We start from the raw sequence: 72,089 nt of genomic DNA, 5'->3' as shown, positions 1-72,089 counted from the left end.
ACAGTCTTTTGAGAAACTGTGGCTTGGCTAGCTGGGGTATCACTTACCTCTCCTACCTTATCCTGGGGGGTTTCTTGATGTTCACCCCTCCCCTCACCACTCACACCCTGTTCACTCCCCTCAGGGTTTATGGTAGTTGTTACAACTGTTGTCTTTTGAGAAACAACAGAGGTGGCTTTCTTTGACTTTGGTTTTGAAACTTTAGGTTTGGTGGCCTTGGTAGGAATCTGTTGGGATAAAGACACAGATTCCATGGCCACACTTGAAGGCAAATAAATAATGGGGTTGGAAGTAGTAGGAGTTGAAGAAGTATTTACCTCACTTACCTGAGGTGCATTCATTATTGGTAAATATACCAATGGCACCTGATTGTTGAGGTTAATTCTCAAAAGGTCTGCGAGGACCCTTTTCTCTTGTGCCCAGCACTTGAGTTTATTACTCTCATTGGTTATGACCAAACCTTCAGCAACATGGTTAGCCAATAACATAAAGAATCTAGCATAGTAGATGTTATGAGGTCTATTAGCTTTGTTACCTAACCTGGTACCTAATTCTAGCATAACATAGTTGCTAAAATTAAAATACCTATCAGAAACTAGCATATAGAGCATATTAACAAGAGATGAAGTTATGGCATCAAAGTTACTAATTTTCCCAGAGAAAACCTTGATAAAGGCATCACCAAGAAAACTCCATTCTTTCCTAAGGCCTTTTCTTCTAATACTCCCTAAACTAGCAGAATCAAAAGAATAGCCTATGGAATCTAACATGCTAGATACATCATTATCAGTGTGTGGTGTCATGGTATTGTTCTCAGGTAGTTTGAAACAGGACTGTATATCATCACAGTTAATACAGTAATCTTTACCTTTGAGAGTGAAAGAGATGGTCATATCAGTGGGGTTGAACACTGCAGTTGTCCAAATTTCCTCAATTACCTCACAGTAAATAGTTGGGGCTTCCAGCATTGCATAGCTTAGTTTATAGTTCCTGATGAAGTCCATCATCTTGTGATAATCTGTGTGGGCTTCATTCTTTTCCACCAAAGCTACGAAATTGTTTTTCTCATAGACAAATCCAGACTGGGACATTATCTTTACTACTGGTGCCATTGTAGTGGGTAGAGGTTGCAGAGAAAAGTTGAGAGTTTTGGGAGAGAAAGAGAGTAAAAGCTTTTGAAAAATTGCAAGAAAGCGTAAAGTGAAAATAAGAATTCAAAGAGCTTTTATACTTTCTCATATTAAAACACAAAGAAAATGATTAAACACTATTTTTAAGTAAACTACAACCGTTTGAGAATAAAGAAAACCGTATGAATTCTAAAAACTGCCTTTAATACAAATACATACAACTGTGTATATATATATGTATCAACGGTTAAGTAAAAGAATCAACGACTGTGACTTACTTAAAACAACTGATGTGACACTTCAACGGATGAGGTAAACAATTATCCGTTGAAGATTAACACAGTTTTATCCGTTGAAGGATAAAATTACCAGAAATGTATTTGTCTTTCAACGGATAATGAACATCCGTTGATAGAACAATTTTGGCTTTCAACGGATAGGGAATATCCATTGATAGAATAAACTTTACTTAAAGCCAACTTTGTTCTTGCAATAAATTCATTTCAGGCTTCAAAACAGATTATAATAAGGACATGAATTTATAAATAATTAAGCATACCTAGCTCACTTACTAATCTTGTGAATGTTGATTCATCAAGTGGCTTGGTAAATATGTCTGCAATCTGCTTTTCACTTGGAACAAAATGGAGTTCCACTGTACCATTCATCACATGTTCCCTTATGAAGTGGTACTTGATGTCAATGTGCTTGGTTCTTGAGTGCTGTACTGGATTTTCAGTAATGGCAATGGCACTTGTGTTGTCACAGAATATTGGAATTTTGGCAACATTTAGCCCATAGTCAAATAGTTGATTCCTCATCCACAGTATCTGTGCATAGCAACTACGAGCAACAATGTACTCAGCTTCAGCTGTTGATGTAGAAACATAATTTTGCTTCTTGCTAAACCATGACACAAGCTTATTCCCTAGAAATTAACAGGTGCCAGTTGTACTTTTCCTGTCTATTTTGCAACCTGCATAATCTGCATCTAAGTAGCCAATTAGATCAAAACCAGACTCTCTAGGGTACCAAATTCCTAGATTTGGAGTCCCTTTGAGATATCTGAAAATTCTTTTAATAGCCACTAAGTGAGATTCTTAGGGTCAGCTTGAAATCTAGCACAGAGACATGTAGAAAACATTATATCAGGTCTACTAGCAGTTAAATATAGAAGTGGGCCAACCATGCCTCTATAACTTGTAATGTCCACAAACTTTTCAGCCTTGTTTAATTCAAGCTTGGTGGCAGTGGTCATGGGAGTTTTTGCAGATGAACAACCCATTAAGTCAAACTTCTTTAAAAGATCATAAATATATTTAGTTTGACTAATGAAAATTCCACCACTAACTTGTTTAACTTGTAAACCAAGAAAATAAGTTAGCTCTCCCATCATGCTCATTTCATATTTACTTTGCATTAACTTAGCAAACTTTTTACAAAGCTTATCATCTGTAGAACCAAATATAATATCATCTACATAGATTTGAACAAGTATTGTAGAGCCATTAACATTTCTAAAGAAAAGAGTTTTGTCAAGAGTACCTCTTGTGAAGTAATTATCTAGAAGAAATTTTGACAAAGTCTCATACCAGGCTCTAGGTGCTTGCTTTAGTCCATAGAGTGCTTTCAACAAATAATACACATAGTCTGGAAAATTTGGATCTTCAAATCCTGGAGGTTGGCTTACATAAACTTCTTCCTCCAATTCTCCATTCAGAAATGCACTCTTGACATCCATTTGATAGACTTTGAAATTGGCATGGGCTGCATAGGCTAGAAAGATTCTGATGGCTTCAAGTCTTGCAACTGGAGCAAATGTCTCATCAAAATCTATTCCCTCTTGTTGAGAATAGCCATTGGCAACCAATCTAGCTTTATTCCTTATTACAATGCCATTTTCATCCATCTTGTTTCTGAATACCCATTTTGTGTCAATAGAGCTCTTGTTCTTTGGCTTGGGTACCAGCTTCCATACCTTATTCCTCTCAAATTGGTTTAGCTCCTCTTGCATTGCTAAAATCCAATATGGATCCAATAGAGCTTCTTCCACTCTCTTAGGTTCCTCCTGTGATAGAAAACTACTGTATAGACATTCATCTTGAGTAGCCCTTCTAGTCTGCACCTTAGATGTTACATCACCAATGATCAATTCAAAAGGATAATTCTTGGTCCATTTCCTTTGAGGTGGTAGATTAGCTCTAGATGAGGTTGCCTCAGTATTGTCATGATGTGAGATAGAGTGTTGATTGGTTGAAACTCCCCCTGAGTTACTGGTCCTTTGAAAGGAACTGGGAGTTCTATCAATTGATGAAGTACATTGATTATCCGTTGATAGACTATGATCAACGGATGCTTCATTATGTACTTCAACGGATGATGCACTTTGTCTTTCAACGAATGCTGCATTACTTCTATCAACGGATGCTGAATTAAGACTTTCAATTGATGCAGCATTTTATGCATTATCCAAAGGCAGATTTTGAATCCTTTTCGAGGTGCCTTCTCCATCATTCTCGTCTTCACTATCATCACAATATATCTCAATGTTGTCAAATTTGAGTCCTTCATGATGTCCCTCATCTGTTAGTCCATCAATCTTTTTATCATCAAACACAACATGCACAGATTCCATAACAATGTTGGTTCTTAGATTATAGACCCTATAAGATTTTCCAGCAGAATAACCAACAAATATCCCTTCATCAGCCTTTACATCAAACTTCCCTTTGTGATCGGGTTGATTTCTTAGAATGTAGCATTTGCAACCAAAGACATGAAGAAAGTTTAAGGTTGGTTTTCTTCTCTTGAACAATTAATAGGGAGTCATGCCTTTTGCCTGATTAATTAGAGAAATATTTTGAGTGTAACATGCACAGTTAACAGCCTCAGCCCAAAAATATGTTAGGAGTTTTGACTCTTCAAGCATTGTTCTTGCAGCTTCAATGAGTGATATGTTCTTCCTTTCCACCACACCATTCTGTTGTGGAGTCCTTGGAGTTGAGAACTCATGCATGATCCCATTTTCTTCACAGAACAACCTCATGGTAGAATTCCTGAACTCAGTTCCATTGTCACTCCTGATATTCCTTACTTTGAAATCTAGATGATTGTTGACTTACTTAATGTGATTGATAATGAATTCACTAGCTTCATCCTTTGATCCAAGAAAGTAGATCCATGAAAACTTTGAGAAATCATCTACAATCACTAGGCAATATCTTTTCCTTGAAATTGACAATACATTAACTGGTCCAAAAAGATCCATGTGTAGCAGTTGTAATGGTTCATCAATTGCTGATTCAAGCTTCTTACTGAATGATGCTCTCTTTTGCTTTCCTTTTTGACAAGCATCACACAGTCCATCCCTTGAGAATTCCACTAGAGGCATTCCTCTAACTAAGTCCTTTTTGACTAGATCATTCATTGTCTTGAAATTCAAATGGGACAGCTTCTTGTGCCATAACCAACTTTCATCTGGACTTGCTTTGCTGAAAAGACAAGTAATTAATTATGCATCTGTAGAGTTGAAGTCAGCCAAGTACACATTCCCTTTTCTAACTCCAGTTAGAACCACTTTGTTGTCCTTCTTACTTGTGACAACACAGGCTTCAGAATTGAAGGAAACAGTATTCCCTCTGTCACATAGTTGACTGATGCTCAATAGATTATGTTTGAGACCATCAACTAATGCAACTTCATCAATGATGACATTTTCTTTTGAAATCAAGCCATATCCCATAGTGAACCCTTTGCTGTCATCTCCAAAGGTTATGCTAGGGCCAGCTCTCTCCTTGAATTCTGTGAGCAGGGTGGAATCTCCTGTCATATTCCTTGAACAACCACTGTCCAAGTACCATATATTCCTTCTTTTTCCCTGCACACAACAAAACCAAATCAAGTTGATTTTGGTACCCAAGTTTCCTTGGGTCCAGCCTTGTTAGTCTTTTTCCTAGACTTTATACTTTTTGCATCTTTTGACTTAGGTAACTTTGGATCAACCTTGGTCTCAGATGTAGTTGGTTGAAGTGTAGGGTTAGTCACATAATCATTTAGCACATTTGGTTGAATTTGATAAGGCATAGATTGTGCAAACATATTATTCCACATAGGCATGTTATATGACATTTGAGGCATACTGAATGCAGCAAAATAAGGGTTATTAACATATGGCATGTTTGCAAAATGTGCATGAGGATTCTGTTGAGACATAACAGGCATAGCATGCAGAGGTGACATAGACATGTTAGGCATGGAAGGAGTTAAAGGCATGGGAGCATTCTTAACAGACTTGCAGTTAGCAGATAGATGATTAACACTTTTACAATGCACACAACTTTTTCTAGGAGCATACTTATCAGGTGTGTAATTGTTGTGTTTGTTAATCCCTACCTTCCCATTTCTATTAGATTTCCTTTTAGTTTCCTTTTTATTCTCAACCAACTTAAGCCTATTTTTCAACTGATCTAAAGTCATGTGTCCTATATTCACCTTACTGGCATATTTGGATGTGCTAGCTTCTTCTTTGACAAAGTTCTTGGAAGTTGAACCAAACTTCTTATTGAGATTTTTCAAATTGTTCTTTTTAGAATTACTTGCCTGTTTTAATTGATGAGCCTTCAACGGATGCTCCTTTTCTTCCTTCACGGATAACTTTCATCATCCGTTGATTCCACATCCATTGACAATTCATCAATTAATTCTACTTCCTTTTTGTTTTTCTTCCAGACATTCTCACAGAGTGATTCAATTCCCTGAACCTTGACAATCTGAGCACTAACATCCCTAGATATTTTCCAGGCCTTGATTACATCTTGCTCACGTTCTAATTGTTTAGAAAGAATTTCTATTTTCTTAACAGATTCTTCTAGTTCACTCTCAACAGATAAGCATTTGATTTTAATCTTTTCAAGCTCAATTACCTTACCCTCTAACACAGCATTCCTATCACTTAAAAACAAATTATTCTCTTTAATTCTTGTGTTTTCTTTAGCTAGTGATTTAAGAGAAACACGCAAATGATATAATTCATTGGACATATCATTTATAGCTTCATTGCATTCAATTTTAGAAAGCTGAGAGAGGTCAGTAGTAATTACCTGGTTGTTTGATGAACTAGTTTCATTTTCATCAGAATTAGCCATCAGTGCTAGGTTGACATATTCCATATCATCATCTTCATTTGCTCCATCAGCTGCCCAGTCATCCTGAGTCAAAAAAGCTCTTTCCTTTTGTTTGAGCAGATCGAAATATTTTTTTTTGTAATCCACTTGCTCAAATTTCTTCTTTTCAGAAGTTGGCTTTCTGCACTCATTTGCAAAGTGCCCATTTATGCCATAGTTATAACATTTGAACTTAGATTTGTCCACCATGTTCTTGTTTGGCTAAGTGAATCTAGCATTTTTCTTGAATTTCATCTTTGCAAACCTCCTGGACAGAAAATCCAGATGTTCGTCAACATCATCAGAGTCATCTTGACCGGAACTATCTTCAACCTCAGCTACTTGCTCCTTTCCCTTGCTTGATTCTGATTTGCTTGTGCCAATTTTGAGACTTGTCATTGTCTTTTCTTCATTCCTGGCTTCAGTCTTCTCATTGTCAGCTACAAGTGCAACTGATCCACCTTTTCTCTTTCCCTTTTCCAACAGCTCATCTTGCTCCATCTCAAGTTCATAGGTCTTCAAAATTCCATATAATCTCTCAAGTGTGAAGTCCTTATAATCTTGAGAATTCCTTAGTGAAACAGTCATAGGTTTCCATTCCTTTGGTAGAGACCTCAGAAATTTTAAGTTGGAATCCTTGACTTGGTACACTCTGCCATACAGCTTCAATCCATTCAACAGTTTCTGAAATCTGTTGAAGGTGTCATTCAGTGATTCTCCTTCTTCAAAATGAAAGTATTCATACTGTTGAATGAGAAGCTGCATTTTGTTTTCTCTAACTTGTTCAGTACCTTCACAGATAAGTTGCACAGTATCCCAAATTTCCTTAGCAGTTTGGCTGTTAATGACATTATCAAACATATCTTGATCTAGGCCATTAAACAGAATGTTTATGGCTTTCTTGTCCTTGTGAACCTCTTCAATATCTTCATCAGTTCATTCTGCTTTTGGCTTGGGAATAGACTGTCCAACAGCAACTGTGGAAGTTGCAGCTGTGGCTACCTTGTGAGGGATGTGAGGACCATTTTCAATGTAGTTGATGTAGCTTTCATCTTGAGAGAGAATATGTAGATGCATCTTCACTTTCCAGTGATGATAATTATCTCTTTCCAGGATTGGAATCTTTACACCAATATCCTTCTTACTCATGATGTTAGTAGAATAGATCTTTAAACTCTTTGTAAGTTAAGAGCTTGCTCTGATACCAATTGTTATTCCCAAAGAACTAACAATGAGATTTACAGAAGGGGGGTTGAATGTAAATCTCAAAACTTTTTCAAGTTTTGAGCAGTTTCAAAGGCTAAGTGTTTTGATGAACAATTGTGTGTGAATTGCTTTGAACATGTGCAGACAGATATATATTTAAGACACAAATATAAAGAACACAAAGGCTTTAAAAACTTTTCTGGTGGATTTGTTGTTCCACCAGATGTTATTTCAGAAAATCTGTTATTCAAAAGAATTGATCACAGCTGCGTCCTAGTACAAACTAGATGATTTTCTCTCTATATTTTTCTAAACAGCTCTGGAAAATTCACTTTTTAATTACTAGCTGCAACTTGGTTTCTATATCACCAAGATTACAAGTGAAGACAAAAGCACAAATACAATTAAAAAGATTCTTCACATGTTTCTTCTTCATTTCTCTATCCAATGCAATCTAGGATAATCTGTGAATCTTTGAATACTTCCTTGTTTGCACTAGAATGGAAATACTGCATTTTCTTGATTCCTCCAAGAGGCTACCACATTCCAATTGTCTCTGTCAACCCATGTGCCTCTGTCAGCTTATGAATTGTCACTGTCAACTGCTATTGAACTTAGAATCCGTTGAAGCTTTCATCCGTTGATGGCTTTATCCGTTAATGCACTCATCCGTTGATGGATGTTATCCGTTAAAGCTTTAGAGACATCCGTTGAAGCTTTGTTTCTCATCCGTTGAAGGCCTTTAATCTATCAGTTGATACTACTTCATTTATACAAAATTACAAGGCATGAAATATTTATAATTAGCCCTCCTATTTGCATATCCACTAGTAGTCAACATGACTTATAATTTCCCACAACATCTAAGAATTATAGCTTAAATACAGAAACTGAAATGTGCTACAATACTAAACTTATTTCTAAGTAAAGCTACTCCATCAACGGATATCCAGAGTGGTCTTATCCGTTGAGGCTACAAACACTAGATTTTTACTTAAGTGTTTTGTTTAACTTATCATCAAACTAATACACATATTCCTAACACTCCTCTAAGAATCTTGCATTGGTGCTAACAATGACATCCCGATTCTTCGGACTATAAAATAAATAACCTTTTGTTCCCATGGGGTAGCCTACAAACAACTTTACTTCTGTACGAGATTCTAACTTAGTCGCGTTCTTGTTCAGCACATGTGCTGGACAACCCCATATCCGAATGTGTCTTAGACTCGGTTTGTCCCCGGTCCACAATTCTAAGGGGGTTTTAGGAACCGACTTAGAAGATACTAAGTTCAAAAGATAAGCTGCTGTCTCTAAGACATGTCCCCAAAATGACTTGGGTAAATTCGAATAACTCATCATCGATCTAACACTCTCTAAAAGAGTCTGGTTCCTTCTCTCTGCTATACCGTTCTGCTGGGGTGTGCCTGGTGCAGTTAACTGGGATTCTATCCCATTTTCTAATAAATATTCCTTTAATTCTCCAAGCAAGTATTCGCCACCACGATCTGATCGTAGTGACTTGATACTTTTATTAAGTTGCTTCTCCGTTTTAGCTTTGTACTCTTTGAACTTATCAAAGCACTCAGACTTACGGCGCAACAAATAAACGTACCCATATCTAGAATAATCATCAATAAAAGTGACGAAATACTCATAACCACCTCTTGCTTGGATATTCATGGGTCCACATAAATCAGAGTGAACCAATTTTAACACTTCTTTGGCTCTATTCCCCTTTGCCTTGAAAAGCCTATTAGTCATTTTACCTTCCAAGCAGGATTCACAAACTGGAAATGGCTCCACTGCCAATGAGCTTAAAGGCCCGTCTACTACCAGTCTTTGAATCCTCCTCAAGTTAATATGACCTAATCTCAAGTGCCAAAGATATGTTTGGTTCAAACTAGAAGGTTCCTTTCTTTTAGTAGAGATAGAAGATATGTTGTTCAATTCCCTATATTGCAGTTGCAGTGCAGGTTGACTAGGATTAATTATATACAAATTGTCTTGCAATGTACCAGAACATATAATTCGTTTATTCATCATAATAGAAATATTATGATCCAAACAAACATTATAACCATCCAAAGCAAGTTTAGAAATCGGAATTAAATTCCTTCTAAAAGAAGGTACATAAAGACAATTGTTCAAAACCAAAATCCTATCAGAACCAAAAGATAAATGAATAACTCCTATTGCAACTACTGCTACTTTCGTAGCATCTCCCATGAACACGTATATCTCACCATCTCTAAGCATTCTGGATAGCTGGAACCCTTGCATAGAATTACAAACATGATTAGTGGCTCCTGTATCTACACACCAAGTGCTCATAGATATAGCCGCTATAAATGTTTCCGTAACTAGAGAAAGAGACATACCAGTATTGTTTGTAATCTTAGGAAGAGGACAATCCTGTTTCTAGTGACCTGACTGTTTGCACCTGAAGCACTTTCCCTTAGGCTTTTTCACACCACCTTGAACTCCCACTGCCTTCACAGCTTTCTGTGTCTGAGCCTTTTTCTTCTTCTTAATACCTTTCGGCTTAGAGGAAGAACCTTTCTCAGCCACATTCACTTGAACACTCTGCCGAAATAATCCTTCAGCTACCTGAAGTTCTGTCAGCAGTTCCGAGAGACTATACTGCCTCTTGTTCATATTGTAATTCAAGCGGAACTGCTCAAAACTCTTGGACAAGCACATAAGGATAATGTCAATCTGGGTTTCCCCGTCAAGTTCAGCACCAAGGATCTCTATCTCATCCAGATGTGACATCATCTTGAGAACATGATCCCTTACAGGTGTTCCTTCAGCCATCTGAGTGTTCATTAAAGCCTTCATGGCTACTTGCCTAGCAACCCTATTTTGATCTCCAAAAAGTTCCTTGAGATTAAAGAGCATATCTAAAGCAGTGGCCATAAACTGATGTTGATGCTGCAAAACACCCGACATTGCTGCCAGAATGTAACATCGTGATATCTCATCAGCCTTAATCCACCGCTTATAATACTCTTTCTCATCTTCAGGATTATCAGCAGCAGGCTGATCAGGCTTGGGTTCATAAGTGCAAAACTTGTACTCCTCAGCAGTCAACACAATGTCCAAATTTCGTTTCCATTTAATATAGTTAGGTCCGGTAAGTTTGTTATCCTTAAGTATGGTGAATCGTGGATTAAATCCCATTTTATCCTGAGAATCATGCATGAAAAAAACATCACATTATACATAAATAAGGGTGCATTAAATATTATCTCTGATCTTCAAATCCAAAATGTCGATGGTAACACTTTACACATAACTGCTATTGGAGATAACTCAAGCTCTCTTAATAATGTTTTTGTGTCATCAAAGTTGTCCACTAATCTTATATATGTTGTCCAATTAGTTGACAATAGTTGTACTGTTTAATTTTTAAACTCCGATTGCCTAGTGCAGGATCAAGTGTCCGAAGATGATCGCAAAGGGGCCTAAAGTGGGACGTCTATTTCCTTTACTTGCATCACCTTCTCCAGTGTCAAATAAATTTTTTTGTAATGTTGTTGAATGTAATAATCAAGTGTGGCATTAGCGGTTAGGTCACCCGAATCCTTATGTTCTTGGTATTTGCTTAAATCTGGTGAACTTGGGAATAAAATTTCAACTTTTTCAAATAAAGATATTGTTGAGTGCGCATTTTGTGAACTTGGCAAAAGCAAAACACTTCCTTTTCCATTGAGTAAATCCTGCACCACCACAGCTTCTGAACTCGTACATACTGATGTTTGGGGCATTGCACATGTGATTTCTCATCAACATTACAAATATTTTGTTACTTTTATAGAAGATTTCACTTGTTTTATGTGGGTATATTTTCTTCGATCCAAAAGTGAGGTTTTTCACATATTTAAAACCTTTCATGCATTAATTGAAACACAATTTTATGCGAAGGTCAAAAACTTACAGGCTGATTCAGGAGGTGAATATATGTCAAATGAATTTTAGACTTTCCTTCAAAATTATGGGATTATATCTCAACGTTCTTATCCTTCAACTCCATAATAAAATGGTGTCATTGAAAGAAAGAATCATCATCTTCTTGATGTTGTTCGCATTATTCTTATTGAGTTTTGTGTACCGTTTTAATTCTGGTGCGAAGCTTTATCTACCGCTGTCTATTTGATTAATAGATTACCATCTCTCAACTTGAACAGTGAATCACCTTACTTTCGTCTGTTTAAACATGTACCGGATTATTCCAATCTACATATTTTTGGATGTGTTTGCTTTGGTCATCTTCAACCAAGTGAAAGGAATAAACTTAGTGCCCAATCAGCCAATGCTTTCTTAGTATATGGTGACCCTAAAAAGGTTTTCTTTGCTATGACCCTAATGTTCGTCAAATTCGTGTATCCAGAAATGTGATTTTATTTGAAAATCAACCATTTTTGTGCACACAAATTATTTCAGAACCCCCATCTATAGCTATATTGCCATATTTTCTTGAGTCATCACCACCAAAAGAAAGATTTAAACCTGGTCACGTTTATAATATACGCACTTTGGCTCCTCCGAATCTTTCTGAAACATCTGGTCTTGTGATATATACTTCTAATGATAATCCTCCTCCTCGGAGAAGTTCTAGAAATTTGAAACCTGCTGACATGTATGGTTTTTCAAATCAAGTAGCCATGTACACTACTTTATCTTCTATTGTTATCCCTACTTGTTATAAACATGCCATAGAATATGAGTGTTGGTAACAAGCAATGGAAACTGAACTTCAAGCTCTTGCTGAAAATCATACTCGGGACATTATTTTTTTACCTCCAAATGTCAAGCCAATTGGTAGTAAATGGGTCTACAGTGTGAAACTCAAGTCTGATGGCTCTTTATAAAAATACAAAGCTTGACTGGTTGCACTTGAAAATAAGCAATAATATGGCCTTAACTACCAAGAGATATGTGCGCAAGTTGCTAAGATGACCACGGTAAGAACCATTCTTGCTGTTGCTGCTTCTAAATCTTGGTCTTTACATCAAATGGATGTAAAAATGCTTTCTTAAATGGGGATCTTAAAGAGAAAATTTACATGAAGCTTCCACATGGTATGACATGGATAACTCTTAACAAAGTTTGCTGGTTAAGACGCACGTTGTATGGATTGAGGCAGTCTCCTAAAGAGTGGTTCGATCAGTTTCGTAGTACTCTTATCAACTTCTCTTTTACACAAAATTAATATGATTCAGCTCTATTCTTTCATAAGACATCCGCTGGTATGGTCGTTGTATTAGTTTATGTCGATGATATTATCATCACTGGTGATGACTCTGTGCTAATATAAAAACTCAAATATATGTTGCATGGTACATTTCAAATGAAAGATCTTGGGAATCTTAATTATTTTTTGGGTCTAGAAGTTCATTCTCGAGATCAAGGTGTATTCCTAAATAAGAATAAATATATCAAAAATGTTATTGAATTAGCTGGTTTAACGGAAACTACTGTTGTTGATACCCTCGTGAAGGTGAATGTCAAATATCAAAAAGATGAAGGGGAGCTTTTTCCTAATCCTTATTTATATCGACAACTATTTGGAAGCCTTATTTATCTTAACAAGACATGATATCTCATATGTTGTCCATATTGTTAGCAGATTCATGCAATCACCTCGAGATCTTCATCTTGTTGCAGTTAAGCGTATTATTCAATATTTAATTTGATCACCTATCTGTGGACTGTTTTTCCCCACACAATCCGATCTTCAGTTGACATCATATAGTGATGATGATTGGGCTGGTTTCTCAGATACTAGGAAATCTACAACCGAATGGTTTTTATTTCTTGAAGATTCCTTGATCTCATGGAAATGCAAGAAGCAGGACCAGGTCTCTAAATCTTCCACGGAGTCGGAATATAGAGCGATGTCTGTAGCGTGTTCTGAAATTTTATGGTTACATGATCTTCTTTATGAGCTAAAAGTGTCTCAAACTAATCCTACTCTACTCCATGCCGATAACAAAAGCGCCATTCAAATTGGTGTAAATCCAGTCTATCATGAACGTACAAAATACATTGAAGTGGATTGCAATTATATTAGAGATGCATTTACTCGTGGTGTTATCAAACTCTATTATGTTAACACTAATTTTCAAACAGATGATGTCTTCACCAAATCATTGACGCGCCAAATACACCAGTTTCTTAGTGGCAAATTGATGCTGCTAGATTTACATGCATCAATTTGAGGGGGGATGCCAACATTATTCTACCAGATTGTAGGTGTATTATAACAACTGTAAATCTGCATAGATAACAAGTAGGTAACATTAATAAATCTGCGTAGATTACAGTTGTATTAAGCTGATTTTATAGGCACATATTAAGTGATTTTATAGACTGATTCAGAGCCATATTTTGGGGATTCGTTAGGCTGATATAGAGGCTATTATCAAGGGATTTGATTGCTGACTTTAACTGTAATTAGCTCTACTATATCTATAAATACATGAGCTTGTTGTATGCAAACACATCATAATTCATATCGCTTTCTTGTATCTTTGTCAGAGGATTGTATAATAATTAAGACGTACTTCTTGTTATTTCTTATTTATCATATTTTTATGAAAAAGTTTTAATGCCTTTTTATATCGATAACTATGCATGTTTTTAATTGTTTAATTTTTGTATTTGATGTTGGGAAATTAACAATAGTAAATTACTACTATACTAACACAATGAGGCAGTTATATAACCAATAACAAGAACAAGGCAACAACACCAATAACGAAAACAAAACACGAAGGTCGTAATTAATATATATTAAGCAACTGTAAAAGAAAATAAGAAGAAAAAGAAAACTTAGCGTAATGAAGCTTTCAATCACAGCTGAGTCACCAATCCCTCAAGAGTAAGAGGTTGTTCTTGAAGAGTTTATTGCCCTCACTTACTGTGTTCAGATACTGCAATAACCCTCCCAGGATAAAATAACAACATCACACCGGTTCACAACAACTCGATGTACAAATAGCGATCAGTCCTCAGTCGCCAAAACCTTTGCTAATCTGTATTATTTTGGAGGAGAGAAAAAGAGGAAGATGATATCTAAGGTTTTAAGTATGTATATTTCAACATATATATTCCAAAATGTTTTTTTAAGTATATATTACATCCCAAAACATAACTGAATATGTTATATTAATTAAAATAAAAATTCTAACTTAAATGCATTTAATAAATATTTTCAGAATCAGAAACAGCCCATCCCCGGTGGATAATGCTTAGTACATCGATGGATAATCCATACATTATACACCGATGGATAATGCTCACTTAGTACCCGACGGATAATGTACACTTTGTACCCTGGTGGATAATGCACAATTTGTACCCCGACGGATAATGTACACTTTGTACCCCGGTAAATAATGCACACTTTGTACCCCGACGGATAATGTACACTTTGTACCCCGGTGGATAATGCACACTTTGTACCCCGACGGATAATGTACACTTTGCACCCCGGTGGATAATGCACACTTTGTACCCCGGTGGATAATCCACACTATGTACACCGGTGGATAATCAGTTCAGTACATTTCACCAAATTCTGATATTCAGATTCAATATTCATATTAAAATAATATAATAAGTCATTAAATATTATAATTAAACATTAAGTAAAATTCCTCGCTTACTTAATCAATGTGGGACAAACCCACACAACCCTTTTTAAGCTACTAACTTCAACTCAATTTCTTTATGGATTACACTAAGAAAATGACTTAGATCCAAACATGAACGTTTAAGTCCTCATTACAAGGAACAACCTCCAATAATTAGATTTAGGAAAATATATTAAGAACATGTCTAAAACATGCCTCAAACTTTCCATTTTCTAACAATCCCCCAAAAATCCATATAGAAATGCATATCAGATTTTATCATGACTTGCTTTTCAGAGTCGGTACCCTCCGGGGTTTGAACCCTCCTAAGTCCTCTACTTCGATGGCTACCGGATATAGATGGAATATTTCACCTTAAATATTTATTCGTGAAGTGTAACCACATTCCATAGACGACGACAAGTCAAAGGCAATGGTCAGATCTACGGCTTTGAGACGTTATGGTCGTGTCTCGATCCTGTTCGTCGAATGCTTCGAGAAATAACCCTTTCCTCTAATTGTGACCTCACAATAACATTCGCTTAGCTGGGCATCTCCAAAGATGTACTGCTAACATCTCGTCTTACGACTTGACCCCATTCAGAGTTATAAAACTCTTGCTATACTTGTTGTTTCAGTACCTTTTGAGGTTTCCAGGGGATAGACTCAGATACGTAAGTATCAGTCTATATATAGTAAAGGTACTACTGATTCATCCTTACAACTTGTTATTACCACATTGAATACACTTCGAGGGATCTCCTCTCAGATGTATTGGGTTCCCGCTGTAGATGAACCATGATGGGTTATCAGTCTCATCCCCAACCTCGACTTAAGGACCACAACATGCTCAAGCCCCTTAGTCAAAGGATCATCTATATTGGGTTTCTATGAACTCTATAGCAATAATCCTATCAGACACAAGACCCCTTATAGACTTAAGTATGAATGGTTTTTAGCACATAAACGCAGCGAAAACGTAAATTTAATCTTAAAAAAACCGAAACCCTCTGCAGGATCCATGCGAAAAATAATATTTAATTCGTAGTTCAGTATGTTTACCTTAAGAAGCTTTACGTTAATGGAAAGATGGAGGTCTTTAATAGCGATCTAAGAACGATGAACGGAGATCCTTAGCAGCTGCTCCTCAAGTGTGAAGCACTCCACCGGTATCCACCAAGAAAATGATGTAATGAAGGAGGAGGAGATGGAGAGAATTAGGGTTTTGTAAATCTTTTTGGTTGAGGCAAAAATAGGTTTATAATAGTATATTTATAGGCAAAATTTTCCGCTGAAAATTTTCCCATAAAATATTATTATTATTAACCCTTTATTATTCTCACTAATAATTAAAACACCTTTTAATTATTAATCATTTTTCTAAACTCTTTAGAAATAATTCTCTCACTTGATTTAATTTCCAAAAATTAAATTCTTAATTAATAATATTAAGAACATTTTCTTAATTAATTTATAATCAATTAAATCTCATTTAATTAATTATTAAATTTGCCAATTAATTATTTATTTCATAAATAAATAATTATTAGCCATTATTAATTAATTCCTCCACCATTAAATCATTCTCTTTTATGGTGTGACCCTGTAGGTTCAATATTAAGCCGGTAGTAGAAATAAATAATAATAAAACTATTTTATCATTATTTATATAAATTCTCTAATTCATTAAATATGATTAATTAATTAATCATATTTATTCTACATCGTGAGGGATACTTCTCAGCATATCGCGACTATCCGGATAATACGAATTCACTGCTTAGAATACCAAGAACCTATTCAGTGAGTAGTTACCGTCCAAATAATTCATTCTACCCTGCAATGTCACGATTAAATATAAGGCATGGAACTTGTGTCAAGCCTATCTTATTTAATCACTTACTTTCCCATTCACTATGCTTAGTTCTATTTAATGTAAAATATGTACCGATCTTTGCGGATTATTAATTACCAGTTAGTAATCCTACGACCAGGAACTATTTAAGTTTAGAGTTATCATCTTTTAGGTCTCATTATTATGATCTCATCACAATCCATAAAAAGCTTTACCTTAAACTGTGGTATATCTTATTTAAACATTTAAATAGATAGAGCCCGTAATAAAAACAAAACAAGCCTTTTATTAATATCAATGAAATCAAAACAGATTACATAAAAGTTATTCCTAAATCCTCATACATGATTGGACTTAGGACATATCTCTTTCAATCTCCCACTTGTACTAAAGCCAATCACTCTGGTATCTAATACCCATCTTGTCTTTATGACGATCAAAGTGACTCTGAGAAAGTGGCTTTGTGAGTGGGTCTGCTATGTTGTTATGTGTGTCAACTCTCTTGACGTTGACATCTCCTCTTTTAACAATCTGAATTGCACCACCATTCAGAGTAAACACGTACCCTGACATGGATTTGCTATCACTTTCTGATTGAAAACTAGAGTCAGTATAACCCTCTATTTTCAACTCAGATTCACCACCAAAAACAAGAAAAATGTCCTGAATCCTTCGCAAGTACTTAAGGATGTTTTTCACTGCTTTCCAGTGGTCTTCACCTGGATTGGACTGATATCTGCTCGTCACACTAATTGAATAAGCAACATCAGGCCTTGCACACAACATCACGTACATGATAGATACTATTACTGAAGCATAAGGAATCTTACTCATACGCTCTCTTTCCTCATATGTCTTAGGAGACATTTTTTCAGAAAGGGACACTCCATGGCTCATCGGTATGAGACCTCTTTTGGAGTTTTCCATGCTAAACCTTTTAAGCACTTTCTGGATGCATGTACCCTGGGTAAGACCTATCATTCTTCTAGATCTATTCTCTATAGATCTTCATACCGAGAATGTAGGATGCTTCTCCCAAGTCCTTCATGGTGAAGTTCTTTGATAGCCATACTTTGACTGATTGTAGCATCGGTATATCATTTCCTATAAGAAGTATGTCATCCACATACAATACAAGAAATGTTACCGCACTCCCACTAACCTTCTTGTAGACACATGGTTCATCTATATTTTTGATAAAACCAAACTCTTTGGTTGTCTCATCAAAACGGATGTTCCATCTACGAGAAGCTTGCCTTAAACCATATATGGTTCGCAGTAGCTTACACACTAGGTGTTCATTTCCCTTGGAAAGAAAACCCTCTGGCTGTGTCATATACACTTCCTCCTCAAGTTCCCCATTGAGGAAGGCCGCTTTCACGTCCATTTTCCAGATCTCATAGTCGTAGTAAGCAGCAATTGCAAGCAAAATTCGAATTGATTTTAACAGGGCTACAGGCGAAAAAGTTTCATCAAAGTCAATCCCTTGCCTTTGTTTGAATCCTTTTGCCACGAGCCTGGCCTTATAGGTCTCCACCTTCCCATCTGCTCCAATCTTTCTTTTGTATACCCACTTGCACCCAATAGGCTTAACACCTTCAGGCGCCTCAACCAGAGTCCATACTTGGTTGGTATACATAGATTCCATTTCGGATTTCATGGCACTATGCCATTTCTCTGAGTTAACACTACTCATAGCCTCATTATAGGTCACAGGGTTGTCATCATCAATGATTAACAACTCATTGTCATTCTCAACGACAAGGCCATAATACCTCTCAGGTTGGCGAGACACTCTCCCTGTCCTACGAATGGGCTGTTCCACAGAAGGTTGTTCAGTCTGAACAGGTGTTTCCACTTGATCCGTAGTAGTTTGTGCTATTTGAACTTCATCAAGTTCAATTTTTCTCCCACTGTTTCCTTCAAGAATAAACTCCTTTTCCAAAAAGGTAGCATGTCTGGAGACAAACACCCGATGATCGGTAAAAGTAATACCCCAAAGTCTCTTTAGAATATCCCACAAAATTACATTTTACGGATCGAGATTCCAGCTTATCTGGGTCAACTTTCTTGACATAAGCTGGACATCCCCAAATCTTAACGTGTTTAAGACTCGGTTTCATTTCTTTCCATATCTCATATGGTGTTTGAGGAATAGATTTGGAAGGCACCTTATTCAGTAAATATGCTGAGATTTCCAATGCATAACCCCATAGGAATACTGGAAGATTCGCATAGCTCATCATGGACCGAACCATGTCTAACAAAGTTCGATTTCTCCTTTCAGATACCCCATTTAACTGTGGAGTATATGGAGGAGTCCACTAGGAGACTATACCATTTTCTTTGAGATAATCTAGAAACTCTCCATTCAAGTATTCACCACCTCGATCTGATCGAAGAGTTATAATACTCTGTTTGGTTTGTTTCTCCACTTCATGTTTATATTCTTTGAACTTTTCAAAGGCTTCAGACTTGTGTTTCATCAAATACACATATCCGAATCTAGATCTATCATCTATGAAATTAATGAAGTATGAAAATCCACCCATGGCTTGCGTAGACATTGGTCCACATACATCTATGTGTACCAATCCTAGCAAATCTGCAACCCTCTCTCCATGTCCACTAAATGGAGATTTGGTCATTTTACCCAATAGACAAGACTCGCATGTAGGATATGATTCAAAATCAAAGGGGTCAAGTAACCCTTCCTTATGCAATGTCCGCAGTCTATTTTCACTAATATGACCTAGCCTACAGTGCCATAAATAGGTCAGATTTTCATCATTTCGTTTTCTTTTATTAGTTTGTTCAATCTGAAGTAAATCATGATCTACGTCACATACATACAGACCATTATTTAAAATGCCATGTCCAAAAAGAACATTATCTCTAAGGATAGAACATTCATTATTCTTAATAATAAATGAAAAACCATCCACATCCAACATAGGAATAGAAACAATATTCCTCACAATAGAGGGAACGTAATAACAATTATTCAAAATAATAGTCTTGCCCGTAGGCATATGTAAACTAAATAATCCTACAGATATGGCCGCAACCCTTGCTTCATTGCCCATACGTAGAATCACCTCATCTTTTTCAAGAGTCCTACTTCCCTTTAGTCCTTGCAACGAATTGCAAATATGAGAACCACAGGCGGTATCTAATACCCAAGTAGAAATTTGACCTAGTGACATATTAACTTTGATCATGAACATGCCTGAATCAGAAGCGGTAGTCTTACTACCCTTCTTCTTCTTCAATTCTGCAAGGTAAACCTTGCAGTTCCTCTTCCAGTGCCCCAACTTGTTACAGTGAAAACAAACAGCTAAATTAGGACCAGTCAACTTGTGAGCATCTAGTATGCTCCGGAGTGATAGTGCAAAAGACATGACGAATATAGTAAATCTGTAAATGATAAACACATAACAATATTAAGCAAATATTCAATTTCATTTCAAAATACTATATGAATCGGGTCTTTATTCATAAGTGTCTCCCACTAGTTTATCTAATTTTTTTCAACCCCCTAAGTGAAAATTAAGCATTCATAATGCTAGTGGGAATATGGATCCTACATTCCATCACACAACCTCGGTTGTGGCACGAAACGTCATGTGATGTTCAATAGGCAGACAACTCTTGTCAATTACATCTTATGTTATTCCCTAATATAAGTTTAGCCTCTTGAATAATTGAGTCACGGCTGTGGCACGACAAACTCAATATTCTAAGTCAAGTCTAACCCAACATTTCGTACAATTGAATCAGTCTCCAATGGCCCACGGCTGTAGTACGTACCGACCTTTAGATTCTAATTTAATGTACACATCTCTATATAATAGACAAGTATTTCTTATTTCGAAATCAAAGCCCTCGGCTGTAGCACGAAACGACAATGATTTAAAAATAAGAACCACTTTCTACCATGTTGGAAGGCTATGACCGACACAAGCCCGTTGTGTCATTGGCCAATTACTACTTGATATTATTTAATTTTAGAGGGATTATATTACGTTACAATCATAATCATATTATAAAGATATTCTTCCTTTTAAATTAAATATTTCAAATCAATAATCGATAATCAGGTGATTCCCAGATCGGGTAGAGCATTGTCAAGAGGCGTCACTTAATAACCCTTTCTTACAAATAGAAATTTGTTGTTGACAGAATCATACTTTCTCTCAATATTGAAAATTCATATTCAATTACGTGTTTCATAAACACAAGAATCTCATGATCGTATTCATAATATTTATTGTTAAGGCAAGAAACGATTCCTATTCTAGATTTTCTAGAGCACGCCTTATATTGATTTAAGTTCACCTAAATCTATCATCGCATGGTAAACATAGGCATATATCTCATATATAAAATTAAATAAACAAGTAAATGTAAAGTGCAATAAAGCAAATATGTTTGGTTATGGCCTTATCCTATGTGATCTTAACATATCATATTATCCATGATCTAATCATAAAAAGAAAATATGACAAAAATCAGAAAAATCAGAATCAAATCAGAAAAACAGGAATCACTGTTACGGGCAGTAAACGACGTCAAACGCCTTACAGACGAGTCATTGATAGCTTTAGCTATCAAATTTGTTCAGACGCTCGTTTACCTATAGAATAGGGTATTCGTTTGCGTAAATCGGACACCGAACCCAGATTTCAGCAAATCTGCAGCAACCAATTCAGAATCCGTATATAATATGATTCTCATAATTAGAACAAACATAAATCATGTATATATCAGTACATATACAGATTACATAATCATCTTATGATTATACAACTCACATGAATATCATATATTCAAAACCATGCATATATAAGCATATTATATCAACATCAAATCATGGTGAATCACGTACATGCTCATATATCGAAAACCGTTAAACACATAAACGAATTAAAAACTTTTCGCAAGTAGCTCTGATACCATTGAAGGGTTTTTAGCACATAAACGCAGCGAAAACGTAAATTTAATCTTAAAAAAAACCGAAACCCTCCGCAGGATCCATGCGAAAAATAATATTTAATTCGTAGTTCAATATGTTTACCTTAAGAAGCTTTACGTTAATGGAAAGATGGAGGTCTTTAATAGCGATCCAAGAACGATGAACGGAGATCCTTAGCAGCTGCTCCTCAAGTGTGAAGCACTGCACCGGTATCCACCAAGAAAACGATGTAATGAGGGAGAAGGAGATGGAGAGAATTAAGGTTTTGTAAATCTTTTTGGTTGAGGCAAAAATAGGGTTTATAATAGTATATTTATAGGCAAAATTTCCAGCTGAAAATTTTCCCATAAAATATTATTATTATTAACCCTTTATTATTCTCACTAATAATTAAAACACCTTTTAATTATTAATCCTTTTTCTAAACTCTTTAGAAATAATTCTCTCACTTGATTTAATTTCCAAAAATTAAATTCTTAATTAATAATATTAAGAACCTTTTTTTAATTAATTTATAATCAATTAAATCTCATTTAATCAATTATTAAATTTTCCAATTAATTATTTATTTCATAATTAAATAATTATCAGCCATTATTAATTAATTCCCCCACCATTAAACCATTCTTTTTATGGTGTGACCCTATAGGTTCAATATTAAGTCGGTAGTATAAATAAATAATAATAAAACTATTTTATCATTATTTATATAAATTCTCTAATTCATTAAATATGATTAATCATCGTGAGGGATACTTCTCAGCATATCGCGACTATCCGGATAATACGAATTCACTGCTTAGAATATCAAGAACCTATTCAGTGAGTAGTTACCGTACAATTAATTCCTTCTACCCTGCAATGTCACGATTAAATACAAGGCATGGAACTTGTGTCAAGCATATCTTATTTAATCACTTGCTTTCCCATTCACTATGCTTAGTTCTATTTAATGTAAATTAGAAACTCCTTTCTAATTTCATTCACTCTGGCCAGAGATTCCTGAACTAACATAAGTGGATCAGCATTGAACATTCTCTTCCTACACTGGAAGGGGTAGATCCTTTATTGATCATACATTATCTTCGTGTACAAATTCCTATACCCAGTAGAGCCCTTATAATTGTCCCTTGAGACTAAGAACTAAACCAAAGCATAGTTCAGTGTACACAAGATGACTATGATGACCTCAAGTCTAAGGATACTTGTACAACTATCACTATGTGAACAACTGCTGACACGTGAGTGAACTCCATCAGTTGTTCAGCTGTGTGAGTCATGTTCAATGAACTTATTCTATAATAAGCACCTACATACTAGCTATAGTGTCACCACACAAATGTCTATGAGAACAGACATCCTTCATAATGAAGCAAACATAGTATGTACCGATCTGTACGAATTATTAATTACCAGTTAGTAATCCTACGACCAGGAACTATTTAAGTTTAGAGTTATCATCTTTTAGGTCTCATGATTATGATCTCATCACAATCCATAAAAAGCTTTACTCAAAACTGTGGTATATCTTATTTAAACATTTAAATAGATAAAGCCCGCAATAAAAATAAAACAAGCCTTTTATTAATATCAATGAAATCAAAACAGATTACATAAAAGTTATTCCTAAATCCTCATACATGATTGGACTTAGGACATATCTCTTTCAAAGTATAACTTGGATGTGTCTCTTTGTTTTAGCATTATACTTAACAATTCTGACTTTGTCGATAGTTGTACGACTATCACAATGAACAAAAATGGCAGGAAGCGGCTTGCTTACTATAGGTAACATACTCATGAGTTCATGTAACCATTCAGCCTCCGTCCCCGTGACATCAAGTGCACACAACTCAGCCTAAAAAATAGACCGAGTAATCAAAGTCTGTCTAGAAGACTTCCAGGACACTGCTCCACCCGCAAGGGTAAACACATATCCAGTCACTCCATTGAAACCAAATTTCTTAGCTATCCAACTTGCATCACTATACCCCCGAAAATCTCCAGTAATGCAATCCAAGAGAAATTTTTCCCTTGAGATATCTAAGAACTCTATCAAGTGCTAACTAAAGAGTCTTGTTTGGACAGCTTGTATATTAGCTAACTTAGACACAGAATAAGAAATATCTGGTCTAGTCACATTAGCAAGATATTGCAAACTCCCAATAATCTGAGAATACCTTAACTGAGACACATGAACACCTGAACTATTCTTGATAAGGCCAACTTTAGGATCGAATGGAGTACTAGCGATTCTACAATTTGAATAACCATACTTCTCAAGTATAGATTTCTCTATATAATGAGACTGTGACAAGGTTATTCCATCGGTTGACCGAGTCAACTTGATCCCAAGAATCACACTAGCTTCACCCATGTCCTTCATCTCAAAGTGCCTTTTCAAGAAACTCTTTATCTCGTTAATAATCTCAATATTGGTTCCAAACAACAAAATATCATCCACATATAGGCACACAATCACACATTCATTTCCTCTAACCTTATCGTAGACGCACTTGTCACTATCATTAACTAAAAACTCAAAGCCTAAAATACTTTCATCAAACTTCTTATGCCAGTCTATAGGAACTTGTTTTAGGCCATAAATGGATTTGACTAACTTACATACTTTCCTCTCGTTACCAGAAGCAACAAATCCCTCAAGCTGATCCATATAAATCTCTTCTTTAAGGTCACCATGAAGAAAAACTGTCTTTACATCCATCTGATGGATGATAAGACCATGTACGAAAGTTAATGCAATAAGCAATCTGATTATTGTCATTCTAGCAACAGGAGAGTATATATTAAAATATTCAATTCCTTCTCTTTGCCTAAAGCCCTTAGTAACTAGCCTAACCTTGTACTTATCTATTGAACCATCATGGTTTAACTTCCTCTTGAAAATCCACTTACATCCTATAGCAGAACACCCAGGAGGGAGATCGACTAACTCCCATGTTCCATTAGAAATAATGGAGTCCATCTTACTCTTCACAACGCCTTTCCCGTGCCTCGACTCCGAAGAATCCACGGCCTGACGGAAAGTTAAAGGTTCGTCCTCGACATTGTAAGTGATGTAATCACTTCCAAAGTCCTTGACTAGCCTTGCTTGCTTACTCCTTCTAGGTTCCTCTACTTCGTTAGGAGTAGAGCTACTACCAGGATCCGCCCCCACATTCATCATCCTTTCCACATGATCGGGAATGGAACTCGATGTGCGAGTAGGATCATCATCAGAAGTACCTTGTAGTATACCAATCTTCATAGGGAACACATCCTCAAAGAATGTTGCATCACGAAACTCAACTATCGTATTCGCCACAATACCATCTATGTCAGATTTTAAAATCAAAAATCTCATAGCAATTGTGGTTTCAAGATAGCCCAGAAAGACACAATCAACAGTTTTCGGTCCTAGTTTCTTTCTCTTGTGTTCAGGGACAAGTACCTTGGAAAGGCACCCCCACACACGAAGATAACTCAAACTAGTTTTACGCTTTCTCCATAATTCATAAGGAGTCTTATCCATGTGTTTCAGAGGGACTCTGTTCAGAATATGGCAAGCCGTATTCAAAGCCTCTCCCCACATGTACTTAGGCAACCCCGAATTAATCAGCATACTGTTAATCATATCTTTAAAAGTTCTGTTCTTTCGCTCTGCCACCCCATTAGACTCAGGTGTGTATGGAGGAGTCACCTCATGAACTATACCATTGCTTGCGCAAAATTCATTAAACAAGGTACTCATATACTCACCACCACTATCCGACCTCAACCTATTAAGTACTTTGCCAATTTGTGTTTCAGCTTCATTTTTAAACATAATGAATTTATCTAGTGCTTCATCTTTATGTTTTAGCAAATAAACATAACAATATCTACTACAATCATCTATAAATATAATGAAATATCTACAATGATCCTTAGTCAACACGCCACCGAATTCACATATGTCTGTGTGTACTAAATCTAACAAGTCAGAATCTCTAACAATATTATGAAATGGTTTCCTTGTTAATTTAGCAGTCACACATACTTGACATTTAGTTTTCTTATCAATGGCATGCTTTGGAATCAACTCTAAATTCATCATATTCTTTAGAGCATTAAAATTTAAATGATCAAGTCGTAAGTGCCACAAATCAGATGATTCTACACAATTAACAGAAGGTGCAACACTATCATTAATAAAACTGCCCAAAACAGGCTCCATATTTATTAAAAATAAACCGTCAGACAAGTAACCCTTGCCATAAAAAGTACCAGTATGTGTAATAACTACTTTATTACATTTCAGAGAAAGTTCAAAGCCATTCTTAACTAAACTGCTTCCACTAATAATGTTTCTACGAATAGAGAGAACATGATGCATTCTAGTGAGAGATAGAATCCGCCCAGAAGCAAACTTCAGGTCCATATTTCCTATTCCAAGCACTTGAGCAGCCCATCGTCACTATCACTCCATGAGTCTGTTAATAAGACACAAACAGAGTAATATCAACACAAATATGCAAATTAGCTCAAGTATCAATCAACAATTCATTAGACAGATAAGTGGAAAGTAGTTCAGGGTTGTAGTTATCATACCCGTCGTTGGCGTCAAAGGCAATAACCTCACCAACAACCATGTTAGCCACATGCCCACTAATGGTTGCAAGTCCAAGCACAGTGTTTGCTTGAGCTACTACTTCAGCTTTCTTTACTTTCTTCACATGACAGTCTTTACTCCAATGACCAGCCTGTCCAGAAGACCAACAAGGTTTGTTTGTCTTTGGTTTCTTAGCCTTGTTCTTATCATTTTTCGGTTTAGGGTTATCCTTCTTACTGGCAGATTTCATTTTCTACCCAACAGTCACTACGTTCACCTTCGAACTACTCCCATGTTCAACAGGCATCACATGTCCTTGTTTGGACTTGTGCTGTTCCTGCACAGAGATGTCCAGCATAAGGTTTGTCCATGTGATCTCTCCTTTCTGTCTTTTCAGGTATAGAGCAAACTCCTCCCAAGACTTAGGGAGCTTTTCAATCACATCTATCACCTTAAACTTCTCATGTAAGTCTATTCCAAACTCACCCAAAGCATGCACCAACATCTCAAACTCATGTACTTGCTCAGTCATGGACCTGGTATCCACCAGCTTGAACTCAAGAAACCTCGCCACATGATACTTCTCAAGACCTTGAGAATCAATATTATGGGTTTGGTCCAGCTTCTCCCACAACTGCTTAGCACTGTAAGCATCCGATGAATAAACATCAAACAGAGTGTTCGCTAAAGCAGCCATAATGGCTGTTCTAGCCACCCCATCTTTCTCAGCCCATAGCGCATAAACAATCATAGTTTCAGGCTTTTCTTGATCCACAACAGGAGGATCATACTGCACCACCGGCCATAGATCCTTAACATTTAACCAGAGCTTCGTCTTTTTCTGCCAGCGAGAAAAAGAAGCCCCCCACTGAATTTATCAGGCATGCCCGATAAATCAATAGGCTGAGGAAATCTGTACGTGGTCCAATCTATGGTGGACGCAGTAACTCCAGAACCAGAACCACCATCAACAAGAGTCTTATCAACATTAACAGGAGTCTCACTTTCGTTAACCATCTTGTTAAATTCTATATATCAAATAAGCTCTTCAAGATTGTTGGGAAATTAACAATAGTAAATTACTACTATACTAATACAATAAGTCAGTTATATAACCAATAACAAGAATAAGGAAATAGTACCGATAACGAAAACAAAACACGAAGGTCGTAAATAATATATATTCAACAACTGTAAAAGAAAATAAGAAGAGAAAGAAAGCTTAGCGTAATGAAGTTTTCAATCACAGCTGAGTCACCAATCCCTCGAGAGGAAGAGGCTGTTCTTGAAGAGTTTATTACCCTCACTTACTGTGTTCAGAGACTGCACTAACCCTCCCAGGATAAAACAACAACATCACACCGGTTCACAACAACTCGATGTACAAACAACGATCAGACCTCAGTCGCCAAAACCTATGATAATCTGTATTATTTTGGAGGAGAGAAAAAGAGGAAGATGATAGTTAGGGTTTTACGTATGTATATTTCAACATATATATTCCAAAACGTTTTGTGCAATATATATATTACATCCCAAAACATAACTGAATATGTTATATTAATTAAAATAAATATTCTGACTTGAATGCATTTAATGAATATTTTCAGAATCAGAAACAGCCCATCCTTGGTGGATAATGCTTAGTACACCGATGGATAATCCATACATTATACACCGATGGATAATGCTCACTTAGTACCCCGACGAATAATGTACACTTTGTACCCCGGTGGATAATGCACACTTTGTACCCCGACGGATAATGTATACTTTGTACCCCGGTGGATAATGCACACTTTGTACCCCGACATATAATGTTGTGGATAATCCACACTTTGTACACCGGTGGATAATCAGTTCAGTGCATTTCACCAAATCCTGATATTCAGATTCAATATTCATATTAAAATAATATAATAAGCCAGTAAATATTATAATTAAACATTAAGTAAAATTTCTCGATTACTTAATCAATGTGGGACAAACCCACACAACCATTTTCAAACTACTAATTTCAACTCAATTTTATTATGGATTACACTAAGAAAATGACTTAGACCTAAACATGAACGTTTAAGTTCTCATTACAAGAAATAACCTTCAATAATTAGATTTAGGAAATTACATTAAGAACATATCTAAAACATACATCAAACTTTCCATTTTCTACATTTGATTCAGGATTTGACACTCCTTTGCTTATTTTCTTACATAAAAAGTTCACCTTTGAATTTGGGCTACTGTACTTAACCTGAACTTTATTTGTAGAGTTTTGTTACTAATTATGAATGAATACTACTTTCAAATTTGCATGTATATATGTTTGACATTATTTATATGTGCATGTAACAATATTTTTTTATAAGTTAGGTAAATGTGTGTTTAATGTATATTTTAATCTTTGCAATTTTCATTCTTTTAATAACTTTTTGCATAATCAAATTGATGATCTAATTTTTTCTTATACTTTCTCATTATCTCAATTTTATTTAAGAACATGGCCGTTGCGAAAACCCGCTTACTAAACTAGTTTAGGAAATAAACAATAAAATCTTACTTAAATTAAAAACACATAACTAATTTTAGAATACTCATAAAAGAAGGCACAAAAATTAAAATCATATTCCGAAAAAAAAGAAGAAGATGACGCAGATCCCGGAGGTCACGTGGTGAGTCATGTGCATTAGTTATCTTCGTTATCATCTTCCCGCTTGTCATTCTTTTAAAATCAGAAACACACATTATACACACAAATTTATACTTACATCTATACACACACTTCTTCTTTACCAAAAATGGACTCCGATCTGCCGCTGCTGGAGATCTCCGGCGAAGACGATTCTCTAATTCAACAAACTCCTACTCTCCGAAACGACGCCGTCAAAGTCACCGACGCTTTCTTCTCTATCTCGCCGCTACAACTTCCGATATCTCCGATTAATCGTCAGTTTTATGCATTTTTCACTTTATATTTCGTTATATTTGTAACTAATTCACTGAATTGTGATTTATTCTGTTAGGTTTTTGTTTTTAATGGTTTATTTGAATTTCTAGGGTTTTTAGTGATATTAAATTCTCTGAGTTAACAAATGTTTAGTATGTGTGTTTGTGTGATTTTGAATGCTGTGAATGAAAATTGTGAATGTTCATAATTTTATAAAGCGTAAGCAAGCTTCGTACCTGTAATTTAGATTTGTTTTAGGTGATGATGATTAATTCTGAATTAATTAGGAATCGTATGTTTAAACGTGACTTTGATATTTTACGCGGTAGAGTAATGTACTGAATTAAAGACTCTTTATATTTTTCTTGATTAAATGACATTTTAGTAGTATTGGTTCAGAGTCTTAGTTGGGTGTGCTCTTTGTTAAACTTCAAACTTTTATATAGCGTAAGCAAGCTTTGTGCCTGTAATGTAGATCTGTTTTAGGTGATGATGACTAATTCTGAATTGATTAGGAATCATATGTTTAAAAGCGACTTTAATAATTTACGCGGTAGAGTAATGTACTAAATTAAATTTTCTTTATATTTTTTCTGATTATACTTGTTTGATTAAATGACATTTCAGCAGCATAGGTTCGAGATCTTAGTCGTGTGTGCTCTTTGTTGAACTTTTATATACATATGGTTCGTTTAGAATGATAATTAAGGAGATGCGTCCTCAAGTGCATCGTATATATAGTATTGTTTTATTCACTATGTATTGGTTTAATGTGGATGGAATGATACATTTTTAAGTAATGGAGTGTTTACATCTAACAACTGAAGGTGTTAGTTATTTAGAATAACTGTTTGTGATTGGGGAGTTGTTGTGGTTGTCGATGTGCTGTTAATTTCTTTTTAACATATAATTTTCTGTAATATAATCAATATGATTTTGTGCCAGAAAGCATGAAAAATAATGTGGCTCCAAAGAGAGCAGGCTGTTCATCCCCAAAAATCAGCAACAAAGAGAACATGAATTATAACAAGGCAGAAGGCCCAAGGCTCACTCCACATCAAATGAAAAGGAGGAAAAAAGGTTACAATCTAAGAAAAAGCTTAGCATGGGACAAAGCTTTTTTCACTGAAGAAGGTGGTTACCTTTCTATATGATAACTCTATATGTCGAAGTTGATACTGGTAGATTAATATGTCTTTGATTGTTCAAGGTGTTTTGGATCCTGATGAATTATCAATGATTAGCGGGTCATATGGTAACTCTTATGGAGAGGCACTTCCTGCTATTAGTGAAGAAAGAATGAAATCACCATACAGTAGTTCCAAGTATAAATTTGCTTCTGAAAATTTGCAAGCTTTTTCAGCAAGCAAGAACGGAAAAAATGGTGGTCTGTTGCAGCCGCAGCATAATTTACTAGCTGCTGATTCTAAGGTTAGTTGTAAGCTTCAAGAATGCCATACTTTTCTTTTCTTGTTTTAACTATTTGTTGGTTGCTGGTGTAAAATATGTTGTTCACATGTAACACAGGGAGCCCATTCAAATGGTGTTAGCAGCTGTAACAGAAGTGGGATTAAAAGTGGAAGATGTCCAAGGCCTTTGCCGTCGTCTTCATATCCTTTTGTGCCTTCACTGCAATTTACATTTTTACCGGTGTTTGCAAAGTAATTAAGTTGTGTGTTTCCTGTCAATTGTTAAACTGATGATTCTTAACCCTTGTACCCTTAAAAGACCTGCGCATGTGCATAACACCAGATCAGCCACGAAGGATTCGCATCTTCCAAAAATTCCGGACCACAAGTCTGGTCCTCATTCACTCCTTAAAGCTTCTAAGAGCAGCATGCTTGGGACAGGCCAGTTGAAGCATAATCAGATTGCTCGTCCCAGTAATATCTTTTACTGCCTTGTGCATATAAGAACTATCTATTTTTTTTTGAAATATATTTGGCAAAAGTTGATTTGAAATATAGTTGAAGCATAGTAGGACGAGATTTTTTTGATTTAAAATTTGATCTGAATGATCTATTAGGGTGTTTTTCTTTAAGTACATATAAGAAAAAGTTTCTCATTTACTATTTGTTCATGCAGCAGTAAATACTCACAAGGATATACCTCCTGAAAGCTCCTGTAAAAATGTCAAAAGTACTCTAAATAAAGAAAAATCTGATCCCAAGTGTACGCAGTTACTTGCCAAAGCTTCAGCACAGCCTTCTAGAGAGAATATGGTAAAAACTTGGCACCTAAATTGGCCTTCTATTTAATACTACCCTCGATGAAGTTGAGGCAATAAATTATGGTCTTTAGTCTGTTTACTAAATAATCTGATTGGGCGTAGACTTAAGGTTTTAATATTCTTTATATTTGATGAAAAACTGTAATTTGTATTCGTTAGCAGGCGAACTCAACACTGGAAGTAAATTCATTCACCAATTTACAAGGTTCACAAATTAGAAAACCTACTAGGAGTTCAGAGGCAAATCTGAAGCCAGATATTCCTTCTAGTACAGTACTTTCAGGTGAAGGTCTATACAGACCCAAGACAGTTGCAGGTTTGCCTTCTCGGAGCACTTCAATTACCGTAGGGAATGAGTCTCAGCTTCAAAAAGTGAAACCTTCAGGTCTGAGAATGCCATCCCCGTCATTAGGTTATTTTGCGCAGGTACTGTTGTTATCATGCAAAAAAAATTATATGTATTTTTTTATTTTTATAGTCCCCCCCCCACAATAGAAATAAACCATACAAGTGCTTCAAATTTCTAAAAGCAGTCTTCTGTCTTTTGATTCATCTCAGAATAACATTCAACCTAGCAATACTCCAAAATGTACTGTAATTGGTTCCCGAAAATCCGTTCGCAACTTTAGGGCCCCACATGCACCAAAAAGCATATATATGGACATTCCAGAAAATTCAACAGCAGGCTTGAGCTCCAGTATGCAATGCCCAGAAGTTGCTGCATCTAAAGCTGCTATGCCCAAAGCAATCAAGTCAGATTTAATGGTTAGTGATATCAAGAATGGAAACATACGACTTCTGCCGGATAAAAGTTCTGAACCTAAAAGGTCTAAGCATGCAGTGCATGTTGATATTGGTACAGAGGAAAACATTGGCAGACATGGGAAACACAAAAATATTAAGGAAATTGCTTATGAATTAGATACCAATGTACATAGTAAGAATGATCCCAAGCTCCTAGAAAGTGAAACCTGCGAGAAGTCGCAGGAAGATAACCATGGCAGAAGAGTTTATATACAATGCCAGAATCAGATGATAGATATGAAAATCTCTCTTTGTAAACCTGAAAACATTTCTACTAGTTCAGATCTGATAGATGGACAACTAGTGAACCACAACGAGATTTCAAACATCAAAAAGAAGATGAGTACTTTGTCCTATAATTTAGAGCCTCAAAATCATTGCCTTGGAGTTGAACAAACTTTCCAGTGTAATCCTTCAATCCATTCTGAAGAATTCCAAGGCAAAGAAGCCAATGCGGTTAATGAGTATGTTATTCCTGAAAGAAATGAATTTGGTGAAATTGAATTAAGTGCTGCTGAGGTTATTTCTGCCATATCAGTAGCTCGAAGTCAAGATGGTGAACTTGATACAAATCTTATGACAGAGCAGCTTCCTTTGGAACAATCCGGCTCTGTAGAGGCTACTCTACCAGTCGAAATTCAAGACTCTTCAACTGGTCCACATTCCAGGCATGAAGTTGAGTCCATTGATAATGCTACTTCTCCGAATGTAGGCAAGCCTTTTCTTTGCGAAGTATCTGGCTCATGGGTCCAGTATGATCTGGCTTCATTAAATGAAGGCGACAAAAGTGAGGTGCTTAGCTTTAGGAATGATTGTATTATGGAATGTGTTACAACTGATTTTTGCTTGGACGGCACTGGTGAGGGAAAAACTGTTGAAGCATCTCAGATTGAATGTATTGATAATATTATCAAAGAAGGTTCAACATTAGCTCGAAGTCAAGATGGTGAACTTGATACAAATCTAATGACAGTGCAGCTTCCTTTGGAAGCACAATCCGGCTCTGTAGAGGCTACTCTACCAGTTGAAATTCAAGACTGTTCAACTGGCCCACATTCCAGGCATGAAGTTGAGTCCATTGATAATGCTACTTTTTCGAATGTACGCAAGCCTTTTCTTTGCGAAGTATCTGGCTCATGGGTCCAGTATGATCAGGCTTCATTAAATGAGGGCGACAAAAGTGAGGCGCTTAGCTCTAGGAATGAGTGTATTAAGGAATGTGTTACAACTAATTTTTGCTTGGACGGCACTGGTGAGGGAAAAACTGTTGAAGCATCTCAGATTGAATGTATTGATAATATTATCAAAGAAGGTTCAATATTAGCTCGAAGTCAAGATGGTGAACTTGATACAAATCTTATGACAGGGCAGCTTCCTTTGGAAGCACAATCCGGCTCTGTAGAGGCTACTCTACCAGTCGAAATTCAAGACTCTTCAATTGGTCCACATCCCAGACATGAAGTTGAGTCCATTGATAATGCTACTTCTCCGAATGTAGGCAAGCCTTTTCTTTGCGAAGTATCTGGCTCATGGGTCCAGTATGATCAGGCTTCATTAAAAGAAGGCGACAAAAGTGAGGTGCTGAGCTTTAGAAATGATTGTATTAAGGAATGTGTTACAACTGATTTTTGCTTGGACGGCACTGGTGAGGGAAAAACTGTTGAAGCATCTCAGATTGAATGCATTGATAGTATTATCAAAGAAGGTTCAACATTACGAGCTTCAGTTGGAAGTGAAGCTGATTGTTCTCAGCATGTGTCTTCAATTCAAGACTCTTCAATTGGTCCACATCCCAGACATGAAGTTGAGTCCATTGATAATGCCACTTCTCCGAATGTTGGCAAGCCTTTTCTTTGCGAGGTATCTGGCTCATGGGTCCAGTATGATCAGGCTTCGTTAAATGAAAGCAACAAAAGTGAGGTGCTTAGCTTTAGGAATGATTGTATTAAGGAATGTGTTGCAACTGATTTTTGCTTGGACGGCACTGGTGAGGGAAAAACTGTTGAAGCATCTCAGATTGAATGCATTGATAGTATTATCAAAGAAGGTTCAACATTACGAGCTTCAATTGGAAGTGAAGCTGATTGTTCTCCGCATGTGTCTCAATTTCAGAACTTCAAGAGAACACATGAAGATACAAGTGGAGTAGATTTGTTGACTAGCAAGTCTCGTGTCAAAATATCACAGCAGCAACATATGAACATTACTGAGATTAGTGAGCAATTTAGAGAAGAATCGAACCTGTCTCTTTTGGTTCTAGTAAATGGACAACTATTAAACCACACTGAGATTTGCAATTCCAAAAGCAATGCAAGTACTTCATCCGATAATTTAGAGCTTCAAAGTCCCTGCCTAGAGGTTGAACAAAATTCCCAGTGTAACCCTACATTCTATTCTGAAAAATTCCATGGAAAAGATGCCAATGCGAGTAAAGAGTTTGTTATTCGAGAAAATAATGAAGTTGATAAAAGTGAATCATATAGTTCTGAGGTCATTTTGGCCCTATCAGTTGCGGGAAGTCAAGATGGTGAATTTGATATGAATCAAATAACAGAGCAGCTTGATTTACAAGAAGAGTTTGGTTTTGTAGAGGTTAGCCCGGCTGTTGAAACTCAAGACTGTTCTACTGGTACACAAATCGGCCATCAAGTTGAGCCCGTTGATAATGATGCTTCTTTTATTGGGGGCAAGCATCTTCCTGGTGTAGCATATGGTTCATGTCTCCAATATGATCAGGATTCATACCACGAAGGTCGTGAAAGTGATGCACATAGCTATAATAATGATGCTATCATGGAGTTTATTGAAAATGATTCTTGCTTAGATGGTACTGGTAAGGAAAACACTGTTGCGTTTCAAATTGAATCCACTGGTAGAATTGTAGAAGAAAGTTCGACAATGCAAACTTCCAGTGGAAGTGAAGCCACAAGTTTTCAGCATTTGTCTCAATTTCAAAATTTTGAGAAAACTCAGGAAGATAGAAGTGAAGTAGATATCTTGACCAACAAGTCGAATGTCAAAACATCACAACAGCAGGATATGAGCATTACTTTGACTACTGAGAAATTTAGTGAAGAATCAAATCTGTCTAGTTGGAACACTATATTTAATCCCTGCTTTATGGATAGTGTAGAGGCCTACATGAAGGACAAAGATGCAAGTACATCAACGTAAGTGCGTTTTAACAAGCTTGCACATGCCTTCTGAACTTCATTTTGTTGCTTCTGATACTTGGAAAGACTCTAAAATGCTTTTTTTGACAGCAGGAAACAACCAGAATGGGGTAGAAAACCTAATTGTACAAAAATACCACAGAATTATGCTGTCCGGTTCTCCAATGCTTTTGCTGGTGCCAGGGAGGTAGCAAAATTATTTGTTTTTTTAAGTATCATCTTTGCATATCTTAGTATGTAATATATGCAAAATGTAGCCTGCTCCTTTTTTGCTTCTCAATTCAAGAATATGGGTCGGTTAGGGGGCTGTTTTGATTTGGGGGGGGGGGAGGTTCCAATAGATGTAGCTGGCGCACGTACTTCAGCGTTAGTGTTCAAAACATTTATAAATAGTACTTCAGCATTAGTGTTCAAAACATTTATAAATAAGAGATTGTCAAAAGAAACACATCCATCAGAAATATAAGCACTTGATCACTGTACTGGTCATGCCTCGAAAGAACCTATGTGTTCATTTGTAAAGTTTCATAAAAGTTGATTAATTATTTAGCACTTACATTGCATAGAACTTTATAGCAATCGGGAAGGATATGATAACTTAAGCTCATTTACTCCTTCCACAGGACCTGTACAATACAAATATCTGTACTTGAACAAGTATCTAAAAGCGTTTATAAATAAATTGTCAAGCAAAAGACATCTGTGAGAGAAGGATTATATCATATATTATTGCATTTTGTTTTTGTGGTAGTAATACTAAACAAAATTACTAACTAGATAACAATTGTATTCAGGAGCATGATGACCACTTTGCGGAACTACCTGACACAGTAAAACCTTTGGCATGTGATGCTAAAAAGGTCTCTTATGTGGAACGCCAGACACTTGGTTGTGATATCTCAAAAGATACAAGTAGAAATAGGGGAGTAACTGATTTAACAGACCTATCTTCTAGTGAAATGGACCGAAACAGCAACGAGTTTCTGTATAGAAGCAAACAATCTGAGCAGGAGAGTGATTTTCATACTATTGTTCATCAACTATCTACTAGTTCAGATCTGATAGAAGGACTACGAGACCACAGGGATAATTTTCATAGCGAAAGCAAGTCTCAAATCTTAATGGACACTTTAAAGCTTCAAAGTCCTTGCCTTGAAGTTGAACAGAATTACCAGTGTAAGCCCGAAGTGTATACTAAAGAATTGCGAGGCGACAAAGTCAATGCAAATTATCAGTTTGTCATTTGCGAAAGAAGCAAGGATAGCGAAAGTGAAATAAATGGTTGCAAAGTCATTTCTGCCCCATCTCCAGCTCAGAGTAAAAAAGCTGAATTCGATTTAAATCGATTAAAAGAGCAACGTCCTTTAGAGGCACAGTTTGATCTTGTAGAGGTTAGTCCGACAGTTGATATTCAGGACTGCTCCACAGATGTACATCTCGGGAGTGAAGTTGTGCCCATTGATAATGTTACTTCTTTAAATGCGGCCAAGCCTTTTCTAGGTGAAGTATCTGGTTCATTCGTCCCATATGATCAGGCTTTAATACAGGAAGGCGGCTATTGCGATGCTCATAGCTTAAGAAACAATGCTATTATGGAGTGTGTTGCCGCTGATTCTTCCTTAGACGGTACTGCTGAGGGAGAAACTGTTGAAGTTTTTCAAAATGAAAACACTGACAGAATTGTAGAGGAAAGTTCGGTGTTACGAGCTTCTAGTGGTAGTGAAGCCAGATGTTTTAAGCATTCTGAATTTGCAAACTTGGAGAGAGAACACAATGATACAAATGGAGTTGATTTTTTGAGCAGCAAGTCTCATGTCAAAATATCACAGTGGCAATATAAAAACATTATTGGAACCACAGAGCAATTTAAAGAGGAATCATACCTATCTGGTTCAGACACTGTATCTGATCAGTGTTCTGGGGACAGTAGCCATGCTTATATGAAAGGCAGTGATGCAACTTCATCAATGTGAGTGTTCCTTAGCAAGCTTGTACATGCCTTCTTACCTTCATCATGTTACTTGTGGTATATCGTGGTTTGCTTGAAACTTGGAAACAGTCTAATTTGCTTTCTTTTGGCAGCAAGAAGAAATCTGAAAGTGGTACAAAACCTAATCATTTAATTATACCACCGCCTGATGCTGTTCCTTTCTCCGATGAATGGTTGGCTGCTATTGAAGCTGCTGGCGAGGTAACAATTTTTTATTTTCTACGTTCGGTATCATCTTTTTTAATATCTTTTTTTGTCGATATATGAGAAACTTAGCCTGCTGAGGTGGAGTGTTCTTTTAGAAGAGAAATGGCAGTGTGAGTTGGTTTGGGCTATGTTTTTTTTGGGGGGGGGGGTGGGGGTGTTATGACTTTAGCTCATGAACTCCTGTAGGACCTGTCCAATTTTTGTACTAGTTGGGCGTCTGAGGAAATGATACTTTGTCTCAAAATGTCATATAACAGAATCTAATAAATAAATTAACACACAAGTTTAAGGTGATGAGGTGTAGGACCTTAGATGATTATATGGGTCGGACTCTGGATGGGTATAATAACTTTAGCTTATGCTAATGTACTCCTGTAGGGCCTATAAGATGCTATAAATCTGTACTTAAATACAATGTCGTGAAAAAAATTGTAATAAGAAATCTTCTCACAGAATACTTCCGTCGCAGAAATCAATAGTTGACTGTACTGATTAGGCCTCTAGAGAAAGGCTGTTTTCTTTTCAAAATGTCGTTAGGACTGATGTCTGATACAATTTGACAACATATAGAAGGCGTATTATTCATAAGGGTCTGCAGGGAAATTTAGTTTCACTTTGAAAAGACCTTTTGAATTTAGACGGCTGCACCTTCCGTTCCATAACTATAGTCCTTTCCCATCCTAGAATATTATTTTTCTCAATAATTGTCCTTTTAGTAATACACCGGTGCATCAGCTAGTACTATACTAAGTTACTTTATATCGACATGATGGATGTGAATTTAAAATATGTCATGCCTAACATCAGTATTACATAATCGCGCAATCAATACTGAAGTCACTAATCACTTCTAGCTATGCCTATAAAGTAGAGGCATGTACTAGTCATACAATATATCTTACACATAATTGTTACATATTTAACATTTTAAGAAATTCCTAAATGTAAAATTATTTTGTAAGGGAGTGAATGAATAGATTATTTTTCTAGAAAAGGCGAGTGTAAATATGGAAAAGGTCTCTAAACTCTACTGGAAAATTTTCTATAATATTCGTGCATATATTTCCTATCCTATTGAACTCATGATGGGATCAAACTCTGGCATGTTAGGAAATGATAACATAAGGTTGTATATCAATAGAATGGATCATTTGGTTGGCAATTGATTTGCTAATTCTGGAAACAAGCTTGGTTTTTTAGTTTTTAAATGAAGGAGGAACTTGTGCATCTAAATGTGTTAACTTCATGTTGGTGCTAGAAACTAATAGGATAGTGTATGCCACGGGAGCGGTGCTAATTCAGTTGAAGTAAAATAAAGTTGATCCCTTTGTAATAATCCTTTATTCTGTGTAAGCATGGTTCTTATTTAAATACTAGGTTCGTGGTTTTTATCTCATAAGGTGCTTTTCACAGGACATATTGACAAAGAAAAGTGGTGCTGTACAAAATTCCCCTCCTGAAAAATCCCTTCCTGAACCAAGTCCATGGTCTCCAGTATGAACCTTCTATTCAATTACTCGTATATTTCTACTTTAGCTATTATGTGTGAATGTTTATGATATATCAACAGTTAATTTCAGTCCTTTTGGTATCTATGTTGGTTTGTGTAAAGGTAATGCATGCTTGGTCTGATTGTCAAGTGTATTTACTTGTGCACTGGGTGTGACTTTTTATCTTTTTGGTTTTTAACTTATTTTAGATCTAGATACATCTATGTCATTTTTAAAGTAAACTGTCTTCTGTCCTCTGACAATTTTGAATCCACGTGACACTTTATTACTTTTGCCTAAAATTAGTTTCGTACCATTGAATTCTTCTAGATCAAATTTGTAATTGTCACAAGGGATTCCTCTGGGCTCTGACTGGGAAATGATTCATAATTTCCAATTGCCCTTGCGGGTTAGTTGACTTGTTTAGACCCGCTACAATTCCTGCTATTATTGTATGTATTAGATCATAAATAACATATCTCGTCTATGAAGTTAATAATTGATTTATTCTGCTTCAGTAATATTTTTTTTTCCAGAGGTGCAAGAAAGCTCTTCCAATGGAGATTAGTATTGACCTCTCCAGAAATATGGCTAAATGTATTTTTTTGGTGCACGATAGATTATATATAGCATAGTTAGGTCTTAACATTTCCTGTTTCTTTCAGGTGAAACGAAAGACCAATGAGATTGGACCTTTTGATTGTACAAAATGCACCAACACTCAACCTGCCGATTTGTAGTAAGCTAACTTTGTAAGAGTCAAATTTTATTCCTCGCCTGGCAATCAGGACTGATCTGAAATGAGATCCCAGTTGGACTAGCTGTGTCTTCTTTGGATATGTATATATGTATATGAACACATACTTTTTCAGTTAGTTCTTATCCTGTTCACATATAGTGATAAAAGATAGAAGTTATTTGACAAGCCTTTTTAATCCATATTCCACAAGCCTCTCACAGGTTTATGAGACCCACTAAAGTAAGGTCGCAACATGAAACCATCAAGATATCTGTGGAAGTTACTCTTGCTAGTAAATCACATATCCTAATTCTTCATCTTAATATCATTAGAGGGAAGTATGATTTTATATGTTTCGTGTGTTATGACTGTGTTTTTCGATGGTTGTGTAATGTGAAGACATGTCAAGTTTTATAGCAGACCTTTTATCAATATCATTTCTTTCTTCTTTAATATTTTTGAATACTGGCTGCAAAAGAGATCGTTCTAATACCTTTATTCAATTATTTGTAGATCGCTCACTTTTTTTGGGATCTTGTGAGGGCCTTTTTTCATGTTATAGTACAGAGATTGACTTGAGTTCATACAATGCATTTCGGTCTGAGTGAAAGATTTTGATTACTATAATATATACAGTCATTTGTTCAACTTCGACCTATCCTCCACCTCAATATTTGGATTTTGGTACTCGTAGAAGTAAGAACAAACTAGAAAATAAGTGAAGTTCAAAACCCCCAAAACCACTATCACCCAATACACATTATCCAACCTCCCATGATTTATATCATCTGGTAGCCAGCTTGTCATCCTTCTAGTAGAATCAACTATTGCAGTACTCAGATAATATGCAATACCGATAAACAGAGAAACCATAGCAGTTGCTGTACTCTTTAGCGATGCAGGAAACTCTTGATAGTATAATGAAACTTGTCCTGGAAAGTGAAAGGCTTCTCCAACTCCGACAATAGCCAATGGCGGCAAAAGCCAAATCACTGATATTGGCAAAATGGAGTCTTTCGGGTGTGACTTGGCTGTGTTCAGTCGCTTGGACTCAACCATTGCTGACACTGCCATGCTTAGCACATTTAAAACATGACCAACTGCTATTCTTTGGAGAGGAGTTGGCGGACGACCAGTTAACTTTTTCCACGTAGGATATAGATATCTATCGATCAGTGTTAAAGACACAGCTGTAAAGATAAATATGAAGACAACCATAGAGCCAGCTGGGATTTGGAAATCAGGCCCAATATGACGATCCATAGTTAGAGCTTGTAGGACTACTAGGCTTCCTTGGATTGCAATAGGAGTGGCTACAAATATACCAGTTGACCACAGTGGGATGATCTTGATTAGGGCTTTGAGATCTTCTACTTGTTTTACCGTGCATAACTTCCATGGTTTTGCAAGGGAACCATCTAACTTGGTATCCCCTTCAGTTTTCACTGCTGCAGTGTTTAAGAACCTGCACAACAGAAAAGTGAGCCTCCTTGATCAAAACAATTAAACTTTTTCTTTTAAAAAAACAATTAAACTTTAAAAGACCTATGACAAAAATAATATTTTAAATTACCTGCTGTTTCCAAACTTATAGCATATTAATTAATCTTAAGTGCTACGACTCAATGGGATAATATATATCTTTTGCAAATTACAAATTGCACTTTTAATAATACATACTACTAGCTTTGATCATTATTAATTCTCTCGGATGGAGCAACAAAGCCCTGTTGCAATTTTATAATGGTATAGTCTCAGACAAGTAACTAGTGACCAGAAATAGTGCAAACATAATCTAAAATTTTATGTTATTTGAATTTGACATGTGTGATGCTATCTCATATTCAAGAGAGAGGTATAATAGGTTGTTAAAAAATAATATTGGACAAGACTTGAGACTCCCAACAAAGAGCAAAAGTCATTGAATAGAGATTCATTGAGGATTGGATGAAATAGACAATTCACCAACTGCGTTGGAGTTTAATATAATAAGAACAATAATGATATTTAAGCAAGTCGTACGGTAGGTTCGGTAAGTCCAAAAAATGTTTTTTTTTTCATTAAAAATATCTCATCCAGGGGCATTCCCCACATGTTCTACATTGACAATTATTGTTCTTGTCAAATAATCAAGTTTAAAGAAATTTAGCAAAAAAAGAAAGCTTACTTTAGGGATTTAGTAGGTAAACAAGCCGCCACCACCTTTTCAACTCCACCAAGTTGCTCCTGGTAATAATCTTCAGCTTTGATCGATAAGAATACACTTCTTTTCCTTATAGCAGCAACAATAACCCGAGCTAAACCAGTAAATGGACTCCCATTTGCCTCAACATGACGATAAAATCGATTTCCCATCACAAAAATAAGCAAACCTAAAAGGTTTGCCAACACAGAGAGGCCAAACCCCAACACCCAACTCACACTATCTTCTATGTACACAAGAGCTGTCACACTTACCATTGTGGATACATACATAGTGAAAAAGTACCAGTTAAAGAAACTCCCTTGATTTTTCGAGTTATCGAATTGATTAGCTCCCATCGTTCCTAAGGTGTATCTTGTCCCTCCAACACCTATACACCCGAGAGCTAAACCAGAGTAAAGAATTGAAAGCTGGAATGGTGATGGAGATTTACATAAACTTGATCCAGTTTCACAGTGTGGAGGCCTTAAGGAATCATGTGTGGATGTCACAGTTATAAGAACAACGCCCTGTAATATTATAAAAATTATGATCCATATTGAAATTAAGTCAACTTGGTATGCATAAATAAGTTTTTTTAAGGAAAAACTAGATTAAATTTGTTAATACACACTTACTAGCAGAGAGAAAAGAGAAGAAATCCAGATGACAGAGAAACAACCAAGAAATGAGTCTGCAATGATAGCTCCAAGGATTGGAAAAAGAGCAGTGCAGCCATTAACAATATTGAAAATTTGAGCAGCATCTATACTCTTTATATTAAATTCCTCTATTAGATACACCATCAAATTCATTGTCCATCCTCCACAAGCAAGCGACAAACCCCCCATGGTTGCTGCATCATTTAATTTCAACACACAATATCAAGTTCATGTATATACACTCTTATTTATTATTATAATATATATTACAAGAAAATAAGTCATATGCATGTGCGTGGTCGTTGTTGAAGAGTATAAGATCATGTTAGGGTCTTCGCTACAATCTTAAGATTTCAGATGAGTAGGTTACTTATCAGTTGTATACATGCATGCGTCATATATGTTTGAGGAATTTATGAAAAGAGCTTGCACTTATAAGAGCCCAAAGGAAAGAGGAGAGAGATGGACCTATGATGAAGGGGAAGGTGATCCACCCGCCTCGTTTGCGACTGGAGGTAGGGACTACTTGAGCTTCACCGTCGACGTTTCCGGTAGCCGCCATCGATCTTCTATTTCAACTCTACCGCTATATATACTTTGTTTTTCTTTTTTGTTAAGTTAGCTCTATAATTCTGCCCAGCTTCTCTGCTCTGCTCTCTCCATGTATATATATATATATATATAAATAAATGGTAATTGGGTTTTGGTCCACAGCGCCGGGTGGTTGTAATAACCACCTTCCGCATTTAGGCATTGCGGCGGATACTGCCGCATTGTTTCGTTGCAAAGGGTGCAATGAAACATTGCTGCATATACTGCCGCATTGTTTCAATGCAACATTATCCCGCATTATTTCATTGCAACAATGCAATGAAACAATGAAGCAGTTATTTAATTCCTTAAATAACAAAAAATTATATTTTAATGATTTAATTTGTTTCCGATAATAATGGAGTTAAAAAGTATATAACTAATTTCAAACACAACTTGTTTCTATATTTACTAATTTTATTACTACTTCCCATTTATATTATCAATTGTATAATGAGTTAATAATTTAAAATTTAATTAGATATATAATCGAAAAAATAATTAAAATATTAGTTTTAATGAAAAATATAAAAAACCGCAGATGATAACTGAAATGTATCAATGTAGTATTGCTATGATTGTTTATTGATCGAAAGGTGTCGTCTTCATACTTGTTTGCCGTGAACTTTTTTGAGTGAATTCTAATTAAACTATTTTAATTTAAATTTTAAATATTTCAAATTTATGTATAATAACACATTTGTACTGTATAATGAAGTTATACTGAATTAAAAAAAATTCTATACAATTTGTCCATTTTAAAAAAATAAGAACAAAATAATATAAAAATCCCCCCTCCCGCAATGTGTCAATGCGGGAGGTGTAAACCCCAGCCACAACATATTTAAAACACGTGGGTGGGTGGTTGAAGAGCCACCTTCCGCAATGTTTCATTGAGGGAGTCACAATGACACAATGCGGTAGGTGGCCGAGTTATTTTTATATAATTTGTTACCAAGAAATTTTAAACATTTTAGAGGCTAAGTTATTTTATATTTTTTATAGGCAAAGAAAATTCGATAAAATTTTATTTTTTTAGTTTTTCGCATTTTTAATTTTTAACATTATATTTGTTTATTATAAATTAAAAATTGATAAATTAAATTCGACAAATACAAGAAAGATAAATATTAAATAATTTATTTCATTCAAATATAAATGGAGTACATTCAAATATTTTCTTAAACAAAATACATAATAAATTAAACATTTTATTCCGACGAGAATGATCAAGTTTTAACGGTGTTGGAAGAACCGCCTTTATCACCCTTATCGTCGTCCTTCCTTCTCTTCAACTTTTCCGCCTTCGCCTCATTTTCCTTTCTTTTCTTGCGCTCAAGCGCCATTTGAATACGGCGGAGAGCTATTGCCATGTCTTCATCTCCTTCGGGCCCGTCATAAGCCACGCCATCGATAATTACCTTGTTATTGTCCCAATCATAGTAGAAAACCATTTTTCGGAAAATAGAGAAGAGAATGTTGAAGAGAAAATGTAGAATGAAAAAAAATGAGATTACAGTTTTGTTTGATTCAACATTTACTTTCTTATTACTTATTTTACAATATACAATATACTTTCAACAATTTCAATTTACTTTCAATTTACTCATTCTTGAAGGTGATCTCAAAAGGTTAGTTTTCGATTGTTGATGGCTTCTTTTTTATTTAAAGCTTGTAGTTCCTCTTCTAGTGAAAATAATAATTACGATTATTATACCCCCGTTAGACGAAACCCCGTAGCTCGTCGTAAGTTATTTGTTGATGAAGATATTGTAAATCTTGATAGTGATGATAATATGAATAATGTTGGTGGTGATAATATTGATGTTGAAAATGTTAGTGTTCATAATGTTGATAATAACGTTGGTGGTAATAATGTTGGCGGTCATAATGTTGATGATAACGTTGGTGGTGATAATGTTGGCAGTCATAATGTTGATGATAACGTTGGTGGTGATAATTTTGACGGTGAAAATGTTGATGACGTAAAAGATAAGAAAAATGTTGAGAAAAAGAATCATGAATTTAAGAATAGTAACGATGTTGTGCCTTATGTTGGCAAGATTTTCGATACATTGGATGATGCGGAAGCATTTTATAAGAATTATGGTCGAAAAGAGGGATTCGAGATAATAATTAGGAATACTCATAAGCGAACAAACACAAATGAACCATCATACCGTTTGTTTATTTGTCGAAAAGGTGGAAGGGTAGGAGCGACGCCGTTGGATTTTGGTAAAGGAAAACGAGTTAGAGAGGTAATTCCACGAACGAATTGTGGTGCTCGAATGTGTGTCGTTCACAAAGTGAAGATGGACAAATGGCAAATTAGTTCGGTGGATTTAGAACACAATCATAAATTGGTGTCGCCGGAAAAAGTTCAATTTTTTCAAAGATCACTCAACATAGATCCTATGACGCGATCATTGATTGAGTTGTTTAACAAATCGGGAATTGAGACGGGCAAAGTAATGAAGTTTCTTAGCGAGACAAAGGGGGGTGTTGAAAATCTTGGTTTTTCTAATCAAGACGTACGTAATGTCATACATGATATTCGGCGCCGAGTGTTTGATTCGGGTGATGCGGAGTGTGGATTACTTTTGCTACGAGAATTACAAGAAAATAGTTTTAGTAATTTCTTTTATGGGGTGGATGTAGATGATGAGAATCGTGTACGGGGTTTGGTGTGGGTTGATCCTCGGTCCATGAACGCGTACAAGAATTTTGGTGATGTGGTTACGTTTGATTCAACTTACCGGACGAATAAGTATTGTATGCCTTTCATACCTATTACGGGCGTAAACCACCATTATCAAAATATACTATTTGGATTTGCACTTGTGAGGGATGAGACTGAGGCATCGTATAAGTGGGTTTTGAGGACATGGTTGGAAGCCGTCGACAATAAACCGCCTCGAACAATTATTACTGATCAAGACATTGCATTGGGAAATGCCATTGCCGAGGTCATGCCTATGCCACAAACAAAGCATACATATTGTACATGGCATATAAGTAGTAAGTTTCTTGAGAAGTTGTCTTATTTGTACACAAATTATCTGGAGTTCAAGACAGAGTTTAATGCATGTGTGTACAAGTCGTTTACACCTACATAATTTGAAGGTAAATGAGAGCAATTTGTCGAGAAGTACGATCTTGAGGATCATGCTTGGTTAAATGACATGTATGCTATTAGAACTCAATGGATTGGTGCTTACACGAAGCAACATTTTTCCGCCGGCATGACTACAACTTCAAGAAGCGAGTCTACAAATTCTTTTTTTGATGAATATGTGTAATCATCTACCGGTTTGAAGGAATTCATTGAGAACTCCCAAAAGGCTTTGGAGACACAATATCTGAAGGAGGTTAAAGCCGATTATGACAGCGAACAATTGGAAAGAAGATTAGTTTTGCACTCATCCTTGGAAATGCATGCATCTGAAATCTACACGAAAAAAATGTTCAACCGGTTTCAAAAGGAGCTTATGAAAAGTACATGTCACATCGTGAACAGTGTCAAAAACAATGGAACTTATATGTCGAAACTGTATTTGGTTGAGAAGGCTACCCTGCCGGAGAATTGCAGAAGAAAATATCGAGTGACGGTTTTCATGTGCAAAAAAATTGAATGCTCGTGTAAGAAGTTTGAACATTCCGGGATGATTTGCAAACACATAATCCGTTATCTTGACAAAAAACAAAAAATCAAGATACCGGAAAGTCTCATCATGGGTAGGTGGACAATGAACGGCAACAAAATTGCGGGGCCTCTTCCATATGCTCCTCCCGGTATTGGTAATGATGGTGCGTCACAACCATTAAGGTATGGTGCATTGTGCAAATCTTTTCAAGATTTAGCTGCTTCCGGTAGTTGTTCTGTTTCACGGTATAAATACTTAATGGGTGTGATTGATAGAGAGAAGATATACTTGAAAGATGCTTTTACGGATGAAGAGCGTAGAGAAAGAACCCATGAGGCGAAAACTCAAGAGGACTACCAACATGATCCAATATTTGATCCTCCAACGTCGAAAACTAAAGGAAGGAAGAAAACAAAAAGATATAAAAGTGGAATTGAGACGACAACTTCAAAGATCAAGATCAAGCCTCGAAAGTGCAATTATTGTGGGGCGATCGGAGGATAACATGATGCAAGAAACTGTCCCCTAAGGGAGGAGTATGATCGAAGAAATTTTTAGGTTTTAACCTAACAATTGTTGACAAGTAGTACATTAGTTCTTTTAACTTTTCTATTTAAGTTACATAATATTAACGTTATTTAAATTTACAAATAATGTTACATATTAATGTTATTTTTTAACAAAAATATTATCCAACTCTTATTATTAATATTAATATTGTTTAAAATATTTTCAACACCAAAACTCTTATTATCCAACTTAAAATATTGTAAGAGAATAGTGACAGAGCACCCAGTAATGAGACATTGCTGCAGTAAGTACCTCCAGCAATGACTCATTGCTAGGTACTCTGCTCCACCCAAAACTCACTGCCTCTTTTTGTTAACAAAAGTGAGTTTAGTAATATTAATATTTTTAAAATATTATCCAACACCAAAACTCTTAAAATATGCAGTATTAATGTAAAAATTTGAAAAAAGTGATTTAATCAACAAAGTCAACTAGACATTAAAATAGTCAATGCGAACTAGTGACAGAGTACCTAGCAATGAGACATTGCTGGAGGTACTTACTGCAACAATGACTCATTGCTGGAATCTCTGTTTCACCCAAAACTCACTGTCCCTTTTTATTAACAAAACTGGGTTTTTAGTAATATTAATATTTTTAAAATATTTTCCAACACCAAAACTCTTAAAATAACTACAAAATGCAGTATTTGCGGTAAATTTGAAAAAATTGATTTAATAAACAAAGTCAACTAGAGCTTAAAATAGTCAAAAGGACCTGCTGCAATGCCTCAATACGGGGTATGATCACTGCAGCAATGATTCATTGCGGGGTGACTAAACTGTAAAATGTGTAAAATATGATATCTCCCGCAATGATTCAATGCTGAAGTATGTGACCAGTTTTCTGGCAAGCTACTAACATCAACATTGCGGGTGATTTACATAGTTTAAGAAAAAAACGGCATGGTTCTGTTTATTTTTATAACTTACCAACCCTGTTTCAACTAAATCTAAATCAACCAACCAACAACCAATCAACATTGCGGGTGATTTACATAGTTTAAGAAAAAAAACGGCATGGTTCCGTTTATTTTTATAACTTACCAACCTGTTTCAACTAAATCTAAATCAACCAACCAATCAACATCAAATCTAAACGCAACATCAATCCAATAAAAATTATCATAATCAATAACAAAGAAAACACCGAAACAAATCCAAAATATAAACTATAGTCCCCTGTTCCTCTGCTGGATCCCATAGTCACTTATCCGTCTAGCGAGCCCTTTTGAAAGCTCCCCAGCTATGCGATACCGGAATGTCCAAATACCCAATACAGGCTCCCAAACAGCATCTCTCAACGATATGTCATTAAGTATAGCATCCATGTACTTGTACACGTACACGCCACAATCATGGGTATTGGACTGCATCGGTCGTTCCTGTACGAAATGAACCTTCAACTTATGTCCATCAAATCTGGAAGGATCCAAGTAATGCAACATAACTGACACTATGCACTCCTAGAAAGGTTTGGTTTCATATAATTACTAACCAACAATGACAGGTGTATGCAAATTGACTAGTAAAGTAATTACGAAGAACATAGAATACCATGGCATATATATATCGAGAGTAAATACTCTTAAGACTATCCCCCCATTCAGCTAGAGGATCAATTAAAAGGAGCTTCTGTTGTTTAATGTCCAGAATGAACAAAAACCAGTGAGCATCATTGCAGCAAGGGTAGAAAGCAAAGTCACAATCCAATAATGATGGCCCAATCCGCTGGACTGCATATGAATTATATAAACTATACAGACCGGCCAACTGCACATCTGAAAGTTCAGCTTCGGGATGGGTCTGCAACATTGAAATAATTATAAAAGATCAAATGAACTACAAAATCAAAGAGTTATCAATTATCATTAACTTAGTAACGCATGAACTAAAAAGTACTTTTTGTTTTACCTTCAAGTTCTTGCAATAATCTTTTAACAATAGTTGCACGAAAAAGCTGAAGTTAAAGAATAACTTCTTAGCCGTGGGCTCCAGACCCGAGATGGACTCCCTAACCTTCAACAACTCTATGTAGGCATCCACGAAATTGCTGTCTAAATCACATTCCGGCTTTAAGGTCTAGACATAATCCCAAGTAAGCTCAGCAGTGCCTCTATGATCTCTCCAAATAAAATCATTCTTATTACCCCACCAGTGCTTGTATAGCCAAAAAATCTTCCTGTTTTTCAATGGCCTCGTCATATCACCACGCCGCCCAGGACCACCCCGCCTCAGTTTATCCTTCAACTTATCTTCATCAGTGTTCATCTGCAAATACATTTCAAGAGCATCAAATCAAACACATATTCAAAATACGTACTGCAAGAATCAAACATAAAAAATGGAATGATTCAATATACGTACATCAAGAATCATCCTCAAACTATCAGGAATAACACCACTATGACTACCGAATTTCACCATGCCACCTGCAAGTGGAGTCAACTCAGTAGCAGGAGTCAACTCAGAACTCCCAAAAGTGCGCTCGGTAGTAGGAGTAACAGGGGTAGCAGTAGCATCAACCTACAAATGCATTGAGTATCAAACATTATATACACCACTAAAACTAAAGAGTTAGACTACTCGAATAACATACTCGAATATGTATAAGACACACAATAGTAAAAAAAAGTAAATTTCTAAAACTAAAGAGTAGTACCTCAGACTGAACAACATCAGACTGAACAACAGGGGGGGGCGGATAGGGGGGTCGACTGTGAAGCAGGGTGAGCAGTAGTATCAACCTACAAATGCATTGAGTATCAAACATTATATACACCTCTAAAACTAAAGAATTAGACTACTCGAATAACATACTCGAATATGTATAAGACACACAATAGTAAAAAAAGTAAAGTTCTAAAACTAAAGAGTAGTACCTCAGACTGAACAACATCAGACTGAACAACAGGGGGGCGGATAGAGGGGTCGACTGTGAAGCAGGGGGAACATTAGCAGCAACCTACAAATTCATTGAGTATCAAACATTATATACACCTCTAAAACTAAAGAGTTAGACTACTCGAATAACATACTCGAATATGTATAAGACACACAATAGTAAAAAAAAGTAAAGTTCTAAAACTAAAGAGTAGTACATCAGACTGAACAACAGGGGGGCGGATAGGGGGGTCGACTGTGAAGCAGGGGGAGCAGTAGCAGCAACCTATAAATGCATTGAGTATCAAACATTATATACATCTTAAAACTAAAGAGTTAGACTACGCGAATAACATGCTCAAATATGAATAAGTACCTCAATCTGAACAGGATGATAGACATGTACAGGGATAGCCACAGCGTTAGGGACTACAGTCTCATCCTACATTAGATGTCAATAACTCGATCAAATTACATATAATTCGGTGTAGTAGACTACTCGAATAACTTACTCGAGTAAGTACCTGACGAGGACGTTTACTGGCTGCCTGTGTAGGTGAATCATGAGAATCAGAAGCAAACTCCTGCAATAACACGATAAGATAACGATCATACACACATTCACATTCAATATAGTATACTGGATTTTGGAATGACATAAATGAAACGCACCTCACGTGTACGTTTATGCGGTGAAGGAGGAGCACTTGGATCAATATGCATATCCTGTGCACGTGAGGGTCTATCAAAACTGGGTCTATTGAATGCAGGACCCCTCCACTCAGTGTTGACTCGATCATAACGAATCAGAAACTCAGGAATGCACTCATAGAACCAGTTTGGGGGATCATGGCTGTGAATAACATGTAATGTCCTCATCCAACAGTCAAACTACACAAATCATTAACTATTAATCATCTACCTAAACACCCTATAAAAATGCAACAATGAAATAAATAAATACAGAATTCAAATATTAAACTAAAATCTAAAACATACCGCATCAACCATGTCCTGCTGAGAGTACCAGTCACGCGGAACTATCTTGCGTGGATCAACACCCACAAAACGAGCAATCCTCAGCTTACTATGGGTCCTATACCAGTACATATACTGGTCAATGCTCACGTACTGCCCCTCTCCAACGGGCTCTATCTGGCCATCAAGATAAGCATACCACTCATCCCGATACTGTCTCAGAGTAGTCATATGTTGGTCCCTCTGCCAATGAGATAACCCTCCGCAGAGCAGACATATCAATAGGATCATCTGGAATATGCTGCAGCATATCGAACTGTCTCAAGAATCTGTCCGGCATGACATACTCGACAATCTCAAAGCAAATAAGTGGAATACGGCCGAGACTCATATACGAAGCATCCATCAGCTCGACATCATACTGCTCCTCAGAATAGTCCACCACATCAAAGAATAACCGATAAGGCTCCCATGTCAGCCAACTCATCTCAAATCAGTCAAAATCCCCTCGATACTGACCTATAAGCAAAACAATAAGGGAACATATGAAATTGGATAGTTCAAAAGCATGCAAATATTTATTCGAAGGAGAGTTCAAATAGTAAATATGCAAAAAAGAACAGTATATGTATGGCGGTGAGGGTTCAACCTCCGATCAGGGTTCGGCTCAGCCCATGCCAAGCCCTCAGCCAAACAAGCTCCACCCCAGGTGCAATCTTAGGAGCACCAGGTAACAACCTCTCGTGTGCCCACAACATCAGTAGCATCGTGCATCCATTAAGTGCTGTTACACTCTTATGAGCAGCCTTGGTCAAACCTCTAAACAAATAGCTCAATACAGCAGCTCCCCATGCATACGATTTAATCCGAGGTGAATCCTGGATGAGCTGTAAGTGCCTGCGATAAAGGAAATACAGAGTAAGTAAGAATACAGGGCAAAATAAGGGCATGATAATAAATGAGAATACAATAATTATAGTGTCAAATTGAAAATAAATGAGAATACAGGGCTTCACATGCAAAATCAACAAAAAAGGACAAGTGAAGGACTAAGATGTTATAAACTAAAATTTAAAAACTGAAATGCAACAAATACAAGTAAATACCTCGGATGCACGGTATATCGACTCGATGAAGGAAACAATATGCCCCCAATGATGTATAAAAGATAAGCTCGTGTGTAAACCACAAGATCCTCTTCTAGCCCCCCCCCCCCCCGCTGGTAGCTCCGCATATCATTCCCTTAATTTGTAAAGCTTGACCCCGTCCTTATACATATCTTTACGCCCCACCTCATCCAATCTTGCATCCTGCCATTCCCTCATCCAATACGCCTTCGGAGCGTCAAGCTCCCTATGAGTAACTGGACGACCCTTAACAGGGAGGCCCATAATCATGTATACATCCTCGAGGGTGATGGTCAACTCACCAAATGGAAAGTGAAAGGTGTTAGTCTCTGGCCTCCACCTGCAATTGCATTCATACACAAACATCACAAACATTGCCAATGACGATTCAAATAAATGAGAAAATTGATTACAAATTAGTACCTTTCCACTAAGGCCGTTATCAAACGAATATCGTTTTGAGGAACTGAACGATTGTTCGTGAAAGCCGAGAAACCCCATTGGCTCAGCAACTCACGCTGGGGATCCGAAAGTATCCACTGCTGATGATTAGCTGTGTACTGCCGTACATCCAGCTTATCCCGCACACCTCCCGCCCATATAGCAGTACTAATATGAACATCCTGCATCGTCAGGAGTGATCTAACAATAGGCCCGCACTCATTCTCCATAGTAACTGCAAAGTGCACAATAAAAAATACTATATAATCCCAACTTAAACACGAAACATTTATAGAACCGTTATTTTCTATTTTAAGTCCTACCGAAAAATCGGCATGACTCATTCGTTTATAAGCTAGCCACAACCAATCAATCAATCAACAAGCATTCCATTCACTGTCTAATCACAATAACATATCTCAACTTACTATGCCAAATAATTACTAGTACATTTCGAACCATTAATTAGCACAAACGAGTCAAATTACTACTAACCACTAAAACTTTTAAAAACCAAAATAAAGAATATACAAGGCATGAGATTAATCTATACAAGGCTTTTTCTGCTCGTATCATATTTTAGCAACCAAATTCACAACAACGCAATCCAAATAATTCGAAATATATAAAGACATAAACAAATAATTCAAATAATTTGTACAATTCGTTATAATCACAGAAAATGAAACATAAACTTCTGAAACAATCATCAATAGCATTCTCAGTTTCACCGTTCAACATCATTCCTCCTATCATTGAATTCCACGTTATTAACCGAATCAGGCCTAAACTTTCTCACACCAACTTCCCTAAAAATCCTAAAAGCGTCCTTATAACACCCATTCGAAGAAAACCCAGAAATCACAACATTAAACAATGCAATAGTTGGTTCAGTAATTTCATCAAACAGTTTGAGTGCATTACCAAAACAAGTTAAGCTTGGCAGCAATGGGTCATTGTGGTAGTATTTAACTATGTGTATGTATACATATATGTATACGTGTGTGTAGATGATGAGAATCATAGATGAGTAGCTAAATCGCCGGAGTAGATGTTGAAATCGCTCGAAATCGCCTGAAATCGCCCCCTGCCGCTGAATTAGGTTTTTGATATTATGAAACTAGGGATTTCAGGAAGAAACGGGTTAAACCCGGGTCTCGTCTACAGCAATGGCTCATTGCGGGAGAAGCAATGGATCATTGTGGCACGGGGCCTGTTCTGTAATTTCCCGAATTTTAAGTAATAGTTTGTTAAAGTAAAAAATTTATTAATAGAAATATATAAATACAAAATAAAAATATAACAACAAAATAATAAATAAATTAGGAATTTAAACATCAATTAAAATTATTTATATATTTATTATCTATTATTTTATAATTATTTAAAAATAAAACTGAATTGTTTCCAGCAACGAAGCATTGCGCAGACCGCATTAAGTCAAAGCTGATGAGTTACCGCAATGTAACAATGTGTATCCCGCATTGAAACAAAACTGTTACACTTCCGCATTGTAACAATACGGCATGTGGTTATTAGAACCACATGTGCCTGTGGAAGGGCACTCTTGATAATTATGCCTATAATATAATAGTCGTTCATTTCTGATCATTAGTCCATTAGTCTTTCTTTTTGTTTCATACTGTAAGTCATTCATTTTCTCATTAGTTCTTAGAGAGCCTTCTTTACTAATCAGTCCGGAGCCTCTTTTTTATGTTAAAGTGTGTTTAGAGTAAGCCTAACGGTTGTTCTATACATAGTCCTACCTATATCAAAATTTAGAGTATTTCATCAAAAAAAATATTCCACCAATCTAGGAATAATGTTTTATATAACTAGAATAACTTTTTTAAGCAAGAACCCCACTATACATATCTTATTTCACATTTATTAATAAAAAAACTAATTTATAATTTTTAGAGGAATCTCTACTCTCTCCTCTCCCACAAATTGTAATTCAATTATGTTAATATTTTAATAAAATTATTATTGAAATTGATATATTAAAATAATATCCTAAATCATCAATGCACTATTATTAATTATATTTATAAGGAGGAATTTAGCATGACGTTGTATGTAATTTATATCTATACTATATATGCATTTTAGTTTGTTATAAATTATAATATGGTTGGTTTGTTACATCTTAAAACATATAAAGTCAAAGATAGATCTTAAAATAAAATATAAGAATAACTAGATATAATATTAAAAAATATATTTTTTTATTTAATATTTTAACTCTATATGAAGTCAACAACATAAATTCTAAAGTACAAACAAATCTCATTAATTTAAAATTACGAATAAATACAACAAATATATATGTATGATTTGAACCTCCAAACACATTTATTATATTTTATACTATGTCATCTTTTAAAATTTTATTTTTCGCTAATAAAAAATAAAAAAGAATACCCGAAATACATCACTTTTGAACTTTAACCTCCCAAAATACCCACATGCGCGAGAACCGACCAAAATACCCGCGGAATATGCAATTAAGGAATGAGTATTCAAGTTTCTAAAACTTAATAAATATTACGCATGTTGAATGCGTATTCACTTTTGTTTTTAAGAAGAATGCGCATGTTGAACATGCGTATTCAAAAAAAAATGTGAATATGCATGTTTAACATGCGTATTTTTATTTATATTTGAAAATTCGAATGCGCATTGTGTTTAGTCGGTAATTTGGGCGGAACATCCCGCCAAATGTTATTTTGGGCATTTCTCCTCAAATGGTAGATATTTTGATTTTTCACCCAAAAAAATATGTATTAAATATAAATAATGAGATAAAAAATATTAAAAATAATATATACATGCAAGATTTATAAAATAGTAGATTTTTTAAAGTCATATTCTGCTAGCACCTATTTGACTTATGTTATCTTTTCATATTTAAGTATTTATTCTAAAAAATATAGATAAATATACATGTTTTTATGAAAATAAATTATTTTTTTCATAACTAACAAAACCAATATCCACACAATACATGTTTAAATTAAATCACTCATTAGTGAGCTTTTCTAAATGTGTAATTATGATGAGACTATGGTTGTTATGTAATCAAACATTTTCAAAAGATATAACTACCTAAGAGCAAAGTGCATATATGACTCCAAATAATTTATTTGATATTTAGGATGCCATTTAAAGTATTGTTATGATTTTTTGGAAGATCTTATTTCTTGCATCTAAATTGGGAAGGTCAATTCTAACGGTGTTAGATTTAGGGGTCATTTGTTAAATTTAACAATATTTTATGAACAATTATGATATCAGAACGAATAAATAATCACGAACGAGACGAGATATAACTGGCCCTCCGCCAAAAAAAATCACGCGAGCAAAAAGATTTTGGGAGATTAATTAGTAAAGGGTTTTGGGTCATTCATTCTCTATCGATCGGTACATTCAGTTACATATTTCATTGATCCAATCGATATCTAGATCTAGAATATTGGATCTTATTTTTGCTAATCAAATCTGATGGTGGTCTAGAGTTATTATACAAAAGCATATTTTTTGAATAAAAAATTCAAAATGGATGAAGAGTTTGCGGTACAGGTAAGTTCCATGTGAACACAATCATGGGTTAATGTATGAATTAAATGCTCAAATTCATGTTGATTAAGTTCTTATCCCCAAATCTACGTGCACACAAACTGAGGGTCTTTGCTGGAAATAGTCTCTTCATTTTTTTGAGTGAGGGTAATGTTGCGTACAATATACTTGTTAGGAGTTGTCCCACATAATTTGTGGGATGGGCAGTTTGATATGATATAAGAAGCCAAATAACTCCATTATAATGAGTCCTTTTGGGATGAGACCGAAAACAAATTCGTGCGGGCGGACTCGGCCCAGAACGGACAATATCATACTAATGTGGAGTTAGGCCTTCTCAGCAAAAACCCAACAAATGTTATCAAAGCTATGCTTATAAACGGTTCATAACAATCTGACGTGAGTTCCAGAATGGACCTAAAAACCGACATATGGGCTACCCCATGATGGGTTTAAGGGGGGAGGCAGACTGGCATTCCAGTATGAACCTAAGGGGAACATATAGCCAAATGGACTTACAGTATGAGTTAAGAGGGAGCCAGATCACATGATTAGGAGACAGATTCGACATAGGTCGAGCCCGATGTGTAAAAGTGGATATTGTTAGGAGTTGTCCCACATCGTTTGTGGGATGAACAGTTTGATGGGATATAAGAAGCCAAATAACTCCATTAGTTCCGAAAACAAATCTGGTACAGGCTAAGTGTGTTTGTTTCGTTGATTGGTATATGTTGTTTGACAAAATATATATATAAATTTCTGAATGAATATTTTTTAAATTTAAATTAATTTCTTTAAAGTTTGTATAGCATGTAATGTTATAGAAATTTCAACATTAGACCATTTTTAATTGTTTAGATATTTATATTTATTATATTTTTATTAAATTAATATCATATTATTATGACCAACTAAAAAATAAACCATCCACAATTTAATATTTCGACTACATAAATTACAGTATTGATGGCATAAATACGAGTAACGAGTAATTTATTAAATCAAAGTAATTATATTTTTTATTCTTTTTTTAAATTAAAATAAATAAATATTATGTACCTTTATAGGATAAATAATTTTATTTGATATCAAACAAGTATATATTTTACCTTGTTATTTGTTTAACTTTTCAAAAATATGAACATGAATGATAATACTACTTTTTATCAATTATTTGAGTAACACATAATTTTCGCAGTAATAAATGAGTGAGTATTGGTGAGGGATCAGGAGATGCACGAGTAGAGAATAATTTATATGGTTCAACTGGATTTCAAAGGAGGATTTATCCAGAAAAAATCGGGTGTCGTTCAGATAGAAAAGTCATAAGCAAACTGTCTGAATCGTTATTTCATGGATGATCTAGTTCATTCCCTTCCATTTATCTATTAGCAAATGACCATGGTGTTGTTGGCTGGATTGATGGAAAACTATTTTAATTCTCTTTATTTCATACAATTTTAGTTTATGCAATTTGCTGAAAACAAGATGATTATTTATTTAGTTTGTTTATTTGTTCCGATTATTGTGTATTTAATAATTGCATTCGATTTTGTTTGTCAGTATATATGTAAATAAATATTAATATAAGGACTTTGTTACTAGAGTTCATGTTTATAAATGGAGAATTATATTTTACACCCCTTAAATTTGGTCAAAAATCAATTTGTATACCTATTTTCAGAAATTGCAGTTTGCATCCCGCTTTTTTAAAATGCGATTCAAATTGCACATTTTTTGCCAAATTTTGTCAATTTTTAGCTCAAATTCTTGTATTCGACAACATATTTAATCTATCCTTGAAGAGAATATATGAGATTTAGTGTAGAAGACAACAATTAAAACTAAATAATTTGGCAAAAAAGATTTATGATGAATCGAATTTTAAAGAGAATGCGAACTGCAGTTTCTGAAAATAGATGTAGGAAATTAATTTTTAGCCCAATTTAAGGGGTGTAAAGTGATTGTCTTGTAAATAATGTTCTACCTTAATAAGATATTATGTTTTAAAATATTTATAGGATATTTACGAGAACGTTTTAGACTTAGTTTAAAAGTATATGTTTGTTTTAACTTGTAAATATCAAACATGATTACCAAACATCCCAAAACGAGGGGAGAAAGTAGGTTGATGTCAAAAGAAAAGTGGGAAGAAAGTAGGTAGAAATTAGGATTACTATGCGGCAGATTTCTAAAGAAACAACAGGTGAAATTATTGGACCAGTGGGTTAACAAAAAATTATTGAACCAGCATGCTCAGGGGACTCACTTTTCTGCTGCAGTCCACTACTCCACTAGTAGAACTGGGTCAACTTCTAGTGGAATTAAAGGGATAGATATTTTATATCCATATCAACTTTTATATTTACAAATTTGTTTTTAATTTAACTCTTAATTAATATTGTTATGTGCCTCCACTTACGCGTTTGTATATTGACCCGACAGATAATATGTGTACCATACAAACCAAAAGCTGCATATAAATAATATCCTCGTATAAATAATTAACCATTTTCACGTCATATTTTTATATTCAAGAGTTGAAGAGACTCGACAATGCCATTTTTTATATGGAGTTGAGTTACATAACATCAATCACTTATGTTATGTAAGTATAAAAAAATTACAGGATATATATTTTTTTGCATTTTATTCTAAAAAAATCAATATTTTATTCAAAACTTGAATATTATACACGTTCAATTTATTAAATTTAAATAATTTTTAATAATTTTAATAAATTAATAATATTTATAAAATATATATTATGAAATAATATATTTTATAATATTTTTCACAACAAAACTTTTGCCCTTACCCCACGTAATTATACAAATTGCAAAGTTTGACCTTTTATCCCCCAACATTTTGGCCAAACAAACTTATATTCTCCTCCCTCCATTATTTGATATCGAGTCATATGGTATTCGCGGCAGTTTGAATCATGTTATTTAAATAAGTTAATAGGAATATAAATAAATTAAAAATAAGCTACATTTTATAATTAAATTATACTTTTTTCGTCTTATTTTAACTGGTACGTAATCAACTTGACCACAAATTACACATATTATATAATTAAAAGATAATTGTAAAATCAAATTATTAAAAATATGTTTAATCCTCTTTAGAATGTACTTTTCATTTTTTACAATAATTACTAAATTATTTTAAGTACTGACCAAATTTAAAATAATGAAATTTAGTTTTTTATTCTTGTTAAATTATTGAACTATTGTCTTTTGTTTTATTATGGCCTAACACCGATTTATAAATCTCATACTAAAATTATTCATTTTGAGGCCTCGCTTAATTGTGATTATAATTATAAAATGATTAAAGTTGTGACAACCAGGATTTATTGATAAAATTTGCGGTCAATGAGACATTTTAAACTTGCTTATTCATGACACTATTTAAGTAATCACTGGACGTAACCTGGCAACAAACAAGTAGTTCGAACCTAAAAAATTTGTCCCAACAACCAGTAGCTATCAGTTTTTTCATTTTAGTAATAAAAATGTTAGTTACATGTCTTATAAATGTTGCTTGTACACTGACATGCGAAGAAGCCAACCATAATAATAAACAGGAGAGGATATAACTGGGGGTTGAGTATGGGGTGAAATAGGCTGGTTTGGAACTTATAACCATCCAAATCAATTTAATGGTTTTATATTTTATTTAACCGCTACCAAACCATCCAAATTATAACGGTTCGGGTTGAACGGTTTCCGTTTAAACCTTTAAAAAAAATAAGTGCATATATAAACTAGATAAACAATTTAGTAAGTTAATGAATTATCAATTAAACAAGTCCATAATATAATAATTTGGACCTTTTATTTAATATTTAACATCCAACTGTACTTAACATAATATGAATTCAACTACTTACATATATCAATAATTCATGTATGTAATATATGTATACTCAAAATATATATTTAAAATATTTTAATATATTCGGGTGGTTTGAATATAACGGGAGGTATAAAAGACAAATTCAAACCAAACCGTTACCTTTCGGGTTTTGGAAAAATGAAACTATAGCAGATTTAAATCAGATTTAAATCGTTAGAAAACCATAAAATTTCGATTCGGGTGATTTGAAACGGTTGATTGGGACGGTTATGAAATTTTTTGTTCACCCCTAAATATAATTTGGTCATAATTTGATTCAATTATCAGAATAATATCAATACATTCATTACATGAATAAAAAAGCCGTAAGAATTATAATAAAATAATATTTTCTTTTAAGTCCCGTCGATCAAAAATTTAAATTTCGAATCCTCTCAACAGTAACATTAAAAAAAATAAATATTTAGGCTATTGTAGATTTGAATCCTCGTAATAACAATACTAAAATTTAGAATTTCTATGTTTAGTTCTAAACAATACACGCGATCCATTAAATAAAATAATAATTGCTATTATTAATATTATATTACTAATATTATAATCTATTAAAAATATGGTCTTAAGCAATATAAATTATTAATATAAATTTTATTATGAGTAGTTAACATGATTAAAACATGAATACGTTTACTATTAAAAAATATAATATAAAAATGTTTTAACATTAAAAATATATTTAAAAAGCCTTTGCATCACACAATTTTTAAGCCATTATAAACAATATCGAAGAACAAAATTACAACAATTACAAAATATAATAAACACCAATAATGTTAACGAGTAAAAGGGGCATCCAAGAATCTGAAAATGCTCCCAAAGTCCATGAAGAAGAGAGGCTAAAGAGATCAGCATCAGACGACTAGAGCCCGCTTTTATTAAGACTTATTTGAAAAATAAGGAGATTTTTAATAAAAACTTCAAAGTTTTTGAGAAAAATGTAAAGTAAGATTCGGAGAGCTCCGATTATGAGCGGGGAAAATAAGGATCATTTTGATATATAATAAAAGAATATGATGATAATAATATTAATAAAATTAAAAAAATCCTATTGAAATGACTAATTTATCCATCTATTTTAAATTCATATAAAACAGGTTATTGGGAGTAATTGAATCCGGGTCTTTATATTCACAAGCACATCAACTTACTTACCAGTACACCGCGCTGTTACTTAAGTTTTGTTAATCATAATACATAAACGGACCATTCCTTTATTTATTAAATAATTTTTAATTTGAAAAGTATGTCTCATATATTTTTAATATATATTTTTAATAAAAAATAAATTGTACATATTAATTAATTTTTTATATGTTGAAAAGAGATACATTTATATAAATAATATATATGTGTACTACATATTTAGATAAATTATAATTAACGTATTTTGATTTATTAGGAATTAAAAATTATAACTTGACCCATTTTTCATAAAATACTCGAAATTTGACTAAATGATCTGCCCGTAAATACCACGTCACTACCTAGGTTTAATTTAAATTACAAGTTCGACTAGAAAATCTTACCAATAAAAAAAAGTTTTGTGAAATCTTATGTTGGTAAAAATTAATATCTTTGGGATCTTTATAGAACCAAGTCAATTGATAATATGTATCAAAATTATTATCTTCAAAATCAGAATTTTACCCATTTTAAGAAAATACTCGAATTTGACTACATGACCCAGACGAAAATACATCATCACAATCTAGGTTTAATAAATTTAAATTACGAGTTCGACGAGAATATCTTACCAATAAGGATAAATTTTATAATATCTTATATTAATAAAAATTAATATTTTTGAGGTCTTTATACGATCAAATCAATTGATATTATGTATCAAAATTACTAAATGACTGGTTTTACAGTATTACATCTGAAACTTGACCCAATATTTAAATATATTCAAAATTTGACATTAGATGTCACAAACTCCGTTAAAACTACGAAGATATACTAAATCGATTTATTTATTAATGTTTCACTTTAAAAAAAATTAGGTTTAAAATATTATTCAATGATGGTGAATTTATAAAGAGGTGCTCTTAAAGTCCATTTTTTCATTCTCTTTAGAAGAAATTAAACTACAACTATAAAGTAAAATTAATAATTTTCATTAACATGTTATTTGAAAAATGGTAAGACATTTGATGTTTTTTCATAAAAAAATTGTTTATTTATTACATTATTTAATTAAAGATATATTTATATTCAAATATTTGTGAGACAAATCCTAAATTTTATATTATTCAATTTGATATGGTTATTATAAGTAATCATATACATAAAGTCCCTATTTTTTGTGGAGTTCTAGAGTCCAAAATCCTAACTTTATATTACAATCCAATATAATGGTTCAGGTTTTATGTTTCTTAATAATTCAAAAACTAAAATAATAAACTACATGATATAAACGTGTGTTACGATGTTATATCATTAATGTGCAGCAAGTTGGTATTAACGTGTCTTACAACGTGAGTACGTATGTTCTTCAAGGTGATCATGTTCTATAAAATCATATGTTCTGCAATGTTCAACTTGTCAAATGTACGAGATTTACAAGATATTTATTGAAATTGTGATATTTGTAGAACTTGATTCACATTATAATACGTTTTACAAAGTTTTGGGAATATGAATTTTTTCGTCACCTAACTTATTGTGTGTTTAGAAGCTTACCACTTAACTATAATTTTTTTTGTTTTACTCACTAGTGTTAGGTTCAAATTTGATTATTAGTATTTTGTCAATTTTTATTAGCATTATTAAAACATAGTGGTAACTAGTACAAAAAGTGTCATATGCGTCTTATAAGAAAACTTATATGTGTCTGAGTTTGTCGGATGCATATGCAGAAATCGTATAATGTCTGTATTATATAATTCTGTTAAAGGAAGGACGCATATTGTTTTAAATATCTGATCAGAACAGACGTATATACATCGTAAATAGATGCATACAATCAGATCATATACGTTTGTTATTTTTTAGGTGGGGTACTAAGCTCAAAACCAAAATTATAAGAAGAGACTTCCCCATCCGTACTAAAATTGTTGGGAAATTAAAAAACTCAATACAATCAAATTAGCAAACCGATCATCAAGTACTAAAAATATTAAAAAGTTACATATCAATATTTTACTGACCAACCCTTTTAAAAACCCAATGAAATCACTAATCACAACTCTTTCATGCAACTCTTATCGACCCAGAATCAAAACTATAAACCCATCCATTCTAATATATGCGTCCGGGAACAGAAGACGCGTCCACCGTGATGGAGGTATCTAGCAATTGTGATTTTTTAGCAATGAAGGTTGGAGTACGCGTCCAGAGGCTTAGGACGCGTCCTGTCTCTATGGAATGTTGTGAGAAGTAGTTGTTGGAAAAAACAATGCAGGTTTCATGAAGGTCAGGACGCGCCCAATGTCTTAGGACGCATCCTCTGTGTGGTAAATGCATTCTCAAGGATGAGCTCAGGACAAAGCATGCATGGAAAGGAGCGATGGAGAGTTATTTTTACTAACGTATTTGTTGCAGGTACTCTTCGAAGAATTCCCTTCTTGAGACGGTCAATGAGGGGGATGTCCGTGAAAAGCTAGAAGGCCCCCAACGGTGTGCCTGATGATTGAAGGCCTCCTCATTTATTCAACGGGTGTCCTCGTTGGGGATGCGGGGTTAACTTTGGTGTGTGCTTTGGAAACTCTGTTCTTGTATTCAACGGGTGTCCTCGTTGGAGAACTTTGGAGTCATCCTGCACTTTGCACCCAAGAGCTTGGGATCACCTGTCCTGCTATCTGGTGAGTTATCCTCATTCGGGGGACAGGGACACGTCTGACATTTGGGGTGAACTGTGGCTATACTTGCGTTCGTAACTCAACGGAGATAGCTGTAGCGGAATGTTATCCTTGCGCAGGGAGATGCATTATCCGTGAAGTCCTGCGATTAGAAACGAGCCTTGGGCCTCCGCGGTTGGGCCGCATACTTGGACATTCCTAAAGCTAGCGGAATATGGATTCTGGACCGGGCCTAGGAATAAGAAGTCTAAGCCCATTAGATTTCTTGTTCCCCAAGAACTACGTGGGCTTGATTCCCTATATATAGGGATATGTAGGAAAATTTTAAGGGGTGGGAAGCGAGAGCCATAAGGAGCCACCACCAACCCTGAGAAATCTCAGCCCCCAATTCATCACAACCACCACACTTCGCTCACTTTTCAGGCGAAGAACCACCATCGTAGATCTTGATTCCGGCGACGAACTTCAAACTTTGTTGATACCAAATTCCTCCTTCAACAAATTGGGCCTAGAAGGAGGGGTGCTTATCAAGATCATAATCTCAGGAGGAAGAGATGTCTCATCACGATGAAGGTTCTTTACGCAAGAATTAAAGGAAAGCCACGAAGGAGTTTGCAAACAATGGTCACGAAGGAGATCCGTGAATAACTAATTTCGGCTAGGGGGTCGAAGAAGATTTGAATGTAGTATCCGCGATTACGACGGAGATTCATGGATAATGATTTCCAGCCATGGGGGTTGAAGTTTTCAGCCATGGCCACGAAAGAGCGAAGTTGGATGCAAAATTCGGATTTGATGGGTCAAGCGATTTACTTACAATGTTCGGGCCTTATCTTGAGTTCTGTAAGTCAGATTTGGATGATCTTACAGCCTACACGAAGCTTACTGAATTCTCTTTAATTCAGAGATGATATGGCTACAAGAATCCAAGTTGAGAAGACCGGAAATAGAGGAAAACAGCAGCTGCGAATTTTTACCAAAAAAAATCCTATTTGGTTTAGAAGATTGCAAGAAACCCATTCCATTAAGAAGATTAGGAGAAACCTATTTGGTATAGAAGATTGGAGAATCCTATTCTAATTAGAATATTGAAGAATTCTATTCGATCTAGAAGATGGGAGAATCCTGTTCTAATTAAAAGATTGGAGAATAATGTTCTAATTAGAAGATTGGAGAATCCTTTTCCATTTAGAAGATTGGGGAATCCTATTCCAACAAGAAGACTGAACAATCCTATTTAATTTAGAATATTTGAGAACACTATTCAGACCAGAAGACTTAATCAGACACAAATGTGAGGATGATCGGGAGGAGAACACTCCAAGAAGAAGGCATTACTATCATGAGCCGGTCATCGCCTTTAAGACGATCCCTCAAGGTAACTCTCAACTAGTTTTGTTGTATTTTTTGTTACTCATTTCCGGGACTTGTACAGGAAGAGGATTGGAAAATAGACTTAGCATGGAGAAAATCCCCACAAACTCTTAGGACACGCCTTGATTAAGAAATTTGGGGCCCAGACGACTTCCAGCGCAAATTCCAGGAGAATTCACCGACTGGACACGTCCGTCCCTCTAGGACGCATCCTCCAGGTAACATTCCAAGTTTTATATTAATTGTGTTTATTGCAGGTAGGAAATCTTATCAGGAAAAAATCTCATGAGTTACCGAGCGCTGCATCACAATATATTAAAGCGCACCCTCTGTATGTGAAAAATTCAGTGGAGAATTTCCCTCCCAGGGCGCGCCCCCACAAGAGAAAGCCTATGGAAGTTTTCAATGAATATGTCTTGAAGATCATATGAGTTATAGTCACTGCTTCAAGAATGGCTCGGTTGGAACCACTTCCTCGACTTTTAAGACGCACCCTTTTCTTAAGGCGCGCCCTCAAAATAATAGTGATGGTAGGGTGAATTTTATTAACTACAAGGAGAATCTTAATATTTGAACTTCAGGAAAAAGAATCTAACAGAGTAGAGGTACCATGAATCCTAGGACGCGCCCCTTGATTGTCAAGGTGAGGCCCCAAGACATGAATGAGCTCCTCCATCTAAGGATGTAATGTTATATCCTCAACAGTTATAAGTAAACTCTCCAAGGCTTTCTCTCTTAAGGCCGCCTTCATTGAAATACCCATGTCATCTTCCTCGGCATTATAGACATGATTTATAAAGAAGCAAATGAAGTACAATGATCTTACTAGTATATCGAGAGTTTAGTTTCAGCGAACGCGCCCTCACATCCTCAATAATCCGAGTTTTCAGGACGCGCCCTGAGCATATTTGTCTCATATGTTAAGGCTTTTTCTTTTGATATGATTACCAAGGCCATCTGGTTAATTTTAGCAAAAAAAAATAATAATATGGGAGTTCCTCAATAATCCGAGTTTTCAGGACGCACCCTGAGCATATTTGTCTCATATGTTAAGGCTTTTTCTTTTGATATGATTACCAAGGCCATCTGGTTAATTTTAGCAAAAAAAAATAATAATATGGGAGTTGTATTGGAAAGAGATGAGGAAGATAAGACTACAAAGTACTTTTGTCATGGTGCACACTCGGGGGGTAGGCCACCTCTCATTAGTTCTATGGTGTTACATATTGCACATTAGTAAGATATATGGTTTTTCCTAAAAATCAGGGAGATGCTCAAGGTCAGGAAAACACTCACGATTAAAAAAACGCTCAACTTCAAGAAAATGTCTCTAAGAGTGAGATGCCATTTATTGGATGCCACTTCGTGAGATGCCTCGCTAAAAGATGTTTCTACATGAGATAGTTTCTGCATACCTTGAGTTTCATTGAAGATATAATCATTCTAAGAATATTGATCGTTATTTGGTGTTGTTATAAAAAAAATTCTTTAGAAGACACTTGTCGAGGTAGATGCTCCTCTTACAGAGGACGCACCCTCTAAGGATGATTTCCCTTGTCGAGGTAGATGCTCCACTTACAGAGGACGCGCCCTCCAAGGATGATTTCCCTTATCGAGATAGATGCTCCTCTTACAGAGGACATGCCCTCCAAGGATGAATTCCCTTGTCGAGGTAGATGCTCCTCTTATAGAGGACGCGCCCTCCAAGGATGATTCCCTTTGTCGAGGTGGATGCTCCTCTGTAAGGAAGCTCCCTCCAAGGATGATTACCCTTGTCGAGGTAGATGCTCCTCTTAGAGAGGACGCGCTCTCCAAGGATGACATTCCTTGTCGAGGTAGATGCTCCTCTTAGAGAGGACGCGCCCTCTATGGATGAAACCCTTACTGAGATAAGATGCTCCTCTTACAGAGGACGTGTCCTCTAATGATGAAGACCTTGTCGAGATAAGTCGCTCCTCTCTGAGAGGACGCATCCTCCAAGGATGAAGACCTTGTCAAAATAAGCCGTTCATCTTAGAGAGGACGCGCCCTCCAAGGATGATTTCCCTTCTCGAGATAGATGCTCCTCTTACAGAGGACGCGCCCTCCAAGGATGAATTCCCTTGTCGAGGTAGATGCTCCTCTTATAGAGGACGCGCCCTCCAAGGATGATTCCCTTTGTCGAGGTGGATGCTCCTCTGTAAGGAAGCTCCCTCCAAGGATGATTACCCTTATCGAGGTAGATGCTCCTCTTAGAGAGGACGCGCTCTCCAAGGATGAAATTCCTTGTCGAGGTAGATGCTCCTCTTAGAGAGGACGCACCCTCTATGGATGAAACCCTTACTGAGATAAGATGCTCCTCTTATAGAGGACGTGTCCTCTAATGATGAAGACCTTGTCGAGATAAGCCGCTCCTCTCTGAGAGGACGCATCCTCCAAGGATGAAGACCTTGTCAAAATAAACCATTCATCTTACAGAGAAAGCTCCCTCCAAGGATGAATACCTTTGTTGAGGAAGACGTGCCTCATACAAATGACGCAACCTCCAAGAAAGTTATCTTTGAAGAGGAAGACGTGCCCTGCAAAGAGGACGCATTTTGTAAGAATGTTAATTTTGTTGAGGAAGATGCCACCTCTCTAAAGGGTGCGCCCTCTAATATTTGGTGATTATAGAAGACCTTAGAAGGCTCAACTTTGATTTGAATAAAAGAATCGCACTTTTTGTGGGAAAGACGAGATCAGTGGTTTGGAGCTATGATTTGACAAGACGCAAGAAATCAAATATAGAATGGTATTGTGTCATCGGTGGAAGGATCTCTCTCACCAACACGACACGTCCTCCTTGAAGATGAAAGAGCTAGTCTTTTATTCTAATCACGCCTTTCCTTCGAGCACGCCCTCCTATGATGACCCTTTTAGTTTAAGGCGCGCCCATAGGAGACAAATATTGGGATAAAAAAGTTAGAGAAAACCCTCAAACCTTTGTTAATAAATTATGCTTTTCCAAGGTATGTGAGGTGCACACTTTTGTACAATATCTTTTATTTTTTACACCGAGTTAGCTCATGTAAGCTTGGAGATGTGGTGCATAAGTGGTAAGCATCTCTCGAAAAATAAAGGTTAAAATTATCAATAAGAGAAGGGGTATTCATATGTGAAGGCGGGAAGAAACGTGGATGATAAATGTGAACGTGTCAAAGAGTGAGAGCTCGAGTGAGAGCGCGCCGTCATGGTCAATAAGGAGGATAAGATTCCAAAGACGTGGTCTTGATTGAGAACGCACCCTCATAGAGGAAGATGCGGAAGAAGCATACTCATATAATTGGAGGTTGACACAGATTTTTGCTTGGATTTAGATATTAGAATTCCAATTTTGTTTCCAACTTCATATAGAATTCGGGAGTTAGTTGTTATACCCAAAATTTGGCATTGGATCAATGCGGGTCAAACGCGGGTTGATTAGAGTCAAACTCGGCACGACGTTGCAAAAGAGGTGACGTGCCCAAGTCTGTAGAACGCGTCCACTTAGGTGGAAGTGTTTACCAAAGTGGTCCTTTGACAAGGAAGATTGAAGGCACTCCCATGAACGTAGGATGCGCCCATATTTTGTGGAATGTTTATTAATGATAATTTTATGGTAAGGAGGTTTGAAAGCACCTATCTGGTGTAGAACGCGTCCGGGAACAGAAGACACGTCTACCGTGATGGAGGTATCTAGCAATTATGGTCTTTTAACAATGAAGGTTGGAGTACGCGTCTAGAGGCTTAGGACGCGTCCTGTCTCTATGGAATATTGTGAGAAGTAGTTGTTGGAAAAAATAATGCAGGTTTCATGAAGGTCAGGACGCGCCCAATATCTTAGGATGCGTCCTCTGTGTGGTAAATACATTCTCAAGGATGAGCTCAGGACAAAGCATGCATGGAAATGAGCGATGGAGAGTTATTTTTACTAACATATTTGTTGCAGGTACTCTTTGAAGAATTCCCTCCTTGAGACGGTCAAGGAGGGGGATGTCCGTGAAAAGCTAGAAGGCCTCCAGGGGTATGCCTGATGATTGAAGGCCTCCTCATGTATTCAACGGGTGTCCACGGTGGAGATGCGGGGTTAACTTTGGTGTGTGCTTTGGGAACTCTGTTTTTGTATTCAACGGGTGTCCTCATTGAAGAACTTTGGAGTCATCCTGCACTTTACACCCAAGAGTTTGGGATCACCTGTCCTGCTATCTGGTGGGTTATCCTCATTCGGGGATAGGGACGCGTCTGGCATTTGGGGTGAAGTGTGGCTATACCTGCGTTCCTAACTCAAGGGTGATAGATGTAGCGGAATATTATCCTTGTGCAGAGAGATGCATTATCCGTGAAGTCCTGCGATTACAAAGGAGCCTTGGGCCTTCACGGTTGGGCCTCATAGTTGGACATTCCTAAAGCTAGCGGAAGATTGATTCTGGACCGGGCCTAGGAATAAGAAGCCTAAGCCCATTAGATTTCTTGTTCCCCAAGAACTATGTGGGCTTGATTTCTTATAAATAGGGATACGTAGGCAAATTATAAGGGGTGGGAAGTGAGAGACATAAGGAGCAACCACCAACCCTAAGCAATCTCAGACCCTAATTCATCATAACCACCATACCCCGCTCACTTTTTAGGAGAAGAACCACCATTGTAGATCTTGATTTCGGCGATGAACCTCAAACTTTGTTGATACCAAATTCCTCCGTCAACAAATTGGCTCTAGAAGGAGGGGTACTGATCAAGATCATAATCCCAGGAGAAAGAGATGTCCCATCATGATGAAGGTTCTCTACGCAAGAATTAAAGGAAAGCCACAGAGGAGTTTACAAACAACGGCCATAAAGGAGATCTGTGAATAACTATTTTCGGCTAGGGGGTCGAAGGAGATTTGAATGTAGTATCCGTAACTACGACGGAGATTCATGGATGATGATTTCCATCCATGGGGGTTGAAGTTTTTAGCCATGGCCACGAAAGAGCGAAGTTGGATGCAAAATTCGGATTTGATGGGTTAAGCGATTTACTTACACTGTTTGGGCCTTATCTTGACTTCCGTAAGTCTGATTTGAACGATCTTAAAACCTATGCGAAGCTTATTGAATTCTATTTAATTCAGAGATGATATGGCTATGAGAAGCCAAGTTAAGCAGCCCAGAAACCGAGGAAAACAGCAGCTGCGAATTTTTACCAAAAAACTCTATTTGGTTTAGAAGATTGCAAGAAACCCATTCCATTAAGAAGATTGGGAGAAACCTATTTAGTATAGAAGATTGGAGAATCCAATTATAATTAGAAGATTGAAGGATTCTATTTGATCTAAAAGATGGGAGAATTCTGTTCTAATTAGAAGATTGGAGAATAATGTTCTAATTAGAAAATTGGAGAATCCTATTCCATTTAGAAGACTGGGGAATCCTATTCCAACAAAAAGACTGAACAATCCTATTTGATTTAGAAGATTTGAGAATACTATTCAGATCAGAAGACTTAATCAGGCACAAATCTGAGGACGATCGGGAGGAGAACACTCCAAGAAGAAGGCATTACTATCGTGAGCTAGTCATCGCCTTTAAGACGATCCCTCAAGGTAACTCTCAACTAGTTTCGTTGTATTTTTCGTTATTCATTTCTAGGACTTGTGCAGGAAGAGGATTGGGAAAGAGACTTAGCATGGAGAAAATCCCCACAAACTCTTAGGACGCGCCTTGATTAGGAAATTTGGGGCCCAGACGACTTTCAACAAATTCCAGGAGAATTCACCGACTGGACACGTCTCTCCCTCTAGGACGCGTCCTCCAGGTAACATTCCAAGTTCCATATTAATTATGTTTATTGCAGGTAGGAAATCTTATCAGGAAAAAATCTCATGAGTTACCAAGCGCTACGTCACAATATATTAAGGCGCACCCACTGCATGTGAAAAATTCAGTGGAGAATTGCCCTCCCAGGTCGCGCCCCCACAAGAGAAAGCCTATGGAAGTTTTCAATGAATATGTCTTGATGATCATATGAATTATTGTCAGTGCTTTAAGAATGGCTCGGTTGGAACCACTTCCTCGTCTTTCAAGACGCGCCTTTTCCTTAAGGCGCGCCCTCAAAATAATATTGATGGTGAGGTGAACTTTATTGACTACAAGGAGAATCTTAATATTGGAACTTCTAGGAGAAAAGATTCTATCAGAGTAGAGGTACCATGAATCCTAGG

General features: G+C 35.8%; 4 protein-coding genes across 8 annotated transcripts; 3 read left to right on the top strand and 1 right to left on the bottom strand.

The window, feature by feature from the left end:
- Positions 1-29,295: 29,295 nt before the first annotated feature.
- On the top strand, positions 29,296-40,571 carry LOC141696988 (uncharacterized). Of its 5 annotated transcripts, none has more exons than XM_074501162.1 (13): positions 29,296-29,505; positions 30,452-30,640; positions 30,717-30,937; positions 31,034-31,116; positions 31,226-31,389; positions 31,595-31,728; positions 31,896-32,162; positions 32,295-35,710; positions 35,804-35,900; positions 36,508-37,682; positions 37,796-37,904; positions 39,324-39,404; positions 40,066-40,571. In XM_074501162.1, exons 1-13 carry the CDS (start codon positions 29,358-29,360, stop codon positions 40,138-40,140), a joined length of 6,159 nt encoding a protein of 2,052 aa, XP_074357263.1. In that variant the 5' UTR covers positions 29,296-29,357; the 3' UTR covers positions 40,141-40,571. The 5 variants fall into 5 exon arrangements, with proteins under 5 accessions (XP_074357263.1, XP_074357262.1, XP_074357261.1 ...); XM_074501161.1 differs by having other exon boundaries at positions 31,592-31,728; positions 31,899-32,162; XM_074501160.1 differs by having other exon boundaries at positions 31,592-31,728; positions 35,807-35,900.
- Positions 40,572-40,740: 169 nt separating this feature from the next.
- Positions 40,741-43,624, bottom strand: LOC141696989 (protein NRT1/ PTR FAMILY 2.7-like). Its single transcript, XM_074501164.1, has 4 exons — positions 43,452-43,624; positions 42,960-43,177; positions 42,307-42,851; positions 40,741-41,604 (listed from the first exon to the last, which is right to left on the bottom strand). The coding sequence occupies exons 1-4, from the start codon at positions 43,543-43,545 to the stop codon at positions 40,776-40,778; spliced, it is 1,686 nt and encodes a 561-aa protein (XP_074357265.1). The 5' UTR covers positions 43,546-43,624; the 3' UTR covers positions 40,741-40,775.
- Positions 43,625-45,223: 1,599 nt separating this feature from the next.
- LOC141696067 (protein FAR1-RELATED SEQUENCE 5-like) lies at positions 45,224-46,690 on the top strand. The gene has a single exon (XM_074500255.1). It carries the CDS (start codon positions 45,224-45,226, stop codon positions 46,688-46,690), a length of 1,467 nt encoding a protein of 488 aa, XP_074356356.1.
- Positions 46,691-46,751: 61 nt separating this feature from the next.
- Positions 46,752-47,722, top strand: LOC141696066 (protein FAR1-RELATED SEQUENCE 3-like). The gene is made up of 2 exons (XM_074500254.1): positions 46,752-46,784; positions 46,892-47,722. Exons 1-2 carry the CDS (start codon positions 46,752-46,754, stop codon positions 47,720-47,722), a joined length of 864 nt encoding a protein of 287 aa, XP_074356355.1.
- Positions 47,723-72,089: the final 24,367 nt, after the last annotated feature.

The sequence above is a fragment of the Apium graveolens genome, chromosome 11 (genome assembly GCF_009905375.1).
Source record: "Apium graveolens cultivar Ventura chromosome 11, ASM990537v1, whole genome shotgun sequence".
Lineage (NCBI taxonomy): Eukaryota > Viridiplantae > Streptophyta > Magnoliopsida > Apiales > Apiaceae > Apium > Apium graveolens.
The sequence above is the reverse complement of the archived record's forward strand: the minus strand, read 5'-3'. Positions and strand labels throughout refer to the sequence as shown.

Coding starts and splice junctions, on each gene's coding strand:
- LOC141696988 (XM_074501159.1), top strand. CDS start 29,358: ATGGACTCCGATCTGCCGCTGCTGGAGATCTCCGGCGAAGACGATTCT. Junction 32,163..32,294: donor CATTAGGTTATTTTGCGCAG/GTACTGTTGTTA, acceptor GATTCATCTCAG/AATAACATTCAACCTAGCAA. Junction 35,901..36,507: donor CTTTTGCTGGTGCCAGGGAG/GTAGCAAAATTA, acceptor AATTGTATTCAG/GAGCATGATGACCACTTTGC.
- LOC141696989 (XM_074501164.1), bottom strand. CDS start 43,545: ATGGCGGCTACCGGAAACGTCGACGGTGAAGCTCAAGTAGTCCCTACC. Junction 43,178..43,451: donor CACCTTCCCCTTCATCATAG/GTCCATCTCTCT, acceptor TAAATGATGCAG/CAACCATGGGGGGTTTGTCG. Junction 41,605..42,306: donor TTACCTACTAAATCCCTAAA/GTAAGCTTTCTT, acceptor TCTGTTGTGCAG/GTTCTTAAACACTGCAGCAG.
- LOC141696067 (XM_074500255.1), top strand. CDS start 45,224: ATGGCTTCTTTTTTATTTAAAGCTTGTAGTTCCTCTTCTAGTGAAAAT.
- LOC141696066 (XM_074500254.1), top strand. CDS start 46,752: ATGACATGTATGCTATTAGAACTCAATGGATTG. Junction 46,785..46,891: donor TATTAGAACTCAATGGATTG/GTGCTTACACGA, acceptor ACCGGTTTGAAG/GAATTCATTGAGAACTCCCA.